General features: G+C 32.0%; 4 protein-coding genes across 5 annotated transcripts in view; all 4 read right to left on the reverse strand.

Annotated features, from left to right (window-relative positions):
• Positions 1-11,543: 11,543 nt before the first annotated feature.
• On the reverse strand, positions 11,544-13,980 carry LOC139522399 (uncharacterized). 2 transcript variants are annotated; one of them, XM_071315917.1, is made up of 3 exons: positions 13,922-13,980; positions 12,343-12,422; positions 11,544-12,028 (listed from the first exon to the last, which is right to left on the reverse strand). In XM_071315917.1, exons 2-3 carry the CDS (start codon positions 12,395-12,397, stop codon positions 11,571-11,573), a joined length of 513 nt encoding a protein of 170 aa, XP_071172018.1. In that variant the 5' UTR covers positions 12,398-12,422; positions 13,922-13,980; the 3' UTR covers positions 11,544-11,570. The 2 variants fall into 2 exon arrangements, with proteins under 2 accessions (XP_071172018.1, XP_071172017.1); XM_071315916.1 differs by lacking the exon at positions 13,922-13,980 and having other exon boundaries at positions 12,343-12,535.
• A 13,273-nt stretch (positions 13,981-27,253) lies between these two features.
• LOC139525081 (uncharacterized) lies at positions 27,254-27,859 on the reverse strand. Its single transcript, XM_071320262.1, has one exon. The coding sequence runs from the start codon at positions 27,857-27,859 to the stop codon at positions 27,254-27,256; it is 606 nt and encodes a 201-aa protein (XP_071176363.1).
• A 25,378-nt stretch (positions 27,860-53,237) lies between these two features.
• LOC139522400 (complement C1q and tumor necrosis factor-related protein 9-like) lies at positions 53,238-55,699 on the reverse strand. Its single transcript, XM_071315918.1, has 3 exons — positions 55,654-55,699; positions 54,075-54,154; positions 53,238-53,761 (listed from the first exon to the last, which is right to left on the reverse strand). Exons 2-3 carry the CDS (start codon positions 54,127-54,129, stop codon positions 53,304-53,306), a joined length of 513 nt encoding a protein of 170 aa, XP_071172019.1. The 5' UTR covers positions 54,130-54,154; positions 55,654-55,699; the 3' UTR covers positions 53,238-53,303.
• Positions 55,700-71,108: 15,409 nt separating this feature from the next.
• Positions 71,109-72,089, reverse strand: part of LOC139525082 (uncharacterized) — a 1,393-nt gene continuing 412 nt past the window's right edge. The window contains exon 2 of the mRNA XM_071320264.1: positions 71,109-71,467. Within this exon, the coding sequence (XP_071176365.1) occupies positions 71,109-71,467 (359 nt within the window). The remainder of the gene's footprint in view (positions 71,468-72,089) is intronic.

Genomic DNA, 72,089 nt, shown 5'->3' on the forward strand with positions numbered 1-72,089 from the left:
ACACTGTGCGATTCTTTATGTTACACTGTGCAACATAGCTCATGAAAGTCTAAACATATATACATCTCATATCTATATACATCAACTTCTAATCACACTGTGTGATTCTTTATGATACACTGTGCAACATAACTCATGAAAGTCTAAACATATATACATCTCATATCTATATACATCAACTTCTAATCACACTGTGTGATTCTTTATGCTACACTGCGCAACATAGCTCATGAAAGTCTAAACATATATACATCTCATATCAATAAACATCAACTTCTAATCACACTGTGTGATTCTTTATGTTACACTGCGCAACATAGTTCTTGAAAGTCTATACATAGTCCATCATAATACTGTATATTATGTCACAGAACATCTATGTTGTTCACGAATAAACTGTACACGCTTTGGCGTACACTTATACGCGTATCTAAATATTAGATAATCACCTAAATTACTAAGTAGAAAAATCAACTATTATGCCTAACACTTACGCATTACTGTTAACTGTTTTCATTGTAAAATTACTGTTTCGTCCGATCCTTGTATTAAAACTGATTTTGAATTTCTCTAATCACGAAATCGTTTATATAGCCTTGATATTCATATGGTAAACATTTCACAATTATAGGCCAATACACATCTGATTTTCACTTAAGCACCACTAATGTAGCTTTTGCTTTAAACATATGCATATGAATAATAAATTACCCTATCAATCAAATAAATAGGAGCTATCCAAATTAATGCAGCTTTTAAAAGCTGATCGGTCATATGTAAATGCATCAACAGAATGAACCCCATAACGTATCAATTATTTGAAAACAACATCTGAGACACCCGGATCATCGAAACCAAATGTTTTACTTTTGTCAGTTTGAATATTTTTATATTCTTAGGATCCATTCAATTTCTGGTAATTTCTACTACAATTATACAAAAGTCATATATTTAAAAAAAACACCTCTAAAGCTATGTCTGAAGCTCCGACTTCGTACTAATTTTTCTTATTATCTTTGTTACATTCTGATTATCGGTGTAAATTTAAACAAGTTGTCCACTTAACAGGTTATGTACCATGTGTACGGACTGTAAAATATAATTGCTTACCGCTTTAAAGTCTCTCCAAGTTGAACTCTCTGTTCTGTCCGATTTATCTCACATAAAACGGACTACATTTAATACCTACATGTACACCTGCATTTTTGCTGGCACCCGGGAAAACAATTCTCTCAGACATTCTATGAAATTATAAAATATGCCTACAACTAAATTTTTCACATTAAAAATACTCAAAACTAAGTTTTGTCATTCAAATATGCGAAAGAACTCAAATAACTTCAAGTGAATAAGCTCTACAAGACAGTCATATATAAAAGCTTCGTCATAATATGACAAATACATGAATACTGCAATGCTGTTAACATAGACATTATTTGTCAACATACAACATTTTGGAAGCAAATTTTACAAACAGCTGAGATTGGCAATTTTGTCACATGTCTTATTTCAACCGTTTTGATTGGTCTAACTGTATGCTATCTTGGAATATCAAAGATTTCCTCCCGCCATGACGAGTTTTGTCAAAAAAAAGTTTTAGCCAAAAAAGTCATATACGACATTTGGGAAGCCCAGCGACGATATATCTATCAAGAGATCAAGAGTGCATTTTTTCTAACCAAAGTTTAGTCAACGCTGTGTGCCATTTGGTATAGTTTGTTTATTGTTACAGTAGTAGAAACAAATGCATCGTTTAATCAGAGTTTGCTGAACTTGTTTGAAACAGTCAAAAAAGCATGCACATTTTGTTGTTATTTGAACTTATTACGCGGGGAAATAGACTCCGTAGAAGATGTTATGGACACAAAGGACATCGCTCCTCTATGCATATTTAATTTTATAGACAGTTTTTCATTTTAATCAGACGAATGTATGAAGATAGTGATGGTAAAGCCTTTTTTTTTTAAAGTTATGTTCTTGCTTTATATTGTCTAAAATTACTCAAATTTAGGTATTACTCTCCTTTCTTTCATAGCTGTTATTTTATGAAAGAAAGGAGGATAATACCTAAATTTGAGTAATTTAAGACAATACATGTATATTTAGTTCTGACAAGCCAGACCACGTTTAGATAATTGATTTAATGATAAAGTTAGAAAGAAATGCATCGTTTGAACCAACAAAACGACAAACAGAAGACGCATTAGCTGCGAGTGTATAGTTTGTCAAAGTTTATTCAAACTTTGCAAAAGTATGTTAGAAACAAATGGTCAAAACGTGTGCACGGAGAACTGTTTGTATCACTAGTGAAAGAACGAAAATATTTGTCTTTCGTCTCTTTTTGTGTGAAATTACGTAAAAAAGGTTCGAATGAAAAAAAACATTGACAGTAATTTGACCTATAGTTGTAATTAATCATTTCTATGTCATTTGGTGTTCTGTGAAGAGCTGTCTCGTTGGCAATTGTACATCTTCTTTTTTTATACTATCAAAAATTAACATTTCTGGACAAACGAAAAATACGGCCAGACAAAACAGAAAATAGCCCATAAAACAGGTAAATATAATCTTGATCGATGTTCTTATAAACCAACTTCGAAAGATAACTTATAAGTCGCTAGCAGTCTAATAATGACTGTTATTGCACAATTACTTTGAATTCATATTTCATAGTTCATCCCAGGTTTTTGTTGGCTTATATGTTGCTAATTTTTTAGTTTTCTATTTTATGTGGACTGCTGTTTGTCTTCTCGACGGTTCTCGTTTTTTGCTATGGCTGGGTCGCTTTGCTTTCAACCTTTAAGTTTGATTGTTCCTTTGGTGTCTTTTGCCTATCTCTTAAAATGTTACCTCTCCTTGCAAAAGTAAAACCACGTACTGTACATAGAGGAATTTTTCTATAGTTAAATATGATGTTGCGAATATATTTTTGCGGAGACAGAGTTATGAGAGTCAATCAGATCTGCACACTTTTAGAGAATCGTTTAGCAGTCATGTGTTCTCGTGTATGGGCAAGTAGAGATCGAAGAGTGGTCGAATGTGGTCGCGAAGGCATCGGGTATTGGTCGATTTGGTCTGGGGTAAAATAAATATAGAAGTCACAGTGATCCGGAAGCGTTCGGATATTGCTCGATTTAATCTGGAAATGCTCGGACATTAGTCGAGCAAAGGTCGAAATGATCGAGTACTGATCGGTAGTTTTGTTGTATTCCGACCAAACTCGATCTCTACACGATCCTTTCCCGATCAATTCGATCGCTACTCGACGAATTCGCGATCTCTTATCGAGTGACTTGCTTCTTGGTCCTTACTCGATTGTTATTGACATGTCAAAAACTCTCGGGTAGAAAGTCAGATCGATGACGAGTAAGGTAGACTATCCCGAACATCCTTGTCGATTGAGTCAGACCAGCCTCCCGATCACGTAATTTGTCTTGATCGAGTTGATCTGATCGGCAGTGTGAACCTAGCTTTACGTTCAAATAAAACTGATATGATGTTTTATAAAATTTCAAATTTTTTCACAGGTATAACTATTGTCCATTCTTTTAAATTTCAATTAAAACCTAGCCATTCCATAATTTGAACTGATGTCCATATGCTTTTTATTTCACAAATTTCAGAACTTTCTGCCGTTCCCCACCGGTCATATAAATAAACCACAATAGAAATACTTACAGATCTCCAATGTGGTACTAAAACTCGGATCGTTTTATAGTAAATGCGACCTGCTAATAAACCGAAAGCAAAACTGTGGTATTTTCATGAAAAAAACTATAAAATTGATGTTCACAATTCTCATCTATGCTTCAAATCAAATGTATACATATATTGAATTATGTGCAAAAGTTAATGCCTTCAAATTAAACCTTTTATTTTCTATATATTTGTTTACATGTCTCAAATCTAGTACAAGTCTTACGAATTCTTTACCTGAAGTTTGTACTGAAACAGTATTCAGATGTAACTGCGAGCACCTTCGATACTAGTACATGTACATCTACATGCCAAACTTTATATAGTACCATTAAACCCCACCCGTAGAAACCGCCAAAACTTTCACCTAACATCAAATTTATAAATAGTACATACTGTTGCAAAACCAGTATCAGAACTAGTTATACTAGTTCCCATCTATAAATAATTACTACAAATAGCAAACGGGACAAACCCTATTTCAAACGAAAAAAAATACATATTATATAAATTCTATGTTTTATTCTTCGAATATTACAGAAATACATGTAGTACATTCGTCGTCACTTTGTTTTTGGAAGTATTGCATATGTAAAATGCAGGCAGTGTATGTATATATTAATATAAGTGCTGTTAAGTTTAACTTTTATTAACTTAACTCCCCAGAATATGAATACACAAAAAAGAATAATTCACGAAAGTGATGAAAATTCGCTAGATTACCACATTGTTCACACATTTTATTTTGCTAGTAAGCATTCAATTCATCCTATGCACGAGAAACAAAGTCAGTTTTTGTATTTCTGAATCTTTTAATATATTATATTTCATTCAAACTATTGTCAACAATGATGTAGAGATGTATTAGACTTCAAGTTGCCTACTACATATCTTTATTTTTTTTTTTTGATTCGAAGAAGCATCACTAGAGTTGACTGAGATATAGAAATGTGATCATCACGTGGGCTTTAACCGTTCCAGCTGCCGACTTTTGATAAGATATGGTGTCCGTTCGACTCAACAGAAGGTATACATACGCATTCACGTCCGAGCAGATTGGGAACATTGATGTATATCAAGCTTCATGTAAATAGATGTTAATAGAGTTTTCCGCTCTCTGCATGTTAAGGATCCCTTGCTTCAATTGTTAACGCATCCGTTTGAATATGCAGGATGTATAAATAGCCAGACACGCCCGATCAGAATAGGAACTTTGAATATGATGATTGGTGTAATAGAGTGCTTTCTGCGTGTTAAAAAAACTCTTGATACAACTATCCGTTGGGTCGAAAGGTTGCAAGATGCTAGGCACTAACAACATACCCTCATTTTCTATTGGCAGTCCAAATTTTCCCACCTTCATTTCTGACAACCCCTACCTTACAGTCATTAACTATTGAATAACATGTTGATTGTTTGTTCTTTTCCCGAACGTGCATGCAATATTTTCCACTGGATTTTAAGCAATAATTGATCAATATCATTGAAGCATATTCCACATCGCCTTTTAATTAAGGAATTACATTCTTTAACCAGAAATTCACATTACTACGGAGATTTTGGGCTCAAATAAAGGCAACAGTAGTATACCGCTGTTCAAACTCATAAATCCATGGACAAAAAACAAAATCGGGGTAACAAACTAAATATAAGAGAACAACGACACAACACTACAATGTAACACACACAGAAACGGACCAAGCATCAGACAAAATCCCACGAGAATAACAAATATAACCATCAAAACCAAATACATAAATTTGGGATAGACAAGTACCGTGACACGTCTTATCGCAATGTCAATTTACATTCAAAAATAAGAGAAAAAAAACGACGCAACGTTAAATTGTAACACACACAGAAACGAACTATAATATAACAATGGCCATATTCCTGACTTGGTACAGGACATTTTTAAAGAAAAAAATGGTGGGTTGAACCTGGTTTTGTGGCATGCCAAACCTCCCCTTTTATAGCCATGTGAAATATAACATTAAAATGACAACTCAACACCACAGGACTACAATATAAATAAATTGGAGAACACAATTGACAAAGAAACACACGAACAACAGCCAACAAAAGGCAACAAGTTCAAAATTTTAATACGCCAGAAGTGCATTTTGTCCACACAAGATCTAATAGTGACGCCCAGATACAAAAGTTTGAAAGCCGAAAGAAGCACGAAGTCGAACAGCATCGAGGACTAAAACATCAAAAAAAGTTGTGCCAAAAAAGGCAAGGGTTTTCTGTTTGTTACCAGAGCATCCCTAATATTTAGAATAATTTATACTTTTGCAAACAGTAAATTTATAAAATTACTATACCAAAAATGTACATGATGAAACTGAAGTATTAACTAATTACAGGAAACAACTGAAATACATTACATAACCAGACATTTGCAACACAATATGTAGACACATCCGAATAAGATTGAAACTCAACGCCAACTGACGTCATATTTGAAATTGTAAAAAATGACAAAAAAATGACGTCATTTGAATTTGTAAAACAGATCATTAAAAAATGAAAAATGACGTCACATTTGAATGAATAAGATAGAATTAGGATTGATTTAAGTCATTATATTTGAACTAAATACGGATATTGCATTTAATAACAATGCACATTTTAATACTTATTAATAGCAAACTAAGGTAGCAATTAACTATATTATAAAGCTATGTCCGGTTTGTTTTGAATCTAACTTGAAAGGTAATATATCGTACTGATTACGTTGAACAAAATCAAATCTAATAAATGAATGCGGTGATTAATTTTCTTTACCATAACACATAAATATAATAGAAAAGACGTCAACACATTTGACAAAATCCGATGAGAATTACCAATATAACATTAAACATCAAAATCTCTTTTTAAATAGTTTTTCTGTTCCCTGGCCATACACTAACATATTACCATTTCCACTGTAGTTTTAAACGTTCAAGTAAAAAAACATCTGGTTTTGAAATTTCATCTAATACTTTTTCCAGTATATGCAGTAAAGAAGGCAACATTCCTAAACATTAATTAAAATTTTCATATTAAAATAATGCTTTTTTTGTTGAATTTGGCGAAATTCTTGGTATTTTCTTACCTTATTACATTGTAGTACAACTTTGAATTTAAGTCGACGCAACAAACATTTTACGTCCAGTGTTTTTACGGATACATTATGTATATAAACAAAACGATAGAATTCCAAGGGTGATGTTGTTCTTCAAGCCCCTAAATTACGTTCCGGGTCAACTTTCGATGCTACAGTTTAAAGATAATATGGTTTGATTACCAATAACAGATCTAGCTTTTAGTAACTGCGAGTACTCTCATATCGATACTTTGCCTCTTCAATTGACCATTGCCCCTGTTTGTTTGTGATTTTGTTGCTTTTTATTTGGTGGTTTGGGGGCGGGTGGTGATAAACGCCCATACATGTGTTACTCAGTAATTGCACGTGTCGTTTGTTCCTGTATATAATGCTGTTTATAGCTTGTTATATAGTATAGCATTGGCTCCTTGCTGAAGGCTACCTATTGTTACCTATAACACCATGTTGTACTATTGTGTGGAAAGTATTTAACGTTAAAATTGTTTAATTGTCAATATAATACATGGTTGTAACAACTTTCAAATTTTGACACTCAACATAAGGCATTTTGGGTACTTTTTTATTTGCATAACGGCCATAATGCCCTACAATAGGATTATACATGCCCCTTAAATGTAAATGCAAATCTGCCAATTCCTATTTTAAATCAACAATTTGTCCGCATATAGATGAAATGTATATGTTATGTCCGTGTACAAATCAACATTGTCTACTTTGAAAACTTTCGGCCTTTTTACTAAGATTTGTGTAACAGCGGTATAATTGCTAAATTAGATAACGAAGATTGGTGAAAAGCAAGATTCAACACAAGAAGATATTTTCCTTGATTTGTCCGCATCTAAGATTACTATAACACATAGAAGTCTCAGTCCGCATATAGGGAAACACCTTGTTTATTGCATTTTCAGGTAAATAACTTTAATCTTAACTGCTTTCTGAAGTTTTTGGCAAAATATTTTAAAACATGATGTTTTCATATTTCCCCTTTCGTAAATAAGTCGAAGCGTTAATCATATTTCCTTAGAATTAAACAACATTTTGATGCCATACCAAGTGCACACAACAACAAAAAATAAGATATTTTGTGGCACAATGATGACTGCTGTACCCATATTTTGACTATTTTACTTATTATATCCCTTTTGTTCACGCACCGCTGTGAATATAATGGATTTTGATGCGATTGTCATACATGTACAAGTGAGATGTTTAGCGCTATAAAAACATATTCAATTCACCTTTTTCAACTGTACCAAGTCAGGAATATGACAGTTGTTGTTGCACTGTAACCTCTTTGTGTATTTTGTTATATTATTTTGTCATTTCGCTCCTGCAATAGAACCAAAGAAAATGTCTGCTGAATCTGATAAGTGAAGAATAAAGGTGCTGGATTTTGTATATTTATTAGCCCACTGATATTGACAATATTTCCATACATATAAATAAAGCGAATTTTAAATGTAAAACAATTTAGTAAACATATCCGAATATGTTCCTACAAAATATCCGTTGAATTTCCTGTGGGGAAATATTGTTTCACAAGGACAAAAAATATTACGCGTTGTGAACATGAACTATTTCCTGCACTGATATGACGGTGTTGAATAAAACAAATATGCTGTTCTAAACCTATAATAATAATCGCAGTAGAAACTTTAGCAGCATTTGTGGTTATTAACGTTTTAACGATCAAACTGGAATTTACTGTATGTAATAACAAATTGGAAGTTACTTTATGTTGTTACAAACTGGAGGCTATTTTGTGTAAAAACAAACGAGTAGGTAGCTACCTTACCTAATAAAAGATGAATATGCTATTGGTATCAGTATCGGATTCGACCCAGAACTTGTTAATTTTTGGCAATATTAATTATGTGAAAAACAAAAGGGTCTGGAATGGTGTAATTTTCCTATATTAGTTATATATAAAGTTGAAATCTTTGATTTGTCGAATTTACCCCATGACGGCTAACACATTGGACCTCGTTATTTTAGTATAATAGATATATTTAATTGGCTTGCAATTACCTTTTATTGTACGGCAAATCTGTTTGTTTTGTTCACAAAACGTTGTCAATATAGTGGAATTTACGAATGTCATACGGGTGAGAGGTTTGGATAGCTTCAAGACCGGGTTTGGTCTACAATTTTCTACATATCAAGAAAATGCCTGTACCAAGTTAGGAGTATAGTGACGGCTGTTGTCCATTCGTTTAATGTGTTGTGTTTGAGCTTTTGGTTTTGCCATATGGTTAGGAACTTTCCTTTATAGATTTTCCCCGGGTTTGGTAATTTTGTGACTTTTTTTTACATTGTACGGCAAATCATAACTTTCAAAAATTAAAGAACAAAATGTGTACATGAACATGCCACTATTCTAGAGCTAAATTTACCTAAAGGTGTAATATTATACAACCATTGATTCTCCCTATTAGCTTTGTTAAATTTAAACTTTTTAAAAAAAATGCAAAATTTATCTTTGTTAAAAAAATTCTTTGCTTGTCTGAGTAAAATTTATACTATCCAGTACTACAAACCTAATTTCACATAACATTTCATTGCATACAAGAGCATAACCATCACTGATACGTTAACATTACCAATCAAATGTGTACTTCTTTTATGCCTCTGTACAAACTTCAGTAACCATCTAACCTCAAGTTTCGAAAATAGTTTACAGAACACCAAATAAAAAAAATAATTGTGCATTGAAACACCCAAAATGTATGTTTATGACCCAGAATCTTTTTACTGCAATAAAATGTAGAACTGTCAAATTCAAGGGAATTTTTTTTCCCGCCGTTTTCGTATGAAACCTGATGTGGCAAACTATAATTTTGTGATATTAAACCTAGTATATCTTTTATATTAAAAGGATAAAAAAGATAGTTTATAATGAATTTTTTATTGATTGTATTTTTAAGATTTCTTTTTGATAGTTTTAGATGTTAAAATGAAAATAACATTACAAGCATAGACGCTCACACAGAAAACGGTTGTCAACATCAAACTGACAAAACATGTTTTTCACCTGTCCTTTTTTTTTTTAAAGACAAGACCATGAGAAGTTTCGGATATCGCCCTGGAGCCTACCGACGTAAAATCATGAAACTAAAACAAGTTCGTTCGAATTACGTTTATGACGGTGTCACGTTATCGGAGGTAAAAGCAGTGTTAAATTGCTTGATTAAACAAATGTCAGAATGGAGTTCCTGTTTTTGATTGGATTATTTCTTTGGAAGTTGCATAACATATCCCTCTTATCCCTTCGGAATTTAGACAATGTTTTCGACCAGCATAAGAGGGAAAACTTTAAACTTTGCAATACCAGGTCAAAGCGAATTACAGCATGTTAGTTATAAACTCTTAGAATATGTCACACAAGTAATGGTGAAAATTGTTTTGGCCGACACGATAATTTATCAAAAAAATTGAAGAATTCAGCAAAATTCAGTGGCTTTAAAGAAATATGAATGTACATCAGAGAACAAAATATAGGACATTTTGTTCTGAGAGAAGATTTGTGCAGTGGTTTAGTTCAGAAAAAAACCCATTGATTATTCAATTATATACTGGACGTATTTCAAGAACTTTTCTATATTTCTAGTATCACAGTTTAGTGCATATTGTTTGGGATAATGGAAATAAGTTTTTTTTTGCATGATATCAAAGGAGTAGGTCCGGTAAGGACCGATTTTGGCCTCAAATTTCAGGTTCATCTGACGAAAGATTTTGACCACTTTTTAAAACTTGAGTGTCTATTTCATTTGAATCAATTAGTTTATGTGAAAGATTTTAACTGATTTAGTAATTAAAAACGATCCGATTCAAGCTCATATATGAAAAATCTACCAAATATACCAAAAAATGTCACTTTTCAAATGGTTTTTGTCAAAAACGAAAGCGGCCGCATCCGTGTTCATCCTCAACCTTTATATATGTTATGTATTATCATAAAATACAACTTACATTTCAATATTAAGGATGAATACGAATGCGGCCACTTTCGTTTTACCTGAAAACTGTCTAAAATTTAACTAAAATGCTAGAATTGTGAAGATTTCAGTAAATTAGCATGACTTTATGGTGCTAGTACCCGATATATGTGCATTGTTATGTCAAAAACAGCCCATATTTATGTAGCAGAAGCATTCTTCTGTCCAATAAATAACTAAAAGTTTACATTTTAACAACTTTGTAAAACTGCTATATTTTGGGGCCAAAAAGGGGTCTTAATGAACCTACTCCTTTTATATCAGTGGCCAACATATATATATATATATAAATACCCCCCTCCCCTCACACACACACCTTAGCGCTGGTATGCCAACTCCACTTGCATATTGTATATACATTTTCCATTCATTCGGTATCAAAGAGCATGGTGCTGCGATTTAAAATTTATTAACGTCACAAGTGTCTGAACAGTAAGGGTTGATTAAGAACCAGACTCATGCATAGTCGGCATTAACATGCCCCAAAACAAAACATATAAGAGCGGCTTCTTATAGATTCTGCTTACCCTTCGAGATAAGAAAAAAATGAACCGAGTTTATGGTTAGGTTTGTAATGCTCGTTCTTTAGTTTTTGTTATGTTGGGCAAAAAACTAATACACTCTTTGGCACTCATACCACATCTTCCTATATCTATTTGTTTTCTATCCTTTTAACAAAAAAATAAAATAAAACATCTTCTTCAAATTTTATTTTGAATATTAAATTTTAGATCTGGAGAGCTTTGTTCCGTTAGGTCTGCCTTTTACTGCATTTTCCATCCCGAAAACGTTGTTCTGGTCTGACCTTCCCTGCTTAGCAGACGACCTTGGTGAGCGTAGACATTTCTGACATAAACTTGATTCTTATGTGGTATATATTTGATGACAAATCCTGTGGAGCATGCGTCGTCGTACCTTTTCTCAGTGTCTGTATGTAAAACACCGATTGTTCTCCAGCCCATCATTAGTTGTGTACCATATTCCCCGTAATTATATTCTCCAGAAGGGTTAGGATAACGTGAATCTACGCAGATGGTCCAAGTGAATGCATAAATACCAGAATAAGGAGCAGTAAACTTCCCTGTTACGACGCTGTAATCTGACCCTGCATTTATTTCTTTTTTATCAAAGATTAAAGTTGTTCCATAACCAATTGAATTACTTTGTGAGATAGCTTTGTTTTCGCTCATGTAAGAAGAAAATGCAATGAGGCAAGTCGATTCTGTTGGGGGAAAAATCATAATTTTAAAGAAGATATACAATTAAATTCAATAATCATATATAACAAATTCCAAAATATTTATTTGGCGAATACAATTATGAATGAAAAATATAAAGTTGTGAAGTCTGAATGACCTCGATGTGCCATTTTTTTTATGCATATTGAGTATTGTATCATTGACATAAAATCATTTATCTCTTTTTATTTAAGCCTACATTACCTATCTGTGTTTAGAATTTACTGTGATCATGTTTATAATAATATATATCTAATGCAATTTCAATGCACTAATATCAAACGTATATCATACTTACTGGAGACCAGTACTATAACAGTCAAAACAAAAATCAAAAATACATTCATCATCATTATTCGTCTAGTTGTATTAATAATCCTGCAAAAAACAACCACATTAGTATGCTCAAAATGTTTCGTTTTGGATAATAACGCTGTCAATGAGGTAGAATATAAAAACATTCTCACTTTTGAAGCACCAATAAAAAAGGACTGTGTTATGTATGGTCCAAGGACACGATTATAACCTTTGATTTTCGATATCTACTAATTTAAATATAGTCTGGACAGTGTATAACTTTATTTCCTTATATTTTATGCATGAAATATTAAGTAGGCGAATGGAATTACATATTAAAAAAGTGGGTAGTATATTTTAATGTAAACAAACTCATTATTGATGCAGATTTGAAATTTGTGTATTTGCGCCAGACGCGCGTTTCGTCTACAAAAGACTCACCAGTGACGTTCGAACAAAGTTAAAAAGGCCAAGAACTTACGAAGTTGAAGAGCATTGAGGACAAAAAATTCCTTAAAGTTTTGCCAAATACAGCTCAGGTAATCTATTCCTGAGCTGGAAAAACCTTAGTGTTTCAAAAATGTAAGTTTTGTAAACAGTTAATTTATAAAGTAAAGTCGTGTCCAGTTAAAACAAAGTCACAAATTAGTATGTCTGAAGCTGTCAAACTGAATTATAGACCCCTTCAGATTGAATTGTCCATACTGTGAGCTATTAGAGTTGGTAGAATTTTCCATAACTTTGATATTATTTGTCTAAAAAAGTAGAACACTGCTCTGTAAAAAAAAATTTGGAGGACATTGCAATCATGCCTTTAATTTCAAAAAGGTGATAATCATTTTGTAACTTCAAATTTATTTCGTTTGTTTTATATTCATACTTTGTCGCCATCTTTGTATCTATTTTTCGTTCTTTATCATAGTATAACGCATACTGATCTGATCTGTAAAGGGAGAAATTCAATCACGCCTTTACGTTGAGTTCAATATTCTTCAAAGTTGACTTAAGATGAATTTGGCTATACTTTTTAAATTTCTTTTTATCATATACATGCAGATCCTAACGTTTCAACGAACCAATACATTTCTGACTTTCAAATATTTTGATGTGAGTGTTATTCATAAAGGTGAATCCCGAACCACGTTACTGACGCAGGAAAAGACTAATAAGAATCCGTTTAAATGGGGGTAGATTATAGAAAAAAAAAATATGATTGGGAAACAATTTAATGCCTTGAGTAAAATACAAAATAATACCGTATTAAAAACGGAGAGTCCCTATTCAAATGACAAAATCGAAAGTTCAAACACATCAACCGAATTGATAAAAACCTAATTAAATGGCAAAATCGAAAGCTGAAACCCATCAATCTAATTAATTGATAACAACTGTTATATTCCTTACTTGGTACATACATTAAGAAATCATAATTCCCTATATTAGTATTTCAAATAGCTTTTAGTAAACACGGTTATTCCATATGCTCACCTTAATTTTAGCTTTTTATATTTTAAGTATACTTTCATTTGCCAAAATCAATTTACAAAATAAAAATATTATATAAGACTAGTATTACTTACCTTGAAAAGAACAACCAACTAGGTTATCAAAATCCTTTGTGATGTCTGCTGCCTAATACGTCCTATATATATATACAAGACGAACGTGCCAAGGACACACCACGCCCAAACTTTGTCATTTTAAAGAACGTAAAACAAAAACGCTGATACGTAATTTAAAATATTCAATATAACAGCTAATTTTGCTTTTTGTTGCCGGAACATAGTTATATTTGTATTTTTAAATCTAATAAATATTTTAATATCTTGGCACCCTTTATAGGACTGAAAAAGTTGCACAGCAAAATCCACTTTTATTTTCTTAAACGAAAAATTCATTTGAATTTGAATTATTAGACTTATCAACTTTGAGCTCACCTGGCCCAAAGGTGAGATTTTTTCATCACTTGGCGTCTGTCGTCGTTACATTTTACAAAAATCTTCTGAAACTACTGGGCCAAATTTGACCAAACTTGGCCACAAGCATCATTGGCGGATCTAGTTTAAAAATGTGGCCAAACAACCAAGATGGCCCCAATGGCTAAAAATAGAACATAGGGGTAAAATGTAGATTTTGGCGTATATATCTGAAACCACAGCATTTAGAGCAAATATGACATGGGGTAAACATGTTTATCAGGTCAAGATCTATTTGCCTGATATTTTCATAGGAATCAGACAACCCGTTATTGGGTTGCTGCACCAGAATTGGTAATTTTGTCAATTTTGGTTATTATCTTGAATATTATTATAGATAGAGATAGACGGTAAACAGCAATGATGTTTAACAAAGTAAGATCTACAAAAACGTTACTCTGACCAAAATTGTTAATTGACCTCTTAAGGATGTATACTTCTGACATTTCAGTCTCGTTCAGTCTCTTTGAAATCTCGTTCTGGAATTATTTCCAAAACATGTAATATAAGTGGAAAATAGCAACGAATTTGACAATTATCCTGATCAAACTTAACTCTGTGAAAGAATTGTGTATTTCCAATAAGTAGTTTTTGAGGAATGAAATTTTCAAATTCTAGTACGAATCAAGTCAGTCTTTTTTATTAAAATTTTGCAAACAATGGGTGAGGGGTACAAAAAATAATTTTACCTGAAACATAAACATCCCATATAACTTTTTCTTTCAACTTTCATAGATAGGTATTTTTTTTAATCATTTATAACAAGGAAGTTGAAGTATGCGTTTTGTTCTTTAACATGTTTAAACAGAGAAAAATCACAAATCTTCATAATTGACAACATGGTAAATTTGACTCGAAAAAGCATCAAAATATGATGAAACTTTCTTGTATTAACACCTACATATAGTTTGTTTTAGTTGAATTTATTCAGATTTGTCATTCATCTTTATTGAGAGTATGAAACAAAGTTTTTGTTTTTGACATCTGTATTTGTTTTTATAGTGATTTAGATTATAATACGTTGTCGACTGCAGGACATTTTTTTTAATTTTTACCTCTCATATTTTGTTTTCACTTTGTTGTCAATATAATGGAATTTTAAGCGACTGTCATACAAGTGAGAGATTAGACAAACTATAAAACCAGGTTAACTTAACCATTTTCTGCGTCAGATAACGCCTGCACTAATTCAGGAATATGACAGTTTGTTACCCATTGGTTTCGTGTTTTGGCTCTTGATTTTGTTTCCATTTGATTGGGGACTTTAGTTAAGAATTTTCCTCGGATTCGGTCTTTTTGTTATTTAACTTTTTATAAGGTGTGCATTACCAGCATTACAGAATATTTTTCTTTTTCAATAAAACACGTCGTTGATATTTCAAATATGACTGAGGTTAAACAAAAATTATCGTGTAAAAATAGAAGAGACTAGATTTGGTTAAATTCTAAATTATGGAAAACTATCAAAAGGGATAGCTCAGAGTCATTCTAATTTTTAAGGTGATGTGTTTTTCGAGCAAGCCCGTCAACTTGAATACGTTCAGGTAAACTTTTCGATGCTATCAGGAAAATATGGTATGATTACTAATAGTAATTATTTGCATTAAACTAGCTTTCAGTAACTGTGAGTACTCTCAGATCTGAAATGTGTTTCTTTAGTGTTTTTTGTTGTTGGTTTTTGTGCAATGTGTCGATCTCATGAGATAAGCCTTTTCAACTGATTTGTATTGCTTTATTGACGCTACCCCTTTGTGTATAGGTCATAGAAATAAAACATAGTTTCAAACATATAAATAAAGCGTACTTAAAATGTAAAACAATTTAGTAAACATATCCGATCAAGTTCCTACATTTACATGTACATAAAAAAAAATATCCGATGATTTTCCTGAGGAGAGGAACCGTTTTCACAAGGCCAATAAGTAATACGTTGTACGTAAATGTATTAATTCATATATACCAAGATGTTCTCTAATCAAATTTGATACCCTGGATTTATCATGATTTTCAACAAATATATGATGAAATCATTGATTGACCCCTACTAAATTATGGAAAACTGTCATTTCAGATTGATAATAATTTCTAGGTGTCAATACGATACACCTAATAGGGCTAACGACCTCATGTGTGTATTTAAAACTTGTGGTGGCTGAATAAAAAAGCTGCCTTAACAACATTTAAAGAACCAATTTAAATGCACCAGATGATCAATATAGACAATAAATATATCTCCAACCTATTTAACATAATAATTTATTTATTTATTAATGAACTGCACATCTATACCCCTAGGGATTGAAGGCATATATAAACAATACAGTACAAATATATAAATAATGCAAAAATTATAACATAATAAAATTTATATAAAATGGTAAAACAGTAATATTATACAGGTGTTGTGTCCACTCTTCTCAGTGCAAATCACTTTTTAATGAACGGAACAGGACCAGTAAGCTGCATAATATCAAATGAAGATCAATTGTAATATATCTGTTTCAGACAATTTAAAGTATTCTGGACATATATTATTTATATCTTTTTAAAGCTGATTATGTGAAGATTTATTAATTTTACATTTTTATGAAAAAGTAGGTTTCATCATCAACCTCATTTATATTACAATGTTTACATATTCTATTTTCTCTTTAAATTCTTATATATCTACCTATAATACATGTAGTTATCAAGAGCAAATACTTAGTTTGTCTAAAACATTCATACTATTCTTTGATAATCGTAAGTCGTACATTTAGTTCAATCATTTGGTGTTTGTTTCTGAAAGAAAAATAAGGACCAAAAAAAAATACATAGCCTCTCTGTTTAATACATCTTTAACGTTCTAAAACATGTGTTCATAAAACATGTATAGTATGTACATTGTGTTTCAATTTCAATTGCAACTTGTACATGCGCATCCAAATATTCATTATTAAATCTTCTACATATTTGTTACCGATATAATAATTATAAAAATATATTAAAATATGTCTTCACAGGACCTCTTTCGCAAAATGTATAAGAAGTAAATACTTTAGCTGGTTTTTTTTTATTTTGTAAATAAAACAAAAAGATGATTTAATCGTACATAAATGCAACGCTCTATCATGCACTCATGTAGTGAGTGATATATGGATGGAACCATACCGTCAATGCACATATTATGGTGTACATGTATTTTATATAAATCACGGAATACCCAATCGATAACATTTTCAAAAGAAAAAGAAGAACGCTTGTCTACATTTATAGTTTATACATAAATGTACATGTTAATGCAACAATTAAGCGTCAAAACAGTCAAAAAACATAACAAATAATATGTTCGTTCCGCTTTAATCTATGATCTTGTACTTGAAGGCATGTTATGAAGACTTTGTGGTAATTTTTCATTTCTCGATTGTGCACATTAAACCAGACTAGATGCTTCTAACACTGAAGTACCTTATCGGTAAAGATTAATCCACAATGACAACACGGCTTAATTTTCTTATGCTGAAGTAATTATTATGTGTTTCTATTTTTTGTTTTGTACTCTCATATTTTATTGGTGTCTGTATTTATACTGCATAAAAGCCGAAATGTAATCCCCTAAACAACATTCTTTGTTTTTTGAAGGGGTAGTCTCTCTTTGCCATTCATTACAATTGTACCACATACCAAATCTAGCTTCTTTGTTGGAAATTTATACTCGACATAGCTCTGTTTGAAATAACTGCCACGGACCATAAAGCATGCATGAAGGGATCAAGCAGTTAAATTCCATTATAGGTGAATATATTGACAAAGACAGATAAATTAAGGTTAACAGGGAAAACTCGGGATTTTTAACTAAAATGTCTTCATTTTGTAACACATGCCATTTTATACTTTTCTTATACGGGATAACAAATATCCTTACGAGAGTAAATAATAAGACGTCCGTGCCAAGTTTGTACATTAACATATTAGTCTGATAATCTATAATAGAAATAAAGGTCCTTTTGTGTCGTCGTAGAATATAATGTTGTCTCCTGATATTCTGTTCCTATTCTAAGCAAATAGCAATACTCGAATAACTGTGTATTGAGATGTTTTTTGTTAAGTCTCCTTCGCGGTCCGCATCTAGCAACTTTGTCAACATCTTTATAAAAAACAACTGAACAACTTTTTTTGACTGTTTACAAATTGTTTGTGTTGATATTAAATGCTTGCAATTTTATTCGCTTTATATGGGAGAATAGCTACTCTTGGCAAAATTATCAGTTGTACAGCAAACAATTTTCGGCAAACGATTGAATGGCTACTAAGGTCAAGACATTAGTCACGTGACAAAAGTCGGAGTTAACGATGTTTTGTTGAACGTGCATACATTTTAACTCTTGGTTTTTGTTTACTCGTATTGTCAAATTTTTACTCGTACATTAATACACATCAAAGTGTTCCAATCTAAAGTGAATAAGCTTCATTATTCTTTATAATTTGTGTTTATGTTATGTCAGTCTTTTAATGTTATGAACAGATGTAATACGGTAAAAGAGAAGGCTATCTTGAGAATTTTAGATTTTAATTGTAAACATATTTTAACTACTGTGCCTCTTATTCAAGAGATCGAGAATAACATGAATAAGATTGATAAAATGCTTATCAAAGAACTTTGGTTTTTGATTGAAAATACATCTATTACAAGAACTACATAAACATTTCAATGGATCTGGTAAAGCGGTTGATATGTATAATCCCATTCCACCAAATCATATGTCTCGAGGTTACGAAGGTGACCATTCAGTTTACGATATAATTACTCCGCTGCAACTAGGAAATGTGAGAATTCAATGTATGAAAATTTAAGGAAATCCCAAAACTACTAGTATTTATATATATGTTTACCTATCATGAAGGTGCTCTAACAACCACTTTACTGAACTCAATGAATGTTTAGACCACCTTCATGAAATTTTTGAAATCTTTAAAAACTCTCATCAATTAATAATAGGTGGATACCTTAATGAAAACATGTACAGTTCAACAAATTCTCAACGAAAAACAGCCATATCACAGTTGAATGAGGAATTACTTTCATACACCGAAGTGGCCAAGCCATGTCTGCAATAGACTACATTTATTTCAAGACCATTATAAGAGAAATGTTGTCAAGAGTGAAAAACAGGAAATATATAGCAACGTCTCTGACAACATTCCACTGATGTTGTCATTGAAATGTGATATATCCTAAAAGAAGACGAAAGAACAACTCAAAAGTTAACTTGAATAAGGTGGACAAGGCTGACTATAAAGTTTTTGGTGAACTGACCCAAATTTTATCACATACAATCTCAAACATCGCTCCAAGAAAACGAAAGGGCAAGCAAAAAGAAGAAACTCTTTTTTTTCTCAGTTTTTCCAGGTTTACGTTTTCATTCTTCATTTCGACCCTTATCCAAAAATCTATGATTCCAATTCTCAATCGGTTCTATTCATTTATCTTAACAAGAATGTGTCCCCAGTACACGAATGCCCCACTCGCACTATCATTTTCTATGTTCAGTGGACCGTGAAATTGGGGTAAACCCTCTAATTGGCATTAAAATAAAAAAAGATCATATCATAGGGAACATGTATACTAAGTTTGAAGTCGATTGGACTTCAATTTCATCAAAAACTACCTTGACCAAAATCTTTAACCTGAAGCTGGACAGACGGACGACGAACGGACGAACGGACGCACAAAGCAGAAAACATAATGCCCCTCTACTATCGTAGGTGGGGCATAAAAATCATTCCACATTCGGATGTGGCGTCTCTCCATGACCTGTTAAAAACTGGTAATTTGCAGGTCTTTGATTGCAGTTCATACATATATACCTAAAATACCTATCAATTTGCATACTTCTTTTTGAATAATTTAACTATTTCTCGTGCATGTCTTAAATATGTGCATGATAACTGAAATATCATCAATACGAATTAAAATGCAGAAAGCATCACTTTTAATACATATTTCATTCGGTTTCCATGTTATTTGATGGTAAAAGAGTACAGTCATTCAATCTTTAAATAGCAACTGTTCTAACTTTCTCTGTCTAAATTTTGATCGGGCATTCTTTTATGTTTACTAAAAATGTTGTTGAAGTATACTAAATTAACGAGTGTAGTAAAAAAAAATTCTGAAAATTTGCGTAAATCAAATTATAATTTGTCACAGTAATTTTTTTTTCCAGACATGGTATTTCACAGGTAGATTTTTTTCCAGAGGAGTGAAAATCTATCTGTATTATGCGGATAGTATGCACCGGTATATATTTGCCATACCATATTTCACAGAACCTTATGAAATAGATACCCATTAACTACTATGTAAGTTACTCACAATCAATATATACCAGACTATAATTATAAAATGTTTCACAAAGGTAGAACAAATTTGCATAATTTATCAAAGGGAGGTAATTATGAACAATTTATATTTTAAAGATATTAATATATATATATAATATATTCTTGAATCTATTTCATAGTGAAATTTTTCCTTGAATCTTATTTTTTATATATTCATTTTAGATGACTTACAACATGATGTAAATAGACAGATAACATTTCACAGATTAATACTATCCAGCTGTTAAAATTTCTTTTGTTCCAATATATTGTTATGCTATGATTTATCTGATTTCCATATATACTCAACAACTACATATTTGTCTCCAGATAAAACTATTTATATAGTTAAAAATATCATCATAATCAAATGCTTACATTACTGTTAAAAGTAGTAATGCAACTATATTTCTACGGCTTTACCTTTTAATTTATATTTGTACTGAGATCTGCAAACAACTCACATTTACATGTATTTCACTTAATTTAGTCATGATATTATTTCATAATTACGATCTTTGAAATTACTTCCGGTTTTCTTTCTTATGTTTCATAATAATTTTCTTTTTAAACGAATAATCTTTACTTGAATATTTCAGGACATTTTTTCAATTATAATTTGTGAAATTATTTCCTATCATAATACATTTTTTTTTTAACAATTTAGCTTTAATTCAAATACACTATTATTATTTCATAGTATTTGTAAAGGATAAGTTTTTTCTAATAACTATTCAATAAGTTAACTACCCAGATAGAATTTCACGGCAAAGGAATAAATATCCCAGGGAAATATTTTCCTCCGGATAAAAAAAAATAACAACAACTACTGTGACATTGTTTCCTCCGGATCATAATTTTGCTTTACAATTACGTCTACTTTTCCCCCTGTTTCTCTTTATCTTATATATTAAACAAAATGCTGAATAAATTACAGAATGAAGGGTAAAATATAAGATGTTGAATTACGCGTTGGGGAAATTCAAAGAATTGAAGATCTTTTTGGATATATAAAATGTCTCTTCATTAGTTTCCAAAATAATGCCAATAAACAAACAAATGTAAAAAAAAATGTCTACTCACTCATTCTGTCTAATTCATCCATTAAATCCTTACATACTTCCACTTCCACTCATCTCGTTTTTCTTTTACGTCACTCTCTCGACGCAGTCTCTCACGTACTGTGGGATTTTCTAAATATCTTACTTTTCCCCCCTCACACTAGGTCTCACCTTTTCTCTTATAGACTCGCCCTCACTTATCCATTATCTCTCTCTCTTACACTCTCTGTAATACTCACTTATTCTCTGTCACTCTGTCACTCCGTCACACTGCTCTCTCAAACAATCTCTGTCGCAAACAGTCTTCTCTCAAACCTGTACACTGTTACAAACTTTCTCACACTGGCATACTAACTCTCTCACCCTGACACCCCACTCTCACCCTGGCACCCTATCTTACATTGGCACTCTCTCTCGCTAATACCCTCTCTCACACTAACACCCTCTCCACCCTTTCTCACATTTCCACCCTCTCTCGCACTTCCACCCTCTCCACCCTGTCTCACACTAGCACTGTCTCACACTAGCACTCTCTCACGCTAGCAGTCTCTCACGCTAACACTCTCTATCTCACTGACACCTCTCACTTACACTCAGTCACACAGTGAATAGAAATAGAGAAAGAAAGATTGAGAGAAAACGAAAGATTGAGATAAAAGTAAGACTGAAAGTTAGAGAGAGAGAGAGAGAGGATGTGAAAAATATAAAGTGAGAGAAAATAATAGAGATTGTAAGGAAGATTGAAAGAAGAATAAAGAGTAAGGATGAAAAAGTAGAAAGATAGATAGAGATCCGTTCCAAAGTAAATTCTTTAGGGTCATTGCTGACCCATCAGAAAATACACCTAGTAACGGTGCACGACTAAAGCAGTAATGGGTTCTCCTCCGTCGGCGCTGTACATTATGACAGTCCATAGGCGAAAACACAACTGCCTACTAGAACTTTGGAAAGGTTGGCGCACTCACCTTCAGTTACCTTCATTAGGTAAGAGTGCACCCCATACATTGAAATGAATCATTTTATTAAAATCAAAATAATGCTAGTTGCGGTATTATTTATTTATTATTCTTGCAGTTAAACTTTTGTAAGAAAGCAACTCGTGATATGTTACTTTTTTCATTTGTATATACAAATTGTATCACTCTTTTGAATTTATAAGTTTAAAAGAGTAAAAATGTTTTATTTTTCAAATATTTCAAAATAATTGAAATGAACACTTTAACGGGAGGTAACTTCAGTTGATTTCTATACATACTACGAATAAAACATAACACGTGTTTTCCAGTCTTTTCACGTAAAGTAATTGCATAATTAACAACAAAAACACAAATAACTCTCACTTATACGTATCTTTAAACAGGAAATATTAAGATGTGATATAATAATTGCCAATTAGCGACTATCCGCGAAATTGCAAATGAAGTGGATGTCTATAGTTAACTATATTATATGTCAAAGAGATTTGTTAAATTTATATGCTTAGTCGGTTTGTGTTTTTGTTGACTGTTATTTGTCTTTTTATTTTACGCAAAACAGTTGTCAGTTTGTCTTCGATCTATGAGTTTAAATTCCCTTTGAGTTTTAAGTAACCACGGCAAATATACAACATAAAATGCCACGAACGTGTTTGTGTTTACAGTAATAAATTTTACCTATTTAAACATGTTAAATCTATAATCAATGTTTTGACACCGTCCCCAAATTTAAAGTCTGATTGTCAACCTCATCGTCGAGAATATACCTTTTCGTAACATGTCTATTTATAAGAAAACGTTATCAAAACAAATGATTTCAACGGATATTATAAGCTATGAACTAAAACAATATACGGAAGTGTGTATGCAAACCCTACAAATACTTAATGCAATGTTTTATTTGTTCTTTAATGTGCATAATTTTCCTGTTTGAATGGGTTTACACTAGTCATTTTGGGGCCCGTTATATCCTTCTGTTCGGTATGAGCCAAGGCTCTGTGTTGAAGGCCGTACTATGATGTATTTTTTTTTTTTTTTACTTTTTAGACATTGTGACTGGGATGGAGTGTTGTCTCATTGGCATTCACACCACATCTTATTATATCTATATCCTAGTCAACACTGTAATTTGGCAAAAAGTGATGCAAATATAACAATTAGAATATGTGGTATAATTGTTAATGAGACAACTCTCCACAAGAGACCAAAATGACACAGAAATAAATAACTTCAGGTTATCGTATTACCTTCAACAATGAGTAAAACCAATACCGCATAGTCAGCTCAAATAGACCGCGAAATGGCAAATGTAAAACAATTTAAACGAGAAAAGTTACGACTTATATTTTTTTAAATTTTTTGCTTAATTTTGGTGTTCCTTTTAGTAAACAGATTTAATGTTTTTACAATTGCATCAACTTCTAGTTATTCCGAAATGCAAATAAATGTCTGAACAAGTTCATTTCCTGATTATCTTTGTGTTTTATATTTATGAAATTGTTTGCATGTAATTGCACTTGTTTTTCTGGTTGATTGGCAATTGTTTGCTTTATGTCATTTAGCAAATATTTTATTGATATTCAAATAGGAAAGCAAATTAACTTTTAATCAGAAAAGCGGGTTCCAATATTAAGCATTCTATTAGATTAGGGTCTTGCAAATGTGAATAACAATTACAATACATTTAACCAATTGCTCAGACTTTTGAAGTACAATGCAAAACCAAATACTGTTGGAATTATGTAGCAGTTTCCAGCATTTGTCATTTTATCAATTACAGACAATGGACGTATCTTTGATAATGTATAACAGTCCGGGTGGGTTTTGCTTTTTCCACCGGCCCACCGTGGACAGCCCACCCGTGCCCACTCCAGCTATAATCTCTTTTTTTTTGTAAAAATATTGATTACAAATACTTATCTGCTTTTTTCAATTGATTGTACTTGCAAGTATTGTAATCAAACAAAAGAAATTGCATGCCCATGTCTATGGGCGGGAAGAGTGGACAAGGTAGAAAGGAGTAGGTTCAGTAAGACCCCTTTTTGGCCCCAAAATATAGCAGTTTTACAAAATTGTTAAAATGTAAACCTTTAGTTATTTATTGGACAGTAGCATGCCTCTGCTACATAAATATAGGCTGTTTTTAACAATACAATGCACATATATCCGGTACTAGCACCATTAAGACATGCTAAATTACTGAAATCCTCATAATTCTAGCATTTTAGTTAAATTTTAGACTGTTTGCGTGTAAAACGAAAGTGACCGCATTCGTGTTCATCCTTAATATTGAAACGTAAGTTGTATTTTATGATAATACATAACATATATAAAGGTTGAGGATGAACACGGATCGATGCGGCCACTTTCATTTTTACCAAAAACCATCTGAAAAGTGAAATTTTTCGGCATATTAGGTAGAATTTTCATATTTGAGCTTGAATCAGATCGTTTTTAATGACTAAATCTGTTAAAATCTTTCGCATAAACTAATTAATTCAAATAAAATAGACACTTAAGTGTTTAAAAAGTGGTCAAAATCTTTCGTCACATGAACCTGAAATTTGAGGCCAAAATCGGTCTTTACCGGACCTACTTCTTTTGCCCACCCGGTGCCCACTCCCACTGTGGACGGGTGGACAAAGCAAAATCCACCTGAGCTGTTTATGAACACAAAAGTGCTGACTACAAGACTAGTGATAAAACTTTAATTTTTGATAATTAGAAGGTGTCTCAAATTTGTCATGTAAAAGGTATAGATAAAAATGCTGTGTAAAGAGTAGATTTGAACTGATACCAGAATTTTAATATTTTACTAGAAATGCCTTTTGAGATGAAAGTATTTTTTCAAAGATAGACAATTTCTGGAGTAGGTTGGCATAGGAATTTTTAACGTACTATTACCTAGGACAATAGGACAGAACAATTTCAAAATACACCTATATTAAGCAAAAGTTTACGACATGTGTATCAATCATTTTTAATGTAAGTTATTCTGTATACAAGATGCGCATTCAAATGATGTGTATTAAGTTATACTCTCTGGTGGGGAAAAAACCTGGGGACTCAAAACGTTGAAAGGCTGAAACAAATGAAAAGACACGAGAAGAAAAAAAAATACTGATGATAATATGATTTACGTGTGTAAAATTTAAGCATAATTTTTAAATGATTTTTATGCCCCACCTACGATAGTAGAGGGGCATTATGTTTTCTGGTCTGTGCGTCCGTTCGTTCGTCCGTCCGTCCGTCCGTCCGTCTGTCCCGCTTCAGGTTAAAGTTTTTGGTCAAGGTAATTTTTGATTAAATTAAGGTCCAATCAACTTTAAACTTAGTACACATGTGCCCTATGATATGATCTTTCTAATTGAAATGCCAAATTAAAGTTTTGACCCCTTTTTCACGGTTCACTGAACATAGAAAATGATAGTGCAAATTTCAGGTTAAAGTTTTTGGTCAAAGTAGGTTTTGATGAAGTTGAAGTCCGATCAACTTGAAACTTAGTATACATGTTCCCCATGATTTAATCTCCTAATGTTTATGCCAAACTAGAGTTTTGACCCACTTTCACGGTTCACTGAACATAGAAAATGAAAGTGCTAATTTCAGGTTAAAGTTTTGGTCAAAGTAGTTTTTTGATGAAGTTGAAGTCTGATCAACTTGAGACTTCGTATGCAGGTTCTCTATGATATAATCTTTCTAATTTTAATGCCAAATAAGAGTTTTTATCCCAATTTAACGGTCCACTAATCATAGAAAGTGATAGTGCGAGTGGGGCATCCGTGTACTATGGACACATTCTTGTTTCAGGGATAATTTCTTCAACTCATTTTTTGCCATTGTATTTCAGCACTGGAGCTATTAGCTAATTTTTACTTGATACCATTGGAGAATAATCGATGTTCATTATTAGATATATATTATATCATGGACAAGATGCACTTGTCATAAAATGTTAAAATATAAACGATAAATAATTACTCTAATAATGGATACTAAACACAAATCATAAAGAGATCTCTTCGGAATCGAGCAATAGTCTTTATATATGTCCGTACACATTAAAAGAGTTAAGCTATTGTAATGTAAAAAATGTAGTTGTATAAAGACTTCTAAAACATGAACGAATTCTAAAGATTTAGTAAAACTGAAATTAAAATCTAAGATAGATATAAGACGATAGGGTATGCGTGCCAATGAGACAACTTTCCATCCAAGCTACTATTTGTAAAAGTAAACCATGAGAGGCCAAAGTACTCCTGCAACACGAAGCCTTGACTTACACGGAACAGCAAGTTATAAAGGGCCCCAAAAATGACTAGTGTGTAATAGCATTCAGACAGGAACACCAACGTTAAATACTATACCCTATGTAAAAAACGAGAAACACTTAATGAACCAAATCAACTAACGTCAAAACTTCCTGACTTAGGACAAGTGCACACAAATGCAGCAGGGTTTAACGATTTAAAAGGCGCCAACCTGAAACAAAAATTTCATGTCACAAAATAGAAAGACACACTATAAAAAATAAAAGTACTTTAAGACATTTTAGAAAGACTTAGCCTACCGATGCTAATATCAAACCTATATTCCGATGTCAAAAACTGCTGGGCAATTGTAGATTTCCCAACACCTAAGGCACCCAATATTACAATCTTATAAGGCTTAGGTTTTTGTAAAGAACCATCACTATTGGCTAGACTGTTTTGTGAACAAGAACTTGGTCCAATTGATAAGGCATATCCATCACCCTCAGATGAAACAATACTGTTTGTACTGCGAGACTTGATGGAATCCCCTCGGTTGACGATGCCTTTCGATGTCATTTCAAAAGTTCTTAGTCTATACAAGTCGTGATCTTGATCTTCGTAGTTTGTTCTCAAGTTCTTTATTAAAGGCCTCCTGTAGTTGTTTTTCGTTGGTAAACTGCTTGTTCTAGGTCGAATTCCATCAATTTCATAACTCTCAAACGTCTTATTTTTAGCTTTTTTCATAGAAGTGGATCGCACTCTTGGTTTTGGATTAATAAATTTTTCATTATACATGCTGCAATTATTATCCCCAATCAACGGGCTTGGCACACGTTTCATTTTATCGAAATACATTAGTTTTCCTTCTTCAACCTCTTGCAAACTATGATGCATAATTATCTTTTATAAGTTACTACAGAATTCCTAAATATTTCCATTTGATATTTTCTATATTCGCAAATGAATAATATCACTTGTGAAACAGCTATTCATAAAAATCCACATCTTTCAATATTTATGACATTCTTATAACAAGTCTAATAACGGCAATTACATGATATTTTTCAATAAACTGAAATGTACCTGCTCTCTGATTGATTGATATAGATTTCAGCTGACATTTTATTGGTAGACAAAGTCTAAGCTTCTCACTACATGTAAGTGAATGTAGTTTTTACGCTTTTAGCTAATCGATTGGTGCATTTAAATACTTCCGATAGGAAAGAAGATATAGTATCGTCTGACAAAATTTGTTCGATAATTGTTTTTTATCTGCCCTTTCATAGAGTATATAAACTACTAATAGCGGTAACATTAGCTATCTAAGAGAACTCTATCATAAAATAACACATATATTTGTGCTATTAAAGTGTTGGTTGACTTGTAGCTTAAGGAACGGCCAGTGGCAAATATTTAATGCATATTACGGACATACAAAAAAGAATATAATTGGCGGCTTAAAAATATAAGTTGACTTAACAAATTTAGATTACAATAGTTGTGTTTCCAATAGTTTTGGCTATACATAGAAATGTTTTGAGTAAATCGTATGAATTACGTTGAGAAATATAACAGTTAGTACAAATGTATCACAGATTCAGATTTTTTCATTTGCTTTGATATTTGTGAATAAAAATACAGACCAGTGATTTATATATGAAATACTCCTTTTTATTAAGATCAAATGGGTATTACCGTTGAAAAATAATCAAGAAAACTTTCAACACCGTCATTTCATGTAACTCTAGATAGATAACAATTAACACATAAAAAATATCTTGCTTAAGTAATCATGAATATATGAATATTCTTAACATGCAAATAATTAGTTGATATCATGATACACATACAGAGACCAGTAATTAGGGACCTTGTGCCATTAATACAATTAACGGATACAACAAAATATCTACATGTAACAAAACTTAACACAATCCCTGTGTCATGATATTTGGAAGTCCTCTTTTATATATGTAAAAAAAAAAACCTAAAAGACTACAGGTAATTAGAACAAAGTTGAAGTAGTTCCTGAGACTAAGAAACAAATACGGAAATCTTACAGCCGATTGCATTAGTTTAGTTTTAACATATTTTGTTGTTCAAAAAAGGCAAATGGATTAGACACAAGTTTTTCAACTTAGTAACATGTTCTCGCCGATTGCATTGATTGTGTAGGTAAAGGTATTATATTTGGTTAGCTTGCTTGCAAGCTCAACCGTGAAGTCATTCATAGGAAAGGTATACTACCCTCCTTTTGAAGAAGCCTAGTCCTACAGACAGATAGATTTATTATCTGTTGGACTAGTCTACTCTTAAAGGAGGGTTGTTTACATAACCTAATAATGACTTAAAAGTTAAGCTAGCAAACAAGCTAGCCTAATATTCTACCTTTACCTACACACTCAATGCAATCGGCTGTAATATAATAATTTATGAACCATGTACTTGCTTATTTCGGATGTTTTGTTGTTATTATAATAGAATATATCGTCGCTGACCCAGGGTTACGTTCTAGTACCCTCCTGTCCACCCTTGCTGGATTAAGATAGAACTTCAGATCCACAAGGTGGTGACTAGATATTGCATTCAATCAACAAGCGCCTTTAAGATGATTACGTAGGAAAGTAACATAAACAATTGCCACATGCTAACTGAGCAACAAGTCTTTACATGTTACCTCCAAAAATTAGGGCGATAGATAGTGACAATTTAAATGGTCTTAATCAGTTTATTGAAGTTCCTTCGTACGTTTCTCGTGCATTTGTTGGAATGATCACTAAATACATAAATGATGATAAATCTATACACGTTTTGTACATCTTTGACTTTTGACATGTTTTGTGATAAGGATATTTTCCAGACTGAGGCTTCGGACATATTCAATAGGCAAACTTGTCATGAATCACTTCAAATTAGAATATTTACATTAGATGTATTTTTCATTATAATACTTTACTAGTATTGTGATTGGATAACTGCACACCACGCGTTATTCCTTAAGCAATTGCATTACTCAATAAGACTTATCATTCATGATAGCATATGGTCCCACAATAAAGCTTCCGCGCTTCATACAAAATGTAATTCGGTCAACGCTTTTACACCCAAATAAAGTTACAAAAAGAAGCATTCAATTCTTAATAGATATACAAATTTCCTATCGATGTAATGAGTTACTTTCATGATTAGAAAGGAGCATTCAAGTATCACCAATGTGTTATATTGTTGATTTTTTTTTTGTCTACACTTTAGTAAAAAAAATTTACTTAGGGAGCTACATTGTAGTTAAAACTACAGTATTACGAAATTGTCAATTATTTCATTACAAGAATACAATTGACAAAACTTTCTTTATTTTTGAGATAATGAAATGTATTATATTTCAAATTCCATTGATATTTCTTGTAAAGATTCAACAGGCAGCTACATGTGTTGTATATACGATATATTGCAAATATCTTTCAAAATTATAAAATTCAATTTTAATCGAACGGAAAAGAACTGCTGGTATAGTTTACATTCTTCACACAAAACTTAACAAATCTAAAGCAAGGTAAAGAGATTTTATTAATGTTCTCTATCTCAAAATTAGTCTTAAAATAAGGTCTATCATGTTAACATTAAGGAAACTGTCATATCTCGCTACACGACACGCACAATATAAACCGTCGCCTATCTTCGGTATGAGCGGATTTCTTTGAGACATGTTGACACTATTACCACACATGTGCACATCAACAATTATAATATTATAATAATCTTTTTTTTAATTCGGAAACAAAAATTATGTCATAAGTAGCCCCACATTCAAACCGTAAACTACAGAGAAAAAAATTAAGACATTAGTTGTCCGATTACATATCTAATAAATTAAATTTTAAAAGCAATAAGTTTAAAACAGGAAAATCGATTACATTACATAATTTTAGTAATATGTCCACGGCCGACACTCGGGTAACCGAGAGATTGGACGGTTAATTTATATTGAGTATATGGCGATATCGGCGGTAGGTCTGTTAATCGGGTTGGCTAAAGTCTGTTAATCAGCTGTTATCGAGAAAATCATTGAAAGTTCAGCATGTTTCATTGTATAACTTTTTAAATATATTTGTATCATAAAAAGTATCACAGATTCAGATTTTTTCATTTGCTTTGATATTTGTGAATAAAAATACAGACCAGTGATTTATATATGAAATACTCCTTTTTATTAAGATCAAATGGGTACTACCGTTGAAAAATAATCAAGAAAACTTTCAACACCGTCATTTCATGTAACTCCTGATAGATAACAATTAACACATCAAAAATATCTTGCTTAAGTAATCATGAATATATGAATATTCTTAACATGCAAATAATTAGTTGATATCATGATACACATACAGAGACCAGTAATTAGGGACCTTGTGCCATTAATACAATTAACGGATAAAACAAAATATCTACATGTAACAAAACTTAACACAATCCCTGTGTCATGATATTTGGAAGTCCTCTTTTATATATATAAAAAAAAAAAAACCTCAAAGACTACAGGTAATTAGAACAAAGTTGAAGTAGTTCCTGAGACTGAGAAACAAATACGGAAATCTTACAGCCGATTGCATTAGTTTAGTTTTAACATATTTTGTTGTTCAAAAAAGGCAAATGGATTAGACACAAGTTTTTCAACTTAGTAACATGTTCTCGCCGATTGCATTGATTGTGTAGGTAAAGGTATTATATTTGGTTAGCTTGCTTGCAAGCTCAACCGTGAAGTCAATCATAGGAAAGGTATACTACCCTCCTTTTGAAGAAGCCTAGTCCTACAGACAGATAGATTTATTATCTGTTGGACTAGTCTACTCTTAAAGGAGAGTTGTTTACATAACCTAATAATGACTTAAAAGTTAAGCTAGCAAACAAGCTAGCCTAATATTCTACCTTTACCTACACACTCAATGCAATCGGCTGTAATATAATAATTTATGAACCATGTACTTGCTTATTTCGGATGTTTTGTTGTTATTATAATAGAATATATCGTCGCTGACCCAGGGTTACGTTCTAGTACCCTCCTGTCCACCCTTGCTGGATTAAGATAGAACTTCAGATCCACAAGGTGGTGACTAGATATTGCATTCAATCAACAAGCGCCTTTAAGATGATTACGTAGGAAAGTAACATAAACAATTGCCACATGCTAACTGAGCAACAAGTCTTTACATGTTACCTCCAAAAATTAGGGCGATAGATAGTGACAATTTAAATGGTCTTAATCAGTTTATTGAAGTTCCTTCGTACGTTTCTCGTGCATTTGTTGGAATGATCACTAAATACATAAATGATGATAAATCTATACACGTTTTGTACATCTTTGGCTTTTGACATGTTTTGTGATAAGGATATTTTCCAGACTGAGGCTTCGGACATATTCAATAGGCAAACTTGTCATGAATCACTTCAAATTAGAATATTTACATTAGATGTATGTTTCATTATAATACTTTACTAGTATTGTGATTGGATAACTGCATACCACGCGTTATTCCTTAAGCAATTGCATTACTCAATAAGACTTATCATTCATGATAGCATATGGTCCCACAATAAAGCTTCCGCGCTTCATACAAAATGTACTTCGGTCAACGCTTTTACACCCAAATAAAGTTACAAAAAGAAGCATTCAATTCTTAATAGATATACAAATTTCCTATCGATGTAATGAGTTACTTTCATGATTAGAAAGGAGCATTCAAGTATCACCAATGTGTTATATTGTTGATTTTTTTTTTGTCTACACTTTAGTAAAAAAAAATTTACTTAGGGAGCTACATTGTAGTTAAAACTACAGTATTACGAAATTGTCAATTATTTCATTACAAGAATACAATTGACAAAACTTTCTTTATTTTTGAGATAATGAAATGTATTATATTTCAAATTCCATTGATATTTCTTGTAAAGATTCAACAGGCAGCTACATGTGTTGTATATACGATATATTGCAAATATCTTTCAAAATTATAAAATTCAATTTTAATCGAACGGAAAAGAACTGCTGGTATAGTTTACATTCTTCACACAAAACTTAACAAATCTAAAGCAAGGTAAAGAGATTTTATTAATGTTCTCTATCTCAAAATTAGTCTTAAAATAAGGTCTATCATGTTAACATTGAGGAAACTGTCATATCTCGCTACACGACACGCACAATATAAACCGTCGCCTATCTTCGGTATGAGCGGATTTCTTTGAGACATGTTGACACTATTACCACACATGTGCACATCAACAATTATAATATTATAATAATCTTTTTTTTAATTCGGAAACAAAAATTATGTCATAAGTAGCCCCACATTCAAACCGTAAAATACAGAGAAAAAAATTAAGACATTAGTTGTCCGATTACATATCTAATAAATTAAATTTTAAAAGCAATAAGTTTAAAACAGGAAAATCGATTACATTACATAATTTTAGTAATATGTCCATGGCCGACACTCGGGTAACCGAGAGATTGGACGGTTAATTTATATTGAGTATATGGCGATATCGGCGGTAGGTCTGTTAATCGGGTTGGCTAAAGTCTGTTAATCAGCTGTTATCGAGAAAATCATTGAAAGTTCAGCATGTTTCATTGTATAACTTTTTAAATATATTTGTATCATAAAAAGTATTCATGTCTAACAAAACAGTTCAATGTACTAAATCCAGAGGTGTAATTATTTTTTTGCTAGCTTCGATGTACGATCTATAAAATGAAAAGGCGGTTACTCATCAATAACATTTACACACACAAAATGACACGTTGGTTGAATTTACTTGCATACAATATTTTGAACATCAAAAAAAGACAGGCATTATGTTTGTTAACCATATTGATATCATTGTGTGAAAAATCTACACGAAAATCTGTATTTTGGTGACATTAATCAATCTTTATTTAAAACATGGTCTGTTAATTGGTCGGATGTGTAAAACAAGGTCTGTTAACTGGTCTGTTAAGTATGGTGGCCGGATGAGGCCATTTCCCCTTTTCGTGTTTTCGCGTTTTCTCCTCTCACTTTTCTAACTCGAAATCGGGAAATCGAGAAAGCAAAATCGAGAAATTGAGAAATCGGGAAATCGGGACATCGAGAAATCGAGAAAGCAAAAACGAGAAATCGGGAAATTGGGAAATCAAGAAATTGGGAAATCGGGAAATCGAGAAAGCAAAAACGCGAAATCGAGAAATTCATTTCGAGTTTTCGTGTTTTCGCGTTTTTGCTTTCTCGATTTCTCGATTTCCCGATTTCCCTATTTCTCGATTTCCCTATTTCCCGATTTCTCAATTTCTCGATTTCGCTTTCTCGATTTCCTGATTTTTCGATTTCCCGATTTCGCGTTTGCAAAGTGAAGGCAGAAAACACGAAAACGCGAAAAGGCGAAATGGCCGCATCTGGCCACCATAGTTAAGAGTTATGAATGTCAATAAAGGTATAATTTTATTGCTATATGGGGTGTTATCGGACCAAATGGGTAGGATCAAGACGAACGGCTAAAATATACGGAAACAAACATGAACAATGAAACATAAAATATACGGAAACAACACATATGAACAATGAACAATTAAGACAATGGAAATTGAAAATTGATAAAAATGGTTTCCAAAAGTGTAATATTAAAGTAATATTAATTTCATCCAGGAATGGTCCCATATATCATGTGGATTCTGGTTAATTGTCATGAATGACACCAATTTGTCCTCTACAGTGGTAACCAGTATATAAATCAGATATAAACGTCGTAATGTTACTAATAATCAGTAAGTAAAATATATTGGGATGCTAAAATATAAAGAATAGAGAAAGAATAATGAGTAATATAAATAAAATGTAGGGAAAATTGGCATAACAATTTAAAGACTACAGAAATAAACAACACCCCAAATTCGGACCCTCATGGTACAATGTATACACGATAATCTTGAGGGAGACCAAAATATAGAATAAAAGATAAGGAAAGTAGAGAGTGATGCATTACTAAAAAAGAGAGAAAAAATAATAAATGTTTAAGAATACAGACATGAAACACCCCTGGGTGTTGACACAGTAACGAATTGCGATTTATCTTACCTCCTATACATTTCTAGGAATATGATTGGTTAAACGTCCGCGTGGAGACCGTGTATATTTCATATTAGCTTAGTAGGGAGGCGGGGCTTATTTCATACACGGTTAGTAGTGGTGTTACGTCTTTTTATATTTCATATTAGGTTAGAAGGTAGACGAGGCCTATTTCATACACGGTTAGTAGTGCTGTTGCGTCCCTTTATAAAAACAAAACGGTACCGAGAAAAAATCTTAAAGGTTTCAACAGACAAAGAAATTGATGATTAAGATTGAAATAAATTCATAAAACACATTTAAACATAAAAAGTTGTTATTATTGGCTGCTGTTTTTGTAGAATCAATAGAAGTAGTTTCTTAATGCTAACAGTATAGAAGGCTTGTTCATTTTGATAGGTCATTAGTCTAAAGTTCACACGTTAAGATAGTCGGTAAGATAAATTCGTCACATGGTTCTCCGTTAAAGCGCCCATTTTATGACGTTATTTTGTCCCACCGTAAGAAAGCAAACCTAACGACTTCCAGTTATATACCCGTAGCTTGTTATACTTATATCTGAGAGTTTTAAATTTCTTCATTATCTATATTTTTAATTTTTATAAAGGTTAGTAAATATTGCACCACGATCGTGATCGTACCGGCCGTCCATAATGTTTTCTTTGAAAAGCTGAAATTTCCGTTGATGGATAAAAGACCAACCAGGACAAAATATTTAGTACATTATAGAGTGTACATGTAATATGAGTTTAATTTGATCATAAGGTTACCATAAATAATTTTATTTATAACAATGGTCATTTATTCCAAGTTACATCAGTCTGAAAAAACGAAGCAAAGTTGAAAACTGTAGAGATTTGTTAAGCGTGTAATCTCCGTGGAATAGCCAATTCTTAAAAAACATCAATTTTGAAAATAAATTCCACATATCGTTGTCAACATTAAATTTTAGTACAACTTCAATCTTTAGATATACATATTATGGTTCTGAACTTCATGAATGACGAAATCGTCGAAATATAATCTCCGTGGAATGTAAATCTCCGTTGACATTTTGGTAAAGAGTGCTTTCTCAACCTTTTTGATCTTTTGGTCCTCGATGCTGTTCAACTTTGTACTCGTTTCGGCTTTCAAACTTTTGTATCTGTGCGTCACACATAGGTCTTGTGTGGACAAAATACCCTTCTGGCGTATTAAAATTTTGAACTTGTTCCCCTTTTTTTGGCTGTTGTTCGTGTGATTCTTTGTCAATTGTGTTCTCCAATTTATTTATATTGTAGTCCTGTGTTGTCATTTTGATGTTATATTTCACATGGCCATAAAAGTGCGAGGTTTGGCATGCCACAAAACCAGGTTCAACCCACCATTTTTTCCTTTAAAAATGCCCTGTACCAAGTCAGGAATATGGTCATTGTTATATTATAGTTCGTTTCTGTGTGTATTACATTATAACGTTGTGTCGTTTGTTTTCTCTTATTTTAGAGTGTAAATTCACATTGCGATAAGACGTGTCACGGTACTTGTCTATCCCAAATTCATGTATTTGGTTTTGATGTTATATATATTATTCTCGTGGGATTTTGTCTATGTGTGTTACATTTTAGTGTTATGTCGTTGTTCTCCTCTTATATTTAATGCGTTTCCCTCGGTTTTAGTTTGTTATCCCGATTTTGTTTTTTGTCCATGGATTTATGAGTTTTGAACAGCGGTATACTACTGTTGCCTTTTCTATCACGTCCGCACTTTTATCGAGTATGGCATGCCAAATAAACATATTAGATAGTTATAATGGATGGCGGATATATCACTTACATTTCAATAATATATCGTAATTCAGACGACATAAGAAGACACCATGTAACAATTTTTATAAATCAATTGTTTGAGTGTAACAGAGTTGCTTCTTTCTCAAATCTAGAAGAAGGAAAAAAACCGAACCGGATTTTTTTTATATCAATTGTAATGCATGTAAATAATTTAGACCTGTTTTCAATATTTAAGATATGAATGCTTGTTCATTTTGATAGGTCATTAGTCTAAAGTTCACACGTTAAGATAGTCTATAAGATAAATTCGTCACATAGTAACGTCTCGCACGCTGTCCCCACAACCCCTATGATTTAGAACAGAATCTTCGAAATTTCCTCTGCAAAACAATATAAAATGTTAACAAACACTAACCACTATAAAAACTAATTCAGTATATGTTTTCCTTTATGTTCTTATAGCTCTTGGTCATATGCTTAGTAATATCTAGTATATTTGAGGATTAATACAACAAAGCTATGTGAAAAAAATCGAATGTCCAACGTTACATTTTTAAACAACTGTTTTTAGTTATCTCTTATGTATAGTGATCCTATTTCTTATTCTCTGATCTTCCCCAAAATTGGCAGAAGCAACAAAGTGTGTGAGTTCTCGGATAAATTAAAGCCGTTCTTTTGTCGAATTTTGTTTGACTCGGTGGCTGCATATTTAGCTGGAATAAGAAAAATGTCCAATGACGTTTTTCGTTGACTTAACGGCTGAAAGGTAGTTTTATAAGTAGACATACATGTAGCTAAACATTTCTTAAACATGTGAGATAATTATAACATCTACCGGAAGAACAAACATTTGCCTCATTGTTCGTGAGTTCAAAAATTGTAGATTCTATAAAACCATCTCTACACAGTCGTTTTTCAAGCGGTAGCCATTTTGTCCAAGTTGATATTTCATTTGTCCAAGCAATTAATGCGGTTTTTTTACCTGATATTTCAATAAGTAATTTATAATTTACCAAAACAAAAGTTAGATACACGAAGAGTACATAAAGTCTAGATTCTTTTTTTTATTAACTGCATGTTTGGGTCTTACAGGAATAAAATGCTACTAAACATTACAAAACGGTAGCCATTTTGTCCAAACGTCGAAAAATCCAAACAAACGCTTTTTTTTCGACGTTACATATGCAAAATTTGTTCCAATGTATATTCCTGATACTCAAAACGAATCGTACGGTGAAATCTAAAAAAAAAAAATGCTGGTTGTCGAAAAAAAACCCACGGTGCATGTTGTGCATGAAACGGAAGTAACTGAAAGACTTATCGGTAACAGCGACAAAAACAGTTTCATTGAATTAATGCAACCCCGTATTATACGGACGATTCAGGAGAAGATTAAATTAGTACATTTTAAAATCAAGCAACTTCAAATGACTGGGAAAATAATTTTCAAGATCGGGTTATAGTCATTTTATTTAATGGTTGTATTTCGACAAGTTAAGTGTCAAGCAAATTTTTAATACAATTCAATTCAAATTAATCAAGGGTAAATATGTTTTTTTTTTACATGCAGAGTGTCGGATATACTTGTACTAGGGTTGAATCAAGATATGAAAAATTTACAATGACATGATATTCACCATGCAATTTTAGCAGCCTGCGATTAAAGTTTTGTTATAATTCATTTATTGAAAACCGTATACTTCTGTCCAATTTTTCCTTCCTTCAAGTTCATTAATTACGACAATACAACATTTTAAGGTGATTTAAGGGTAAAAACTATTTAATCGATTTCCTCAACTTGAGGTAAATAAATTCATGGTAAATAGACATCACAAAATTAATAGACAGATTTAGAATCAACCAACTACATAAAAAAGCAAACGAAACTTACAAATTGAATAAATGTACGTCAAAAGTTTCAGAAAACTCTCTTTGACGTCGTGGTGGTGTAACGTCGTGTTGTAGGAACATCGTGCGCAACGTTAGTGTGCTAGTGACGTAATAATATGGGGTCAGTAAATTCCAAATGGGGATTCGAGCTTGCTCTCACCGCATATGGAATTTATTGACCCCATATATACCGTATTAGGTCACTAACACACTATGTAACTATTAGTACTCATATTGGTGACAAATACTAGGACAACTGCAGTTCTCCTCTGCACTTATGTAGAAAGCAACTAAACGGAATAAAATGAATTAAAACTTAAGATAATCAAATGTAGCTGCATTCTCTCCTTTTCATTACTTCTTTAGAATGATTTGTAAACCAAAAATGATTCAGTAATAGAAGAAAAGAACCAATTGGATGATGCTGACGAATTAAGGTTTATTGTCCAGTGACAAATATCATGTCCGTATGAGAACGACAACACGTGATATGTACCATGTTTTGTATCAGAAAGACACTTTGAGTCGAATTTGAGAACGTGTTCCTTTGAACATACACAAAAAGTGAGGCTGATTGAAAACGTTAATAATAAATTCATTTATTTTCCAGCGGCCAATCCATATTACGCTATATTGAAGTGGCACACCCTTCAAAATAATGCAAAGACAGTCAAAATAAAAATGCTCTTACTAGAAGGATACTGTTGCACCGTATTGTCATTTTTTCTTTTCTCAAGAACATCTCATTCTTAACTTTTTCAATGGGAAAATATAAAGGTAGCAAAAGTATTGTCGTGGCTAAATAACTCTTAACTGACACAATTTCAATTGTCCAACCCATTAACAGACCTTATTCCCCGAATGTTCACTAAAACATGGTATTATTCACGTTATATACAATTATGAAATATTTACTAATGTTAATTTATTTTTTAGAACCAAAGTACTATTATGTGTCCTTTAAATGATATCTAAAATTGTTTGTTTCGCCTTTTATTAAAAAAAATTGCTATGCGTATAAGCATAAATACTGCTTACTTGCGACGCCTTTTAGTTTTGACTATGAAATGTTTTTACAGGTGGAAACTGTTCAATAATAAATATCATTTTGTCAGACACTTTTCTTTTTTGAATTGGTTCTTATAATATGCCAACAAAATCTGTATATTTAATAGAGTTCTTTATAACAGTAAATTGTGCGTTTTACTCTTAACAGACGTATAACCAACCCGATTAACAGACGAATCGCCCATATAGCCGCATACTCAATATAGATTAACCATCCAATTTCTCGGTTAGCCGAGTGTCGGCCGTGATGTCATACATGTGTCTTTTTTGAAACATTAACAACTTGCAATTGGTAGACGACACTATTTCTATCTATCTGTTCGTTGGGGATAACACGACTGTATCAATCCAATAACAGTAAATAATAGTATAACTAAGACTTGCGAAGGAACACGATAGTTATTCGGTATAACAAGAAAAATGATCAAATGATCGTTAAAGAATAACTAAGGTAGCAACCATTTAACTTCAAAAGGGGTGGGGGGGAGGGGTCTGGTCTTTTTTTCTGAGTCAGAATTATTTTTTTTGCGTATAGCCCGAACTAATTTTTCTAATTTTTCAACGGTATCAATCAATTTTTTTTTTTCAAGATTGAACACTATAAGGAACATGCAGGGGTGAATCTGCATTCAGAATATATTTTGTTTTGTCATCTACTTGACCAGAACATATTTTTTCATCGGGATCAGATTTAAAAAAAAAATTTAAAAAAATATAATCCTGCCTTAGTTCTACTATAATTATTTACTGTAAATTATTTACCCACCCACCCTTTTTTTTTGTTGTTGAATGGTAATTTCCTAACGATAATTAAAAGTACTAGAATAGCGAATAAGGCCAAATATTTGAAAAATTTATATTGTCTGCCAAAAGGTTCATTATTATATGCCACAATGATCAGTAACTGAGATAAACACCGTTTTAAGGTTCAATGCATTTTCAAAAATACTCAAGGCAGATTGCTTTTCAACCTTTCAACGACATAAAAAATGTAAAGAAACGTGAATGTTTTGATGATTTGTATGTCTAAATCATTGGTCTCTTATTCATCATATATTGCCTTGTACATGTAGTTCGAAAATTTTAAAACTAATAGAATTTAACGGTTCCAACAAATACATATTTACTGTTCACTGATACACTTTTCTGGGATGAAAGTACATTTAAAAGAAAACCAGCAGTACATGAATGTTAGCTGCGGACAAAGTAAAACCCCTCGCCACAGATCGCCATGTAGTTCCTAATGTATGATGTATTCGTTTGGCATTGATAGACTTACGATTTCCACGACGAACACTAATTCGATTTATTTAGACAATGTGTTCTAAGGGGAACAAATCAGAATTTCAACTATGCAAATGCACATTTATCATTAAAAGATTGATAGTAGATTTTATTTATATTAATAGTTAGTTTACTGAATTTAAATTCTCCCTCACCCTGCTCGTCCGAATTATAAGTATTTAATCTCTAAATTCAATAGGGGCTATAAACAAGACAAACACGGATATAGGATTAGTTGCTCGAAGTAACATATTATTTTCTCATGCGATACAATATTTCATTTTACTGTATTGTACATATTTCTTCGATTGAAACAACATATAAATACATGACATATAACATTGTTCCTCTTTCGCATCGTTTCTTTCCCTCGGCTAATACCTCCAACGCCTACATGTACGTACAATAAACATAGCAGCAACTGCATATATAGACAATAATAGTGCATTGACTTGACATATCAACGATATAAGGATGAGGCTTAGAAACGGGGAAATGCGAGGCTGTGCCGAGCTATTGACCCGTTTTGGGCCGAATCGTTGATATGTCAAGTCAATGCACTATTATTGTCTTTATACTGCAATCTAAAAAAAACATTTTCAATTGTTGTTTAATGCGTTAAGGTTATTTATTTGATTTAAATATTTGGGGAAATGACCTTTAAAAAGCCAGGTCTCATACGTGCATCATGCTCACGGAGAAATTTAACACAATGAAATGTACATTTACCTGTTGAAACCCACACTCGATGGTCAACAAAATCATTTGAGTATGGACTAAAATATCAATCATAAGCATAACAAATTAATGAGTTATAGGTTGCAAATTATTTTATTAATAAATGAAATATGTTTTTCCAATAATTGCAAAAGAAACAAGGTTGAGTCGTTCAACGCATCGTTGTATGCATTGGAAACAAGAACAGGTTGAAGAGGTCGTATGAATAATTAAATGTTATTTCGGCAACTTCTATTTAAATATTCATGAGGAAAAGTGATATCGGGTCAGTGACTGTCTATATCATAGAAATATACAGTCAACGCATTTTGACTGCTCAAATAGAACGAGTGCAGTATAAATACCAATGTGACCAACTTCAATTCGACGTAACTGCGAGCACCTTCGATAATAATACATTTAAATGCCAATAAAATGCCGATATGAAAAGATATTACTAATTTACTAATTTAACAGAAATCTTTAACCACTAAACAGGACTAATATCAATTTCAAGTCGACATTCGGAACACTTAATACGAAATATTGAACCGGACGCTTCGCAAACGATGGTGATGAAGACAAATCTTTTGCAAATCTTGAATCATTGGATAATTTCTCAAACTGTTTCCATTGAAAATTCTGCAAATAGAAGAAAACAATCAAAACTTCATAATTATATACATGTAGATAAACATTAAACTTCTATAGATATATACATATTTCATATCTATGTACATCAACTTCTAATCACACTGTGTGATTCTTTATGATACACTGTGCAACATAGCTCATGAAAGTCTAAACATACATACATCTCATATCTATATACATCAACTTCTAATCACACTGTGTGATTCTTTATGTTACACTGTGCAACATAGCTCATGAAAGTCTAAACATATATACATCTCATATCTATATACATCAACTTCTAATCACACTGTGTGTTTCTTTATGATATACTGTGCAACATAACTCATGAAAGTATAAACATATATACATCTCATATCTATATACATCAACTTCTAATCAAACTGTGTGTTTCTTTATGATACACTGTGCAACATAACTCATGAAAGTCTAAACATATATACATCTCATGATACACTGTGCAACATACATGTACATGTAGCTCATGAAAGTCTAAACATATATACATCTCATATCTATATACATCAACTTCTAATCACACTGTGTGTTTCTTTATGATACACTGTGCAACATAACTCATGAAAGTATAAACATATATACATCTCATATCTATATACATCAACTTCTAATCATACTGTGTGTTTCTTTATGATACACTTTGCAACATAACTCATGAAAGTCTAAACATATATACATCTCATATCTATATACATCAACTTCTAATCATACTGTGTGTTTCTTTATGTTACACTGTGCAACATAGCTCATGAAAGTATAAATGTCGTGTACAAGTTGCGATTTGGTACAGGTTATAACATGTACAAAAATATTGTACATGTTATAACTTGTATGATGCAAAAATACAAGTTATAACATGTACAAAAGTACCCCATACATGTTATAACCTGTACAAAATATTGCTTAAAAATGGTTTTAACTTGTACAAAATTTAAAATAAATCTTACAGAAGTAAAATATACATTTAAATTCACCAATGCATAAAGAACAACAATAAATAGGCCAGAAGTGTCTTTTTCTGTTAAGGACAATGATCACAAAGTTTCAGAAATATATGTTTCATGAATAATGTTGGCAAAATGTGTTTTCATGTAATTGTATGTTTTATGCAGTCCATCATGGTTGAAATAAGTGTGAAACTATTTATTAAAAGCTTGCATTCCTCAATGACAATTACATTAGATACTAGTTTCTAAATCCTTCCAACAAATTTAAGAACGATTCTTTATAATTTTTGGAAATACTCCCCCCTCTCATGTTTATAACATGCAAAGACTAAAACAATGTCGTATATGCTTACTCTGTAAAAGTAAGAGAGAGCTGAAATAGTTTTCATTGGACCAGGCTTCATTATCAATATCTTTGGATCTATTCTTCAACATTGTTGGCCTTCAGCATGACTTATGTAAATTTATAACTCACTTTTTGTTTATATTGCATGAGGCGAATGTCATTTTGATGTTTTAAATATATATCATTTACTTTGAAAGCATCTATTTGTAGTCACTTTAAAAGTCAATAAAACCGCATATTTACCTCATCAACAGACAGTAATTCTATATCATTCTTAAAGATTACTTTGTACTTTTGAGATCAACACTGACTGATTTAATATTCATAGGGAGAATAATTTAAAGGCTGATTTAAGTAGCGGTAACAGGAAAGACATGAACCTCATGTACACAGATTTGATTTAGTTTGTAGATAATATGTTACATACAATGATATAGAAGCTACGATTTTTCGTTAAAGTAATATTTAACATTCTTAAAAAGTACCTTTTGCAGATATCAAGCCGATCAGAAAATCGCAAAAAAATCATTTAAATTGTGACTTTCTGACACTGTAGTGACTGTACGCAGACAAATACCCCCAAAATGGGTCTTAAATGCAGTTTAATCTTATCAAAATAGATGTAAGGTGTGTTTATTATTAATGTTCTGAATTTCAAATCGACAAGCTTTCATTTAAACCATTACAACTGAAATTTCCATTAGAAATAAAAAAGTTAGCATGGGTGTACTGAAAATTCGAATTTTTTTTAAAACGACCCATCTATCTTAGGACATGTCTTATGATCCTCTTATGCCTATCTATGGACTTATCTTTATTTGATGAATTATAATTGTGAGTGTCCACTTTGAAGGCAATAGTAAAATACTTTCATTCTAGTTGACACTAAAAGACATAAGAGGATATCCAGGATAGATGTGTCTACAAATTAAATTGAAAATTGAAATTGGGTATGTGTCTAACGACAACAACCCGCAAAAGGAGCAGACAACATCCAAAGACTACAAATAAATGCTTTCAAAGTAAATGATATATATTTAAAACATCAAAATGACATTCGCCTCATGCAATGATATTATAGTTTTAAAACAAAAAGTGAGTTATAGATTTACATAAGTCATGCTGATGGCCAACAATGTTGAAGAATAGATCCAAAGATATTGATATAAAGATATATTAGCCTATTTATTGTTGTTCTTTATGCATTGGTGAATTTAAATGTATATTTTACTTCTTTAAGATTTATTTTAAATTTTGTACAAGTTAAAACCATTTTTAAGCAATATTTTGTACAAGTTATAACATGTATGGGGTACTTTTGTACATGTTATAACTTGTATTTTTGCATCATACAAGTTATAACATGTACAATATTTTTGTACATGTTATAACCTGTACAAAATCGCAACTTGTACACGACATAAACATATATTCATCTCATATCTATATACATCAACTTCTAATCATACTGTGTGTTTCTTTATGTTACACTGTGCAACATAGCTCATGAAAGTATAAACATAATAAAAAATTATATACATCTCATATCTATATACATCAACTTCTAATCATACTGTGTGTTTCTTTATGACACACTGTGCAACATAACTCATGAAAGTATAAACATATATACATCTCATATCTATATACATCAACTTCTAATCACACTGTGTGATTCTTTATGTTACACTGTGCAACATAGCTCATGAAAGTCTAAACATATATACATCTCATATCTATATACATCAACTTCTAATCACACTGTGTGATTCTTTATGATACACTGTGCAACATAGCTCATGAAAGTCTAAACATACATACATCTTATATCTATATACATCAACTTCTAATCATACTGTGTGTTTCTTTATGATACACTGTGCAACATAACTCATGAAAGTCTAAACATATATACATCTCATATCTATATACATCAACTTCTAATCATACTGTGTGATTCTTTATGATACACTGTGCAACATAACTCATGAAAGTCTAAACGTATATACATCTCATATCTATATACATCAACTTCTAATCATACTGTGTGATTCTTTATGTTACACTGTGCAACATAGCTCATGAAAGTCTAAACATATATACATCTCATAAATATATACATCAACTTCTAATCATACTGTGTGATTCTTTATGTTACACTGTGCAACATAGCTCATGAAAGTATAAACATATATACATCTCATATCTATATACATCAACTTCTAATCATACTGTGTGTTTTTTTATGATACACTGTGGAACATAACTCATGAAAGTCTAAACATATATACATCTCATATCTATATACATCAACTTCTAATCATACTGTGTGTTTCTTTATGTTACACTGTGCAACATAGCTCATGAAAGTCTAAACATATATACATCTCATATCTATATACATCAACTTCTAATCACACTGTGTGATTCTTTATGATACACTGTGCAACATAACTCATGAAAGTATAAACATATATACATCTCATATCTATATACATCAACTTATAATCACACTGTGTGATTCTTTATGTTACACTGTGCAACATAGCTCATGAAAGTCTAAACATATATACATCTCATATCTATATACATCAACTTCTAATCACACTGTGTGATTCTTTATGTTACACTGCGCAACATAGCTCATGAAAGTCTAAACATATATACATCTCATATCTATATACATCAACTTCTAATCACACTGTGTGATTCTTTATGTTACACTGCGCAACATAGTTCTTGAAAGTCTATATATTGTCCATCATAATACTGTATATTATGTCACAGAACATCTATGTTGTTCACGAATAAACTGTACACGCTTTGGCGTACACTTATACGCGTATCTAAATATTAGATAATCATCTAAATTACTAAGTAGAAAAATCAACTATTATGCCTAACACTTACGCATTACTGTTAACTGTTTTCATTGTAAAATTACTGTTTCGTCCGATCCTTGTATTAAAACTGATTTTGAATTTCTCTAATCACGAAATCATTTATATAGCCTTGATATTCATATGGTAAACATTTCACAATTATAGGCCAATACACAGCTGATTTTCACTCAAGCACCACTAATGTAGCTTTTGCTTTACACATTATGCATATGATTAATAAATTACCCTATCAATCAAATAAATAGGAACTATCCAAACTAATGCAGTTTTTAAAAGCTGATCGGTCATATGTAAATGCATCAACAGAATGAACCCCATAACGTATCAATTATTTGAAAACAACATCTGAGACACCCGGATCATCGAAACCAAATGTTTTACTTTTGTCAGCTTGAATATTTTTATATTCTTAGGATCCATTCAATTTCTGGTAATTTCTACTACAATTATACATATATTTAAAAAAAAAACAAAAAAAAAACAACCTCTAAAGCTATGTCTGAAGCTCCGTCTTCGTACTTATTTTTCTTATTATCTTTGTTACATTCTGATTATCGGTGTAAATTTAAACAAGTTGTCCACTCAACAGGTTATGTACCATGTGTACGGACTGTAAAATATAATTGCTTACCGCTTTAAAGTCTCTCCAAGTTGAACTCTTGGTTCTGTCCGATTTATCTCACATAAAACGGGCTACATTTAAAACACACCCCCCCCCTTTTTTTTCTGGCATCCGGGAAAACAATTCTCTCAGACATTCTATGAAATTATAAAATATGCTTACAACTAAACTTTTCACATTAAAAATACTCAAAACTAAGTTTTGTCATTCAAATATGCGAAAGAACTCAAATAACTTCAAGTGAATAAGCTCTACAAGACAGTCATATATAAAAGTTTCGTCATAATATGACAAATACATGAATACTGCAATGCTGTTAACATAGACATCATTTGTCAACCCACATTAGCTCAATTTCTTCAAATACTAGTAGTACATGTAAGTATGTTAAGCTAGGTTCACACTGCCGATCAGATCAACTCGATGAATCCGATTGTCCAAATTTCCACGACCAAGCTCAACCAAATTCTTGATCGGGCCTGTTCACGACTACTACCCAACCGCCATCCGACTGTACACGACCTTAACTCGGTAATTCACGACCCCGTCAGGACTCCATCCCGACAACAAAATGAATACTTAATCGATAATTCCGATCAATTCACGATCTTTACTCGACTAGCTGGACCAAATCATTTTTTTCACGATCTCAGTCTGATCTCGACCAGACCAGATCGACCTGATCGTATATGGGTCGTAGGGATAATCGGGAATGGTCGAGTATGCACAATTTTAGTATAAAAAACTCCGAAACTTTTATTCCGCGCCGCTTCGGAGTGGGCATTTCGTGTTACCCTTGTCCGTGCGTAAGTCCCAACAATATTAGTTTCCGTTCTCTAATTTTATTTTGCCTCAACCAAATTTTATGAAACGCCGTATACACAATGCTTATTTCCATAAAACACAGTTCAATGCGAATTTGCGTGGCCGCTCTTGAGTAATGACCCTTTATAATGTTATATATGCTAGCTGGGGTATTATCAGTGTCCCATGGACACATTTTCCGTATATTTGGTTATATTCAGTAGAAGGTCCGAGTAAAATCATACATTTAAAATATCTATATAGAAATAAAGCAATTGGATTTGTTGGCAAGGTGGTAAGAGCTCAGAGAGACAGTTTAATAACTGTAACGGATCTCAGAGAGTGAAAAGAAGACGAACAAGCAGGTGTAGACAGCAACGGGCGCCGAGAAATCTAAGTGAGGCAGTGGCTGACACGCCGACCACATTTGGGAAGTATGTAAGACTTGCACTAAATTAACAAAGAGGAACCAATGCAAATGCTTATAAAAACTTCCTCATAATTGACACTGATATGTAATGGTACATATGTACTTTGTATTGCTCTTTTTGGGGAATGACACCACAAAATGAGATTTGTCACTGGATTAGTACTTATGTTAGATAGCAATATACATAAACTTTACCATCCCCTTTTCCTTGCTTTCTTACAAATAAAGCATACTATTTCTGTAATACATGTGCATAAGTATGTAATCAGTTTTTTTCGTAGATTTGATATCCAGTAGTTGAATGGTTAAAGATACTTATTTTCGTTTTGGGGAATGACACCACAAAATGAGATTTGTCACTGGATTAGTACTTATGTTAGATAGCAATATACATAAAATTTACCATCCCCTTTTCCTTGCTTTCTTACAAATAAAGCATACTATTTCTGTAATACATGTGCATAAGTATGTAATCAGTTTTTTTCGTAGATTTGATATCCAGTAGTTGAATGGTTAAAGATACTTATTTTCTTTTTGCTGTATTGCAACAACCTGCATGTATTTGCTTAAAAATATTGCAAAAAGAGGGCAAAGATGTCACCTATTTCCCATAAATTTGACACAAAATACAAGCTACTAAGGTAGCAATTAACTATATTATAAAGCTATGTCCGGTTTGTTTTGGATCTAACTTGAAAGGTAAAATATCGTACTGATTACGTTGAACAAAATCAAATCTAATAAATGAATGCGGTGATTAATTTTCTTTACCATAACACATAAATATAATAGAAAAGACGTCAACACATTTGACAAAATCCGATGAGAATTACCAATATAACATTAAACATCAAAATCTCTTTTTAAATAGTTTTTCTGTTCCCTGGCCATACACTAACATATTACCATTTCCACTGTAGTTTTAAACGTCATGCAAATGGTTCAAGTAAAAAAAACATCTGATTTTGAAATTTCATCTAATACTTTTTCCAGTATATGCAGTAAAGAAGGCAACATCCCTAAACATTAATTAAAATTTTCATATTAAAATAATGCTTTTTTTGTTGAATTTGGCGAAATTCTTGGTATTTTCTTACCTTATTACATTGTAGTACAACTTTGAATAAAAGTCGACGCAACAAACATTTTACGTCCAGTGTTTTTACGGATACATTATGTATATAAACAAAACGATAGGATTCCAAGGGTGATGTTGTTCTTCAAGCCCCCAATTTACGTTCCGGGTCAACTTTCGATGCTACAGTTTAAAGATAATATGTTTTGATTACCAATAACAGATCTAGCTTTTAGTAACTGCGAGTACTCTCATATCTATACTTTGCCTTTTCAATTGACCATTGCCCCTGTTTGTTTGTGATTTTGTTGTTTTTTATTTGGTGGTTTGGGGGCGGGTGGTGATAAACGCCCATACATGTGTTACTCAGTAATTGCACGTGTCTTTTGTTCCTGTATATAATGCTGTTCATAGCTTGTGATATAGTATAGCATTGACTCCTTGCTGAAGGCTACATATTGTTACTTATAACACCATGTTGTACTATTGTGTGGAAAGTATTTAACGTTCAAATTGTTTAATTGTCAATATAATACATGGTTGTAACAACTTTCAAATTTTGACACTCAACATAAGGCATTTTGGGTACTTTTTTATTTGCATAACGGCCATAATGCCTTACAATAGGATTATACATGCCCCTTAAATGTAAATGCAAATCTGCCAATTCCTATTTTAAATCAACAATTTGTCCGCATATAGATGAAATGTACATGTTATGTCCGTGTACAAATCAACATTGTCTACTTTGAAAACTTTTGGCCTTTTTACTAAGATTAGTGTAACAGCGGTATAATTGCTAAATTAAATAACGAAGATTGGTGAAAAGCAAGATTCAACACAAGAAGATATTTTTCTTGATTTGTCCGCATCTAAGATTACTATAACACATAGAAGTCTCATTCCGCATATAGGGAAACACCTTGTTTATTGCATTTTCAGGTAAATAACTTAAATCTTAACTGCTTTCTTAAGTTTTTGGCAAAATATTTTAAAACATGATGTTTTCATATTTCCCCTTTCGTAAATAAGTCCAAGCGTTAATCATATTTCCTTTGAATTAAACAACATTTTGATGCCATACCAGGTGCACACAACAACAAAAAATAAGATATTTTGTGGCACAATGATGACTGCTGTACCAATATTTTGACTATTTTACTTATTATATCCCTTTTGTGCACGCACCGCTGTGAATATAATGGATTTTGATGCGATTGTCATACATGTACAAGTGAGAGGTTTAGCGCTATAAAAACATATTCAATTCACCTTTTTCAACTGTACCAAGTCAGGAATATGACAGTTGTTGTTGCATTGTAACCTCTTTGTGTATTTTGTTATATTATTTTGTCATTTCGCTCCTGCAATAGAACCAAAGAAAATGTCTGCTGAATCTGATAAGTGAAGAATAGAGGTGCTGGATTTTGTATATTTATTAGCCCACTTATATTGACAATATTTTCATACATATAAATAAAGCGAACTTTAAATGTAAAACAATTTAGTAAACATATCCGAATATGTTCCTACAAAATATCCGCTGAATTTCCTGTGGGGAAATATTGTTTCACAAGGACAAAAAATATTACGCGTTGTGAACATGAACTATTTCCTGCAATGATATGACGGTGTTGAATAAAACAAATATGCTGTTCTAAACCTATAATAATAATCGCAGTAGAAACTTTAGCAGCATTTGTGGTATTAACGTTTTAACGATCAAACTGGAATTTACTGTATGTAATAACAAATTGGAAGTTACTTTGTGTTATTACAAACTGGAGGCTATTTTATGTAAAAACAAACGGGTAGGTAGCTACTTTACCTAATAAAAGATGAATATACTATTGGTATCAGTATCGGATTCGACCCAGAACTTGTTAATTTTTGGCAATATTAATTATGTGAAAAACAAAAGGGTCTGGAATGGTGTAATTTTCCTATATTAGTTATATATAAAGTTGAATTCTTTGATTTGTCGTTTTTTACCCCATGACGGCTAACACATTGGACCTCGTTATTTTAGTAAAATAGATATATTTAATTGGCTTGCAATTACCTTTTATTGTACGGCAAATCTGTTTGTTTTGTTCACAAAACGTTGTCAATATAGTGGAATTTGCGAATGTCATACGGGTGAGAGGTTTGGATAGCTTCAAGACTGGGTTTGGTCTACCATTTTCTACATATCAAGAAAATGCCTGTACAAAGTTAGGAGTATAGTGACGGCTGTTGTCCATTCGTTTAATGTGTTGTGTTTGAGCTTTTGGTTTTGCCATATGGTTAGGAACTTTCCTTTATGGATTTTCCCCGGGTTTGGTAATTTTGTGACTTTTTTTTACATTGTACAGCAAATTATAACTTTCAAAAATTAAAGGACAAAATGTGTACATGAACATGCCACTATTCTAGAGCTAAATTTACCTATAGGTGTAATATTATACCACCATTGATTCTCCCAATTAGTCTTTGTTAAATTTGAACTTTAAAAAAAAAAATGAAAAATTTATCTTTGTTAAAAAAAAATCTTTGCATGAGTAAAATTTATACAGAAAACGGTTGTCAACATCAAACTGACAAAACATGTTTTTCACCTGTCCTTTTTTTTTTTAAAGACAAGACCATGAGAAGTTTTGGAGATCGCCCTGGAGCCTACCGACGTAAAATCATGAAACTAAAACAAGTTCGTTCGTATTAGTTTACGTTTATGACGGTGTCACGTAATCGGAGGTAAAAGCAGTGTAAAATTTCTTGATTAAACAAATGTCAGAATGGAGTTCCTGTTTTTGATTGGATTATTTCTTTGGAAGTTGCATAACATATCCCTCTTATCCCTTCGGAATTAAGACAATGTTTTCGACCAGCAAAAGAGGGAAAACTTTAAACTTTGCAATACCAGGTCATAGCGAATTACAGCATGTTAATTATAAACTCTAAGAATATGTCACACAAGTAATGGTGAAAATTGTTTTGGCCGACACGATAATTTATCAAAGAAATTGAAGAATTCAGCAAAATTCAGTGGCTTAAAAGAAATATGAATGTACATCAGAGAACAAAATATAGGAAATTTTGTTCTGAGAGAAGATTTGTGCAGTGGTTTAGTTGAGAAAAAAACCATTGTCTATTCAATTATATACTGGACTTATTTCAAGAAGAACTTTTCTATATTTCTAGTATCACAGTTTGGTGCATGATATCAAATTTCATATCAGTAGCCAACATATATATATAAATACCCCCTCCCCTCACACACACACACACACCTTAGTGCTGGTATGCCAACTCCACTTGCATATTGTATATACATTTTCCATTCATTCGGTATCAAAGAGCATGGTGTTGCGACTTAAAATTTATAAAACGTCACAAGTGTCTGAACAGTAAGGGTTGATTAAGAACCAGACTCGTGCATAGTCGGCATTAACATGCCCCGAAATAAAACATCTAAGGGCGGCTTCTTATAGATTCTGCTTACCCTTCGAGATAGTAAAAAAATGAACCGAGTTTATGGTTAGGTTTGTAATGCTCGTTCTTTAGTTTTTGTTATGTTGGGCAAAAAACTGATACACTCTTTGGCACTCATACCACATCTTTCTATATCTATTTGTTTTCTATCCTTTTTACAAAAAAATAAAATAAAACATCTTCTTCAAATTTTATTTTGAATATTAAATTTTAGATCTGGAGAGCTTTGTTCCGTTAGGTCTGCCTTTTATTGCATTTTCCATCCCGAAAACGTTGTTCTGGTCTGACTTTCCCTGCTTAGCAGACGACCTTGGTGAGCGTAGGTATTTCTGACATAAACTTGATTCTTATGTGGTATATATTTGATGACAAATCCTGTGGAGCATGCGTCGTCGTACCTTTTCTCAGTGTCTGTATGTAAAACACCGATTTTTCTACTGCCCATCATTAGTTCTGTACCATATTCCCCGTAATTATATTCTCCAGAAGGGTTAGGATAACGTGAATCTACGCAGATGGTCCAAGTGAATGCATAAATACCAGAATAAGGAGCAGTAAACTTCCCTGTTACGACGCTGTAATCTGATCCTGCATTTATTTCTTCTTTATCAAAGATTAAGGTTGTTCCATAACCAATTGAATTACTTTGTGAGATAGCTTTGTTTTCGCTCATGTAAGAAGAAAATGCAATGAGGCAAGTCGATTCTGTTGGGGGAAAATCATAATTTTAAAGAAGATATACAATTAAATTCAATAATCATATATAACAAATTCCAAAATATTTATTTGGCGAATACAATTATGAATGAAAAATATAAAGTTGTGAAGTCTGAATGATCTCGATGTGCCATTTTTTTTATGCATATTGAGTATTGTATCATTGACATAAAATCATTTATCTCTTTTTATTTAAGCCTACATTACCTATCTGTGTTTAGAATTTACTGTGATCATGTTTATAATAATATATATCTAATGCAATTTCAATGCACTAATATCAAACGTATATCATACTTACTGGAGACCAGTACTATAACAGTCAAAACAAAAATCAAAAATACATTCATCATCATTATTCGTCTAGTTGTATTAATAATCCTGCAAAAAACAACCACATTAGTATGCTCAAAATGTTTCGTTTTGGATAATAACGCTGTCAATGAGGTAGAATATAAAAACATTCTCACTTTTGAAGCACCAAATAAAAAAGGACTGTGTTATGTATGGTCCAAGGACACGATTATAACCTTTGATTTTCGATATCTACTAATTTAAATATAGTCTGGACAGTGTATAACTTTATTTCCTTATATTTTATGCATGAAATATTAAGTAGGCGAATGGAATTACATATTAAAAAAGTGGGTAGTATATTTTAATGTAAACAAACTCATTATTGATGCAGATTTGAAATTTGTGTATTTGCGCCAGACGCGCGTTTCGTCTACAAAAGACTCACCAGTGACGTTCGAACAAAGTTAAAAAGGCCAAGAACTTACGAAGTTGAAGAGCATTGAGGACAAAAAATTCCTTAAAGTTTTGCCAAATACAGCTCAGGTAATCTATTCCTGAGCTGGAAAAACCTTAGTGTTTCAAAAATGTAAGTTTTGTAAACAGTTAATTTATAAAGTAAAGTCGTGTCCAGTTAAAACAAAGTCACAAATTAGTATGTCTGAAGCTGTCAAACTGAATTATAGACCCCTTCAGATTGAATTGTCCATACTGTGAGCTATTAGAGTTGGTAGAATTTTCTATAACTTTGATATTATTTGTCTAAAAAAGTAGAACACTGCTCTGTAAAAAAAATTTTGGAGGACATTGCAATCATGCCTTTAATTTCAAAAAGGTGATAATCATTTTGTAACTTCAAATTTATTTCGTTTGTTTTATATTCATACTTTGTCGCCATCTTTGTATCTATTTTTCGTTCTTTATCATAGTATAACGCATACTGATCTGATCTGTAAAGGGAGAAATTCAATCACGCCTTTACGTTGAGTTCAATATTCTTCAAAGTTGACTTAAGATGAATTTGGCTATACTTTTTAAATTTCTTTTTATCATATACATGCAGATCCTAACGTTTCAACGAACCAATACATTTCTGACTTTCAAATATTTTGATGTGAGTGTTATTCATAAAGGTGAATCCCGAACCACGTTACTGACGCAGGAAAAGACTAATAAGAATCCGTTTAAATGGGGGTAGATTATAGAAAAAAAAATATGATTGGGAAACAATTTAATGCCTTGAGTAAAATACAAAATAATACCGTATTAAAAACGGGGAGTCCCTATTCAAATGACAAAATCGAAAGTTCAAACACATCAACCGAATTGATAACAACCTAATTAAATGGCAAAATCGAAAGCTGAAACCCATCAATCTAATTAATTGATAACAACTGTTATATTCCTTACTTGGTACATACATTAAGAAATCATAACTCCCTATATTAGTATTTCAAACAGCTTTTAGTAAATACGGTTATTCCATATGCTCACCTTAATTTTAGCTTTTTATATTTTAAGTATACTTTCATTTGCCAAAATCAATTTACAAAATAAAAATATTATATAAGACTAGTATTACTTACCTTGAAAAGAACAACCAACTAGGTTATCAAAATCCTTTGTGATGTCTGCTGCCTAATACGTCCTATATATATATACAAGACGAACGTGCCAAGGACACACCACGCCCAAACTTTGTCATTTTAAAGAACGTAAAACAAAAACGCTGATACGTAATTTAAAATATTCAATATAACAGCTAATTTTGCTTTTTGTTGCCGGAACATAGTTATATTTGTATTTTTAAATCTAATAAATATTTTAATATCTTGGCACCCTTTATAGGACTGAAAAAGTTGCACAGCAAAATCCACTTTTATTTTCTTAAACGAAAAATTCATTTGAATTTGAATTATTAGACTTATCAACTTTGAGCTCACCTGGCCCAAAGGTGAGATTTTCTCATCACTTGGCGTCCGTCGTCGTTACATTTTACAAAAATCTTCTGAAACTACTGGGCCAAATTTGACCAAACTTGGCCACAATCATCATTGGCGGATCTAGTTTAAAAATGTGGCCAAACAACCAAGATGGCCCCAATGGCTAAAAATAGAACATAGGGGTAAAATGTAGATTTTGGCGTATATATCTGAAACCACAGCATTTAGAGCAAATATGACATGGGGTAAACATGTTTATCAGGTCAAGATCTATTTGCCTGATATTTTCATAGGAATCAGACAACCCGTTATTGGGTTGCTGCACCAGAATTGGTAATTTTGCCAATTTTGGTTATTATCTTGAATATTATTATAGATAGAGATAAACTGTAAACAGCAATGATGTTTAGCAAAGTAAGATCTACAAAAACGTTACTCTGACCAAAATTGTTAATTGACCTCTTAAGGATGTATACTTGTGACATTTCAGTCTCGTTCAGTCTCTTTGAAATCTCGTTCTGGAATTATTTCCAAAACATGTAATATAAGTGGAAAATAGCAACGAATTTGACAATTATCCTGATCAAACTTAACTCTGTGAAAGAATTGTGTATTTCCAATAAGTAGTTTTTGAGGAATGAAATTTTCAAATTCTAGTACATTTTTTTTTGTACTAATCAAGTCAGTCTTTTTTATTGAAATTTTGCAAACAATGGGTGAGGGGTACAAAAAATGATTTTACCTGAAACATAAACATCCCATATAACTTTTTCTTTCAACTTTCATAGATAGGTATTTTTTTTAATCATTTATAACAAGGAAGTTGAAGTATGCGTTTTGTTCTTTAACATGTTTAAACAGAGAAAAATCACAAATCTTCATAATTGACAACATGGTAAATTTGACTCGAAAAAGCATCAAAATATGATGAAACTTTCTTGTATTAACACCTACATATAGTTTGTTTTAGTTAAATTTATTCAGATTTGTCATTCATCTTTATTGAGAGTATGAAACAAAGTTTTTGTTTTTGACATCTGTATTTGTTTTTATAGTGATTTAGATTATAATACGTTGTCGACTGCAGGACATTTTTTTCAATTTTTACCTCTCATATTTTGTTTTCACTTTGTTGTCAATATAATGGAATTTTAAGCGACTGTCATACAAGTGAGAGATTAGACAAACTATAAAACCCGGTTAACTTAACCATTTTCTGCGTCAGATAACGCCTGCACTAATTCAGGAATATGACAGTTTGTTACCCATTGGTTTCGTGTTTTGGCTCTTGATTTTGTTTCCATTTGATTGGGGACTTTAGTTAAGAATTTTCCTCGGATTCGGTCTTTTTGTTATTTAACTTTTTATAAGGTGTGCATTACCAGCATTACAGAATATTTTTTCTTTTTCAATAAAACACGTCGTTGATATTTCAAATATGACTGAGGTTAAACAAAAATTATCGTGTAAAAATAGAAGAGACTAGATTTGGTTAAATTCTAAATTATGGAAAACTATCAAAAGGGATAGCTCAGAGTCATTCTAATTTTTAAGGTGATGTGTTTTTCGAGCAAGCCCGTCAACTTGAATACGTTCAGGTAAACTTTTCGATGCTATCAGGAAAATATGGTATGATTACTAATAGTAATTATTTGCATTAAACTAGCTTTCAGTAACTGTGAGTACTCTCAGATCTGAAATGTGTTTCTTTAGTGTTTTTTGTTGTTGGTTTTTGTGCAATGTGTCGATCTCATGAGATAAGCCTTTTCAACTGATTTGTATTGCTTTACTTTTGACGCTACCCCTTTGTGTATAGGTCATAGAAATAAAACATAGTTTCAAACATATAAATAAAGCGTACTTAAAATGTAAAACAATTTAGTAAACATATCCGATCAAGTTCCTACATTTACATGTACATAAAAAAAAATATCCGATGATTTTCCTGAGGGGAGGAACCGTTTTCACAAGGCCAATAAGTAATACGTTGTACGTAAATGTATTAATTCATATATACCAAGATGTTCTCTAATCAAATTTGATACCCTGGATTTATCATGATTTTCAACAAAATATATGATGAAATCATTGATTGACCCCTACTAAATTATAGAAAACTGTCATTTCAGATTGATAATAATTTCTAGGTGTAAATACGATACACCTAATAGGGCTAACGACCTCATGTGTGTATTTAAAACTTGTGGTGGCTGAATAAAAAAGCTGCCTTAACAACATTTAAAGAACCAATTTAAATGCACCAGATGATCAATATAGACAATAAATATATCTCCAACCTATTTAACATAATAATTTATTTATTTATTAATGAACTGCACATCTATACCCCTAGGGATTGAAGGCATATATAAACAAGACAGTACAAATATATAAATAATGCAAAAATTATAACATAATGAAATTTATATAAAATGGTATAACAGTAATATTATGCAGGTGTTGTGTCAACTCTTCTCAGTGCAAATCACTTTTTAATGAACGGAACAGGACCAGTAAGCTGCATAATATCAAATGAAGATCAATTGTAATATATCTGTTTCAGACAATTTAAAGTATTCTGGACATATATTATTTATATCTTTTTAAAGCTGATTATGTGAAGATTTATTAATTTTACATTTTTATGAAAAAGTAGGTTTCATCATCAACCTCATTTATATTACAATGTTTACATATTCTATTTTCTCTTTAAATTCTTATATATCTACCTATAATACATGTAGTTATCAAGAGCAAATACTTAGTTTGTCTAAAACATTCATACTATTCTTTGATAATCGTAAGTCGTACATTTAGTTCAATCATTTGGTGTTTGTTTCTGAAAGAAAAATAAGGACCAAAAAAAAATACATAGCCTCTCTGTTTAATACATCTTTAACGTTCTAAAACATGTGTTCATAAAACATGTATAGTATGTACATTGTGTTTCAATTTCAATTGCAACTTGTACATGCGCATCCAACTATTCATTATTAAATCTTCTACATATTTGTTACCGATATAATAATTATAAAAATATATTAAAATATGTCTTCACAGGACCTCTTTCGCAAAATGTATAAGAAGTAAATACTTTAGCTGGTTTTTTTTTTATTTTGTAAATAAAACAAAAAGATGATTTAATCGTACATAAATGCAACGCTCTATCATGCACTCATGTAGTGAGTGATATATGGATGGAACCATACCGTCAATGCACATATTATGGTGTACATGTATTTTATATAAATCACGGAATACCCAATCGATAACATTTTCAAAAAAAAAGAAGAACGCTTGTCTACATTTATAGTTTATACATAAATGTACATGTTAATGCAAAAATTAAGCGTCAAAACAGTCAAAAAACATAACAAATAATATGTTCGTTCCGCTTTAATCTATGATCTTGTACTTGAAGGCATGTGATGAAGACTTTGTGGTAATTTTTCATTTCTCGATTGTGCACATTAAACCAGACTAGATGCTTCTAACACTGAAGTACCTTATCGGTAAAGATTAATCCACAATGACAACACGGCTTAATTTTCTTCAGCTGAAGTAATTATTATGTGTTTCTATTTTTTGTTTTGTACTCTCATATTTTATTGGTGTCTGTATTTATACTGCATAAAAGCCGAAATGTAATCCCCTAAACAACATTCTTTGTTTTTTGAAGGGGTAGTCTCTCTTTGCCATTCATTACAATTGTACCACATACCAAACCTAGCTTCTTTGTTGGAAATTTATACTCGACATAGCTCTGTTTGAAATAACTGCCACGGACCATAAAGCATGCATGAAGGAATCAAGCAGTTAAATTCCATTATAGGTGAATATATTGACAAAGACAGATAAATTAAGGTTAACAGGGAAAACTCGGGATTTATAACTAAAATGTCTCCATTTTGTATAACATGCCATTTTATACTTTTCTTACACGGGATAACAAATATCCTTACGAGAGTAAATAAGACGTCCGTGCCAAGTTTGTACATTAACATATTAGTCTGATAATCTATAATAGAAATAAAGGTCCTTTTGTGTCGTCGTAGAATATAATGTTGTCTCCTGATAATCTGTTCCTATTATAAGCAAATAGCAATACTCGAATAACTGTGTATTGAGATGTTTATTTGTTAAGTCTCCTTCGCGGTCCGCATCTAGCAACTTTGTCAACATCTTTATTAAAAACAACTAAACAACTCTTTTTGACTGTTTACAAATTGTTTGTGTTGATATTAAATGCTTGCAATTTTATTCGCTTTATATGGGAGAATAGCTACTCTAGGCAAATTATCAGTTGCACAGCAAACAATTTTCGGCAAACGATTGAATGGCTATTAAGGTCAAGACATTAGTCCCGTGACAAAAGTCGGAGGTAACGATGTTTTGTTGAACGTGCATAACTCTTGGGTTTTTTTTACTCGTATCGTCAAATTTTTACTCGTACATTAATACACATCAAGTGTTCAAATCTAAAGTGAATAAGCTTCATTATTCTTTATAATTTGTGTTTATGTTATGTCAGTCTTTTAATGTTAGGAACAGATGTAATACAGTAAAAGAGAAGGCTATCTTGAGAGTTTTAGATTTTAATTGTAAACATATTTTAACTACTGTGCCTCTTATTCAAGAGATCGAGAATAACATGAATAAGATTGATATAATGCTTATCAAAGAACATTGGTTTTTGATTGTCAAATACATCTATGACAAGAACTACATAAACATTTTAATGGATCTGGTAAAGCGGTTGATATGTATAATCCCATTCCACCAAATTATATGGAGGTTACGAAGGTGGCCATTAAGTTTGACGATATAATTACTCCGCTGCAACTAGGAAATGTGAGAATTCAATGTATGAAAATTTAAGGAAATCCCGAATCTACTAGTATATTTATATATGTTTACCTATCATGAAGGTGCTCTAACAACCACTTTACTGAACTCAATGAATGTTAAGACCACCTTCATGAAATATTTGAAACCTTTAAAAACTCTCATCAATTAATAATAGGTGGATACTTTAATGAAAATATATACAGTTCAACCAATTCTCAACGTAAAACAGCCATATCACAGTTGAATGTGGAATTACTTTTATACACCGAGGTGGCCAAGCCATGTCTGCAATAGAGTACATTTATTTCAAGACCATTATAAGGGAAATGTTGTCACTGGTGAAAAACAGGAAATATATAGCAACGTCTCTGACCATATTCCACTTATGTTGTCATTGAAATGTGATATATCCTATAAGAAGTTGAAAGAACAACTCAAATGTTAACTGGAATAAGGTGGACAAGGCTGACTATAAAGTATTTGGTGAACGGAACCAAATATTATCACATACAATCTCAAACATCGCTCCAAGAAAACGAAAGGGCAAGCAAAAAGAAGAAACTACCATTAATGAATGATGAAATCTAACCAGCTGTGAAAAGGATGAAAGCTGCCTTCTTTGTATGGAAACAACATAGTCGACCAAAAGAACCTAGTAACTTCTATATTAAGCTAGGAAACTATGTAGAAAAGAGATCGAGCAAGCGCTAGAAAAGATTAGTACTCGACAACAAATCTTGGATGTTAAATCCAGTGACACTGCCTTATTTGATAAACTAACTAGAAAACAGTAGTAAGGTGATGGGTAGATTTATTGAAGAACTTATAGTAGAAAATAAAACATATCAAACATCTGAACGTGTATTGGAAGGTTGGAAAAAGCATTTTAGAGATTTTGCGAAAATATTTGACTATCAGAATCGTTTAGAAGTAGAAGAAGATGAAACATAACTAAAATTAAAGATACCTAAGGAAAAATATTCACATGAAAAAATGTCAATCCAAGAATTGAAAAATGCTGTCAAAAAATTAAATACAAATAAAGCCATAGACTATTACTGCTTAAAATTTCATTCATGCCAGCGAAACACTTCTAGAGTATCTTCAACTTCTAATGATTACCAGTTTTGAACACTGCTATATACCAAACTTACTCAAAATTGGAACCTTTTCCCTGTATTCAAAAACAAAGGTGACATGAAGAATGCTAAACATTACCGTCCGATCAATGCAACACAAACGTACTCGGAGATCATAGATAATAATCAAAGGAAGAGAAAAACAATAAGATCAAACATCAAAACCCACTGCCAAACAGGCTTCACAGCAAAATCCACTTCATTGCTATGTAAACTGTGCATTGAAGAATTTGAATGAGAAAATAAAGATATCAACCTATGTTGCATAATTGGATTTAAAATCTGCTATTGATATTGTAGTTTATAAAAACCTAATACGACGTCTTTTCCAATTGGTTTCTCACATCAATCTATTCTACTGATCAGCAATGTATATGAAAATGCAACATCCTGCATGTGTTAAATGGGGCAATATAATGTCAAATCGCTTATTCAATATTGAATAAGGTGTAAGACAAGGCGAAGCCTATAGCATGATTAGCGCTGATCCCTACACAGTTTATATCAACCCTCTACTACAAATTCTGAGCAACTCAGGACTTGGAGTCAAAATTGGAAATATAAACTGTTGTGCGCCGACCTGTGCAGACAATGTTGCTTTGATATCCAACAATCCCTTTGAGCTCTACTGAGTTCATATATCTTACCAGTTTTGACCTACGCCCTAGTTGTCTTGATACCATCAGGTAAAAATTTAGATCTGATCCATAAACAACATACAAGGTGGATTTAACAGATTTTATCTCTCAACCTAAATGTGGCTGACCCAGCTGTCTATTTATTATCAGGATTGCTCCTACTTGAAGCAGAGATCCATATCAAAATTCTTAAACTATTTGAGAATATAACCAGATCTGAAAGATCGTCCTTAGAGTGGAGAATAGCGGAACGTCAACTTCAAATTAAAATTTACTCAAGCAATAGCTGGTTTATTGATCTGAAAAAGATATGTGACAACTATGACATCGTAGAGTTAGAACAGTATCTTGAAAAGTCATTAACAAAAATTGAATAGAAAAGGTTTACAATCAAAAAGATTTACAAGTACTGGGAGGGTGCCATAGAGACCAAAATGAAGGGGCACTCAACACTAAGATATCTTTAAGGTAAATATGATATTGGCTGAATGCATCCTTACTTAAAACAACAAGTGCAAACTGAGATAAAGAAATTGTCCACTGATGCTTTGCTCTAAATTAGTCACTTGAACCTACATACTGCAATCTAATAAAGCGAAATATTCAAAACTATGCAACAAGTCCGATGTGTAGACTCTGTAATAAAGCTACTGAAACCATTGAACATTTTATCTTACTGTGTGAAACAACATCACAAATAAGAAAAAATTGTATCGGCAAAATACTACACGAAGGTAGTTTGGTTTCACCAAGAGAAAGCCTGCTATCTCCTATTGACTTAATAACATCGATTATTAACCGTTATTATTACCTGTCAAAGAAGATGTGCAAGACCGAGTGGCTTATCACTTGGTAATGCTATGTCACCAACTGGTATATGAACTTCATTCCAAGCGCTATGGTGTGTTGACGAAACTTGATTCAAAAGCAAGCAGAAAGTGAAGAATTGTGAATTCATTTTAGTTAAATTATATATATATATATATATATTATATCTCGATAGCATGGGTTCGAATCCCGGCAAGGGAAAAACAAAACATTTGCGAAAGCAAATTTACAGATCATTGTTGGGTTGATGTTTAGACGAGTTGTATATGAATATTGACACCTTATGTTTGTGGCATAACATCGTGGCCACAAGTTAATTGTTTTCTGTTTAGTATTAAATTTATATTAAGATCCATTTTGTTACATCTTGTGATCAATTTTATTTTATTAATGATCAATTATATTAACAATGCCATTGTTATATTATAGTTCGTTTCTGTGTGTGTTACAATTTAACGTCGCGTCGTTTGTTTTCTCTTATTTTTGAGTGTAAATTGACATTGCGATAAGACGTGTCACGGTACTTGTCTATCCCAAATTCATGTATTTAGTTTTGATGTTATATTTGTTATTCTCGTGGGATTTTGTCTGATGCTTGGTCCGTTTCTGTGTGTGTTAGTTACATTGTAGTGTTGTGTCGTTGTTCTCTTATATTTATGCGTTTCCGTCAGTTTTAGTTTGTTACCCCGATTTTGTTTTTTGTCCATGGATTTATGAGTTTGAACAGCGGTATACTACTGTTGCCTTTATTTATTTGGCAATCCTCAATGGCAGTCAGCAGGGTTAAAGAACATCAGTTGTTCGACCTGTTAGTAAAATGCGTCTTGTTTAAATATACTTTTTCACTTTTTTGGTCTTTTGGAAAATGTTGTTTGTGCTGTAATCATAGGTTTGAACGTAGTTTTCAATTTAGACTCGTTTATATTTTTTCGTTTGTGTTTGTATCATATTTTCCCTCCGGTTTATATGATCCGTTCATCCTATATTGACTATTAAAATGCAAGAGTCTATCTAAAAATGAATGTACTTTTTCTAAAAATGAGGGTACTTTTTATATGGCCTTCCAAATACCGTTTCGATCCCTAACATCACTTAAGAGACATTTATTGTCGAAATCCTGATCTGGTGTACAAAAAAAAAATATTGACACCTTATGTTTGTGGCATAACATATTGGCCACTAGTTAATTGTTTTCTGTTTAGTATTGAAAGTACATATTTAAGCCTCCCAAACGAATATCAGTCTAATAATGATTGAAAAAATAAGTTTTGTATAATGAGGTAAAGAACGTGGCAACGTACTTATACATCATCCCATTTGCCACGTTCAATTATTTTACCTCATTATACAAAACTTATTTTTTCAATCATTATTAGACTGATATTCGTTTGGGAGGCTTAAATATGTAGTTTCTGTTGTAATTGCCCTACCGTTGTCTAATTTATACCATCCTGGATCGGTTAGGACATTTTTGATTTTTTTGTTTGAGGACTGCCCTCAATGCAGTTATAACATCTCAACTGTCACAACCTTTGGAAATCTAGAGTTGTGCCATTTCACATCGTAAATAACTATTTTTATTTTTGGCATATTTCTGTAGTCTTTGCGGTGTGTTTGGAAATTTTAAAATTGTTCCAGCGTTCGCTTAAATTGTATAAATCAAGATTTTGATAGAGTCTCAATTTGAATTGACATGATTCATTTGTCATTGTGCAATTACCGAAGAAGGATATCTGTTATCCGAAATATCTAATATTTGTATATTTTATAGTTATTTAATGGTGATGTTGTACCCTTTTTGACTTGTTATATATTATATTTTGTAGTGTACAGAATCATATTACATGATCCATCGCCCTGTAAGATTGATCGTTGACTATTTATTCAGTCATTTATATATGTATATATATATATAGATTGCCTAACAATGTAATTTTAACACACTATTTAGTATGTAAACATAAGAATGTTTAAAATATTTACAAAATGATGAAAATAAACGCAATATTTCGCTAGACCAACTAGCTTTATCAAGCGTGCATCTATCCAGGTGAAATGTAGATGATAAGAAACTATTGCAGCTCAACGTCTGTGTTGCACTTAACTGCCTTTAAAATAAGAAAAATTTTGCAGCTCAATGTCTATGAGCAATTGAATTTAGCTGCTTTGAAAATAAGAAAATTTTGCAGCTCAATGTATATGTTGTATTGGATTTAGCTACCTTAAAAATACATAATTGGTAGTTGAAGTTAGCAACGTCCATTGGCCAATATTACGGGATAAAAAGGACGATGCTTTGTTTTAAATTATTCTTTATCTTTCCTGTATCTTTTTTCGTCTTTTTCGTTAAGACCATCAGGTTCTAAAGTGTGGAGTTGGTGGATCCAAAAGTTCTCTCTTCTCCTTCTCGCCGTGGTATCCCACTCGGTGTTGACTTTTATAATTTGGAAAGTAACATTATCAAAAGGATGTTTCGTTGAACGAAGATGTCTTGTGAGAGGACAGTTTTTGTTGGTTTTATACGATGAACGATGGTTATTGAGCCGAATATTAAATTTGTCCATTGTTTCTCCCACATACTGAATGCCACAAGTGTCACATGTTAATATATAAATTGAGTTCTCCGTTTTACAGTTGGAATAAGAGTAGATGGTATAATTTTGTTTAGTAACGGAGCTGATGAAAGAACTGCTTGTATTGGCAGCTTTACAACACAAACAATTCCTTCGACCACATTGTTTGTAGCAACCGGGCGATGGATTAGGCTGCTTTGCTAATACAGATTACTAATCACTAATTTGTCACGGATGTTAGGTCTTCTGAAGGCCATGACTGGTGGTGATGAAAATACTTTTTTTAGATTTGCATCATTTTCTATAATTTTCCAATGCTTCTGAACAAGGGGTGTTCTGTTAGCTTGTACTCACTTACCATCCTGATTTTTAAAATGTGTCATCCATTGTTCAGAAGCATTGGAAAATTATAGAAAATGATGTAAATCTAAAAAATATAAGTACGTCTGTACTGATTAATCCACACTCCCTTAGATTTGTATGTCATGTGCTGCTATTTATAGGCTATTTATAGGCACTTATGTATATATATAAATATATATATATATATATATATATATAACTCGTCTAAACATCAACCCAACAATGTTAGATCTGTAAATTTGCTTTCGCAAATTTTTGGTTCTTCCCTCGCCGGGATTGGAACCCATGCTACTGTGATATCGTGACACCAAATCATATATATATATATATATGTGGGGGGGGGGTGTCACATGGATCTCCCTCTTTTAGTAGTTTTAAAGTCTATTAAAATTTTTACTGATTGCATCAACTTATTTTAACAGTGTATACAGTGTGTAAACATGTATTTTAAATAACATAACGTTATAAACACAATATTTTGAACCATAAGTTGAACTGTGAATATACTGGTGGAGGAATCTAATTGATGGAACTACTTTCCTATATATCTAGTTCTAAAAACATGGTTTAGGGTAGAACTAGAATTTTAAACAATTAAGTAATAACTTGAACAATCTTGAAGATACCTTCATCTAATTTTTCTCTTTTTTTATCACCCTTTCCAGGTATACGTTTTCATTCTTCTTTTCGACCCTTATCAAAAAATCTATGATTCCAATTCTCAATCGGTTCTATTCATTTATCTTAAAAATCATACCACATTCGGATGTGGCGTCTTTCAATGACCTGTTAAAAACTTCTAATTTGCAGATCTTTGATTGCAGTTCATATATCTATACCTAAAATCCTCTATCAATTTGCATACTTCTTTTTGAATAATTTAACTATGTCTCGTGCATGTCTTAAATATGTGCATTCTAACTGAAATATCATCAATATGAATTAAAATGCAGAAAACATCACTTTTAATAAATATTTCATTCAGTTTCCATGTTATTTGATGGTAAAAGAGTACAGTCATCCAATCCTTAAATAGCAACGTGTCACGGTACTTGTCTATCCCAAATTCATGTATTTGGTTTTGATGTTATATATATATTTGTTATTCTCGTGGGATTTTGTCTATATGTGTTACATTTTAGTGTTATGTCGTTGTTCTCCTCTTATATTTAATGCGTTTCCCTCGGTTTTAGTTTGTTATCCCGATTTTGTTTTTTGTCCATGGATTTATGAGTTTTGAACAGCGGTATACTACTGTTGCCTGTATTCTAACTTTCTCTGTCTTAATTTTGAGCGGGCATTCTATTATTTTAACTAAAGTGTTGTTGAAGTATACAAATCGGTTCTATTCATTTATCTTAAAAATCATACCACATTCGGATGTGGCGTCTTTCAATGACCTGTTAAAAACTTCTAATTTGCAGATCTTTGATTGCAGTTCATATATCTATACCTAAAATCCTCTATCAATTTGCATACTTCTTTTTGAATAATTTAACTATGTCTCGTGCATGTCTTAAATATGTGCATTCTAACTGAAATATCATCAATATGAATTAAAATGCAGAAAACATCACTTTTAATAAATATTTCATTCAGTTTCCATGTTATTTGATGGTAAAAGAGTACAGTCATCCAATCCTTAAATAGCAACGTGTCACGGTACTTGTCTATCCCAAATTCATGTATTTGGTTTTGATGTTATATATATATTTGTTATTCTCGTGGGATTTTGTCTATATGTGTTACATTTTAGTGTTATGTCGTTGTTCTCCTCTTATATTTAATGCGTTTCCCTCGGTTTTAGTTTGTTATCCCGATTTTGTTTTTTGTCCATGGATTTATGAGTTTTGAACAGCGGTATACTACTGTTGCCTGTATTCTAACTTTCTCTGTCTTAATTTTGAGCGGGCATTCTATTATTTTAACTAAAGTGTTGTTGAAGTATACAAAATTAACGAGTGTAGTGAAATGTTTTTCTGAAAATTTACGTAAATCCATGGGAAATCAATTTAGAGTGCCAGCGTGTCCTCTTTTTTATCAAATAATGAATCTTAAACAAATTTCAGTACTTTTGCTATCTCAGACTGACTCGTATAACGAAGTTATTTGACCGAATCAACCAAAACTGACCATAGTTGGTCTACATTATGTAAATCTATATAGCCGTATAGTAAATCAGTAATCTCTTTTTTTCCAGGAGGGAATATATAAAACAAATGACAGCAATAATGTAACACAATGACTGCAAAAAAAAATCTGCATCAATTTAGAGTACCAGCATAACCTCTTTTTATACTTCATTTATTATCTCAAACTGAATTGTACATTTAAAACAAATTTTTGACCGCATCAACCAAAACTGACTATATTTGCACTTTATCATGTAAATCTATACAGCCGCATAGTAAACTACATCGTAGTAATATTTTGATGTCAGGATGAACTGTATGATACAAATGGTAGCAATATTGGAAAAAATGACTACAAAATTTGTTTGCATCGATTTAGAGTTCCAGCATGTCCTCTTTTTATTCATAGTATTGAATCGTAAACAAATTTAAGTAGTTTTGATATCTCAGACTGACTGGTATAACAAAATTATTTGTCCGCATCAATCAAAACTGACCATATTTGCACTTTATCATGTAAAGATATATGACCTCATTGTAAATCAATAATATTTCTATGCCAGGACGGATTGTATAATAAAAATGACAGCAATACCGAAACACGATGAATACAAAATTTTAGTGTGTCATCATTTCCTCTCTGTATCCACAATAATGAACCGTCACGAAAGTCAGTAGTTCGTGATGGTTTGTATTTTAAACAAAACTATTCAACGGCTTCAACCAACACTCATATGACTGATTCATATACTTTATAATGAAAAGTATGAGAAGTTCTCTTCTTGGAAGAGCATACCGTTAATATATAATGTAGGTTGATTGATATTGTCTGTAGCCTAGCGTCCAGGGTCAAATATGTTATTCATGTTCAAGTCGAGTATATTGTCGTACGTTCGAGATCATTTATAATCGTAATGGATAAGTCTGTAAAAATTGACGAGCTGGTACTATTAGTTACATGGTGTGTTAGTGACCTAATACGATATATACGGGGTCAGTAAATTCCATATGGGGTGATAGCGAAGCTCGAATCCCCATAAGGAATTACTGACCCGTATATATATCGTGTTAAGTCACTAACACACTGTATAACGAACTTATCTTACCGACTGTCTTCAAATGTGGTATTTTGACCAGCGGCCCATCAAAGTGATCAAGTCTTCAATACTTAGTAATAAGATAATATTCCATTTGTCTATACAGATAACAAATGCCAACAGTAACAACTTTTTAGATTTCAATTTGATTGATGAATTTATTTTAATCGTTCATTACATGTATCAATTTATTCGTCTGTTGAATCTTTTCAGATTTCCTATTTTGTTAAAGGGAAGTCACTCCATTATGCCAACACTAACATCTTGTTAGCTTCAGTTATGTTTTATGAATTTATTTCATCCTTTCATCATCAATTTCTTTGTCTGTTGAATCCTTTCAGATTTCTCCTCCACACTTAGTTTTTTTTTATAAAGGGTTTTGGCATCTTTTTTGTTTTGAAAGGGTAGTAACTCCTTACTAACCCGATATGGTTGCTAACCCTAAATTGTAACTAATCATGTACTTTTTAGCGCACCCTATACGAAATATATATAGTCACCACGTGAAGTCCTTTAACCAATCATATCTCAATAAATCTATAGGAGGTAAGATATAAATCTTTACACATACACTTTACTTTATTTATATCCACAAATATATACACTGTACAATTTTCGTTTGAATATTTGGCAAAATCGAATCTTAAAATCGTAAATCCGAGGCAAACAATGTGAATTACGCTGAAAAATCCATGCATGAAATGCAAATGTTATATTTAGGAAAAGACTGTGAAAATGGGAAACGAAGCATCGTAAACCATGAAGTTTATTCCCAACATATAAAAATATTTTCCCGATGTGTTGGATAACCTTTCTATCCTCGATAATTGTACATGTAACTTTAAAAAACAAAATATTAACAATCCGCTACTCAGAGAATTCATATAAGAACTGATTTTTTGTAAATAATAAAAGATACTATTTCGAATTAAAGGTGTTTTTGATTTGTTCTGGTATGAAAAACTTTCACGTAAAATATAAACTAAAGATAAAAATCGTTTTAATAATTAAATGCACATGATCACGAAATTTATTTCTTAATTTAAACAATCAGTTAACGCAAAAAGTAAACGCGCGTTTACTTTCAAGTGCACAAAAATACACTTGTGAAATTTGTAGTAAACGCCCATTTACTTAAAAGTGCACGTGCAGTAAGATTAGAGAATATTTATTCTTTCGTATTTTTCCTCCTTATAATTTCCTGCATGAAGTCATCCTCATAATAATAAAGAAACAAATCGGCAAAAAGAGGACACGATTGATTATCATTGAAATGTTGACAGTCTGTTGAAAAACACGTTCACCAAACGTAACAAATATGTTGTCAATCAAAAAACAACAAATCAATTGCATATGTAAGCTTGTTACTCATTTAAAAAAGTATAATGATAACAAAATTGTAAACTTTATTTAAAAGCATTCACTAATCTTTTTATTGGTCGGAATGCAACATCTTTAAAAACTTCATGTTACATCTGAATCAAGGTAACTTAACTACAGTGAAGGTGTTATAAACATCAAAGAGAATCGATGCTTTGTTGGTCATCTGTACCCAAATCTCCTCATTCACTGCCAGTTGCATGTAGACAGTTTGGGTTGCCATATCATATTGGTTACCAGTATATAGCCACACATAAATAAGTCCATTCTTCCTTAGAGTAGTGTGAGCGGTTACAGTGCCTGCCATCATGGTAACAGACACCAAGTAATTACCAGCCACAGTAGCTTTATATTTTCCACCATTATAATTAGTATTCGGACAAAGAATTCGGCTGTATTGGACTATTGCATCTTCGGCATAAGAATTCGGACCACTGAGTAATGTCGCTGTTAATCCCGCTGTAAAAAATAAAATAAAGGAATTTAATAAATGTGTAATATAAACATAAACATACACTGTTTAGGCAAATTATTTCATCAAAACATCAAAAGAAAAAAAGAAAATTCATGTTACAATCAAAGTGCAGATAGTATACCATAATTTTCCCTCAAGGTGTAATACCACCATTGATTTTTCCCTATTAGTCTTTGTTAAATTGGCACTTTTAAAAAAATCGTACAGTATTTACCTTTATTTCAACCAAAGAAATACTTTGCATGTGTAAAGTTCAATCCTTTCCAGTGATACAGTGAAAATTTCACACTACATTTCATTGCATATAAGAAAGTAACCACCGCCGAGGGTAGACAACCCAATTTTTACACTGCTATTTACTGGTTACCCGCTTTGGTAACTATGTAACCTTAACGTTCCAAAATATTTTATAAGACCATCAAATAAAAAAAGAATGATGCTTTCAGACACCCAACATACATATTTACGACTCAGAAAAATTTAAGTGCATTGAAATGCAGGGTTAATTTTCTACAACTGTCAAATTCAAGGGAATATTTTTTTAGGCCTACTTTCGTATGCAACCGGATGTGACGTACCATGATTTGGTGGTATTACACCTCAACA

This window comes from Mytilus edulis, chromosome 5, assembly GCF_963676685.1.
Source record: "Mytilus edulis chromosome 5, xbMytEdul2.2, whole genome shotgun sequence".
NCBI lineage: Eukaryota > Metazoa > Mollusca > Bivalvia > Mytilida > Mytilidae > Mytilus > Mytilus edulis.

Excerpts from the sequence above, each read along its gene's own strand:
- LOC139522399 (XM_071315916.1), bottom strand. The coding sequence starts at position 12,505 with ATGTTTTTATATTCTACCTCATTGACAGCGTTATTATCCAAAACGAAA. Across the intron at positions 12,029-12,342 it reads TGTTATAGTACTGGTCTCCA|AATCGACTTGCCTCATTGCA; the intron begins GTAAGTATGATA and ends TTCCCCCAACAG.
- LOC139525081 (XM_071320262.1), bottom strand. The coding sequence starts at position 27,859 with ATGCATCATAGTTTGCAAGAGGTTGAAGAAGGAAAACTAATGTATTTC.
- LOC139522400 (XM_071315918.1), bottom strand. The coding sequence starts at position 54,129 with ATGATGATGAATGTATTTTTGATTTTTGTTTTGACTGTTATAGTACTG. Across the intron at positions 53,762-54,074 it reads TGTTATAGTACTGGTCTCCA|AATCGACTTGCCTCATTGCA; the intron begins GTAAGTATGATA and ends TTCCCCCAACAG.